At 37.8% G+C, this 72089-nt stretch overlaps 1 protein-coding gene across 1 annotated transcript; it reads left to right on the forward strand.

Moving 5' to 3' along the window:
* The first annotated feature begins 35046 nt into the window (after positions 1-35046).
* LOC127102123 (MLO-like protein 6) lies at positions 35047-40133 on the forward strand. Its single transcript, XM_051039536.1, has 13 exons — positions 35047-35230; positions 35328-35585; positions 37771-37887; positions 37976-38036; positions 38108-38196; positions 38286-38360; positions 38543-38637; positions 38714-38763; positions 38850-38890; positions 39039-39212; positions 39291-39326; positions 39429-39557; positions 39653-40133. The coding sequence occupies exons 1-13, from the start codon at positions 35108-35110 to the stop codon at positions 40046-40048; spliced, it is 1644 nt and encodes a 547-aa protein (XP_050895493.1). The 5' UTR covers positions 35047-35107; the 3' UTR covers positions 40049-40133.
* Positions 40134-72089: the final 31956 nt, after the last annotated feature.

The following is a 72089-nucleotide window of genomic DNA, read 5'->3' on the forward strand; positions in this document are numbered from 1 at the left end:
GGATCACTAAATGGAGAAAATTTTAAATTCCGCTGCGCCTTGGATGGCAATTCTCCTTCACCAATGCCTCAGAAAAAGGGATGTTTATTTCAAGTTTTTTTTAACATTTCCAGGAACCTCTCAATTTTTTTCTCATGTTGATCTTTCTTTTTCTGTCTTGGAGGGTAAGGGAGTTTTATGACTTGTTTTGAAACCTTCGCTTTCTCCTCGACAGGTGGTAGTATCACTTCTTCATTTTGGTCCTTGGTTTCCTTGATTTCTAAATCCACTTCTAACAATCCATCTTTTTCAGCACTGTTTTCCTCCGTTGAATTTCCACTTCGACTTACGATAGTGTTAACAGTGTTATTTTCCCACGGATTTGTTACCGTACCATTAGGTAGGGTGCCCGGGGATTGAGAATTTGAAGCTAAATGTTGTGCTATCTGACCCATTTGGACTTCGAGATTTTTAATGGAGGCCGTGGTATTTTTCTGATTAGTCCTGGTTTCTTTTTGAAACTGCATGCTGTTGGCTGCTAATTTTTCAATGGCGATTTCCCATTCATCCTTTTTAGGTGCCTGTTGTTGTTGCTATTGCTGATATTGAGTCTAATATTGCCCTGTACCTTGTTGTGGAACATTCCCTCTCTGATCTTTCCAGGAGAAATTTGGATGATTCTTCTAACCTGGGTTGTAAGTGTTAGAGTAGGGATTATTATGCTTAAGAATTTGATCTCTTCAATTTGTTGTGGAGTAGCAAAACAATAGACCGTGTGATGAGGTCCATTACGTATTTCACAAGTGCTAGCCTGAGCTGGCTGGACCTGCGCTATCTGTTGAGTACCTATATTCATAGCTTTCAACTTCTTGTCTATTTCGGCAGCAACTGTGTCTTCCAGACAAATTTTATTTGTTTCTAATTTTAGATCAATCACCCCTTATGGCTGACTAGTACACCTATCGTATAATTCTAGATGCTCATTGGCAGCTATTGCTTTAATAATCCTCTTAATACCAGTGGCTGTTGAGAAATTTGTTGAGCCACCGACTACTGTATCAATCGACTGCTTTGTTTTTATTTTCAGCCCATTAACGAACATCTGCATTTGTTCGGTATGATCCATATTGTGAGTTGGACACACTACTAAGACCCTTTTGAACCTTTTGTAGGCGTCTCCCAATGATTCACCATCCTTCTGTTTGAAATTAAGAATTTCATACCTTTTTCTCAGGAATACTGATGCTGGAAAGTACTCATTTAAGAATGCAGTTTCCATCTCTTCCCATGATATGATACTGCCGACATGAAGAGAATAAAACCATTCTTCCGCATCTTCATCTAAAGTGAACGAGAACATTCTTAATTTTTTTTGCTTCATCAGTATGACCATCAATTTTCAGCGTGGTACTCATGGTCAGAAATCTTTGCAGGTGTTTGTTGCATCTTCGTTAACCTTTCTGGTTAAAGGTTTTATTTCCAATTGATTGATTGTGCTAGGATATAGTTGAAAATTCGTCACATTCACCGGTTGGTTGACAATGGTCAATCGACCACCCGATGCGTTTGCACCTCTATAGTCACCCATGAGTCTTTCCGGAGGTGGAGGGGGTGGAATGTGACGAACTTCAGCCATTGGTTCTTTGACGTCTGAGTGATCAGAGATACTTTCTTCTTTGGAATCCACTCTTTGATTTCTGCGTCTTCGGTGAAGGGTTCTCTCGATCTCCGCGTCAAAAAGAAATTCAGTTGAGGGTTCTCCTCGCATTCACAAATTAGTGAATTATAAATGACAGAAAAATAATTTTATTGCAGAGGAACAAAATTTTAATTGAATTTAATATTAAACTCTATATTTTGGCAATCCTCGACAACGGCGCCAAAAACTTGATCGGGAAAATAACAAGTGTACTATTTTACCTTTTATAGTAATAATGGAGAAATTCCCCGAATGTCGATCTCAAGGACTGCAAGTCAATATCGAGTTTAAATTATCATTCAATTAAACAAAAAGTATTAATTTGGTTTTTAGGTGTAAGAATATAAGAATAAAGGTAAAAGCAAATAAGGATGAAAATAAAGGTTTACATGAAAGAAGGAACAATGACAGGGAAGGTGTATGATTTATCCCTGTAATAACGCTGAGTCACTATTGCATCAACAAATATCAATTACTACCAGTTCTTAAGGGTATTTTCTCCCAAGTTCTTGGTGAGAAAACCTTTAATCAATCTACCCTAATTTCTATGTCCATAGTCAATTAAGGTGAAGTTAAGCTTTATAATATCAAGAATACTCTGGTTCATACAGGGTATCCCTAGTCCTAGGTGATATTTACTGTAGAGTAACCTTATGAAAACCTTATCAATGACGGTCCATCCTAATTGATAACCACAAATCAATCTCGATTGGTTCGAAAGAGAAAACAATAAACACATCAAAAGGTTACCGTAAAAATAATATTATAAATGCAAATGTAAACTCAAATTCGTTACAATTCTAAATCAGGGACACCCCCTAGCATTGGGGGGTTTAGCTACTCATATTGTTTAAAACAAATGCAAGCTAAAAATTACACATTACAAGTAATTGGATGACTTTGATCTTCAATCGCTCCCGCTCATGAAAACCTTCAGCTCTCCGAATGCCTTGCTCTCGGTAATACTTGATTGCTTCACAATACTGTATTTTTTGCCTTATTCCAAGATGATTTTTCCTTAGGAAGAAGGTCCTCTTTTATAGTGAAAATTCCAAGCTGCAGTTGGACAGGTCCAAAAATATCTCTGAAAAAGCCCGACGAACAAAAGCCCGAGAAAAGGGAATTTTTGGGCTTGGGCTGACACGGCCCGGGTCAGCTGACATGGGTGACCGTGTCAGCCCACTGTCCCAGCTAACACGCCTCTGGCATGGGTGACACGGTTGGGGGTGATGCCTGACATGACCCGTGTCAGCTGACACGGGTGGCCGTGTCAGGCCACTGTCTTCTACACCACGTCCTCCTTTGCCTGACACGGCCCGTGTCAGGTGACACGGGTGGCCGTGTCAGGCCTCCTGTACTGGGGTTTTCTGCTCGTTTGCTTGCCGGAAACTCACAATGTCTCGTTCATAGTTCTCTGGTTCTTCTACCTGGACCTGTCGGACAAAAACACAGCTACCCCACGCATAAAATCACGAAAATAGAATTAAAATATAACAATGAATGGAAATGCTTAAATATAATACCGGAAGTAAAATTGACTCGAAAAGTATAAAAAAGGCTTGCACAGTGTTTCAAAAGCCTCAGTTTCTTGTCAGATCAGTAACGAAAACTTAATGCAAATGGTGACTGATCAGACGCCAAATGAACTGAAATGTGAACATCTGTTAGATTATAAATTTGGTATAAGAAATTAACAAATTATGACGGAATAATTAGGTTAATGGCCATACATCTGTCGGTCGAAGGTGATCCAAGAGATTGCGATACTAGATAATACAGTGTCTAGGACATCTGTTATAACTCATACTACGTGGCGACCATCTGTACCATAAAGGTAAAAATATTATTTAGAGATAATAATCGGCAAAGTAAGTAAACATAGTCCATTTTTAAGAACTTACTTTTGTGCGTACGAGAATGTGAAAGGGTTGTTGTTGAGGGGGCTAGAGACGGTAGTCTGGACTAACACCATGCTTGGTGCAAAACATGACATCCAGAAAAGGTAGATATGTGTTTGTGTGGATTTTTATACAAAGAGCTATAAAGATAAGTCAAACAAGCGGATCCCCAACTGTAACTTCCTATTCTATCTATATGTCTTAGTAAAGGAAAATACATAACATGCATACTAGAACCACTACCTTCGGGAAATAAAAATGAATCAATTAAAAATATAATGTAACACCTAGTTTTTATTATTCGAGCCTCTTTGATAGAATTCTCATATAACTGTAAGCTGTTATAATATGCCTTAAGACGTGAAAGGAGTATACCTTGACCTCTCAAGTTATCACCTAACAAATCAGCACCCAGGAGGTCCATGCAAATTGAATTCGCAAAGTTGGTTTTACCACTTACCGCCTTACCTTCGATAGGCAATCCCAATAACATGTAGACGTCTTCTAACTTCATGGTACATTCACCGGTTGAAAACCAAAATGTGTGTGTCTCGGGATGCCATCTTTCACCTAATGCAAGAATGAATTTATTATCCATCGACCAAGAAATTATTTCGCTTATATGTCCAAAACCGGCGAGTTCGACATACGGTTGAATCATCGGGTCCATGTGTACATATTCGTGGACCCGAGTTCGAAACCTAGAAACATCCTATAAAAGAAACAACAAAATACGTTACTTTATAAAACATAAATAACAAATTAAGTATCATTATTAAAAATTATTCTAGACAAATAATAGAAGAATTAAACGCTTACATAAGTTGCTACGTTTGCAACTGTGCCTCTGTGCGATTCACCCATTATGAGGAGAGATATCTTGTCAGAGTAAATGCTGGAAAAGTGTTTGTTGCAGATGAAAGAGGTTGTTGCAGATGAAATAATTATTATTGTTGAGGAAGAAGTGAATGTTGGTGTGGAAAAAATGTGATGCTTTTGTGGCTATTTATAAGGCGCGACATGCAAAAGTATGAATGCATGGATGATGGTGATTGCATATGCATGCCAAATGGTTTGGCGCCCATGTGCAATTGTCACATGCTAGCGCCAATCAAAGTGGCACCTCCCCTAGGCTTGTATGCATGCTATATCTTAACCTAGCCTGACACATGCATGACTTTACATGCTTAGTTACGAGGTCTTCATCGAAGACAAGGTGACACCAATTGGGTTGACGCCCATGTACAAGCATTACAAGCATGTGCCAATTGGACTGACGTTAGGGCTTGCATAGCTTGCATGTTTGACACATCACTTCCGTCTTGCTTGCATGTTTGACACGTCACTTCTCTCTAGCTTTGCATGTTTGACACATCACTTACCCATTTAAGTGTCTTACTATCTACATCCAACAATCAACCCAAATTCATCTGCACCAAGAAATTACTTTTCGTCTGCATAAGAAATATTACAATGTCATATGCACCAAAATATACTATCAATGCTCACTGTAATGGTGAGACATATGAGTCTGAGTTATACTGGTTTTGTTTTCGAAACGCCGATACTATCCGACTTACGATTAAGAGAAATTCAAATTTCTTGCATTTGAAAAAACGAATTGAATCCTGCATAGGATCTGGTCTTGTGTCACAAATCACGTATCAAAATCCAATTTTTTTTAGAACGGTCAATTCAAATTTTTCCCGCTGAAGGTGCGAGATAATGAAGATGTTGAATATATGTTTGTTAGTCACGAACATTCTGGTTGCAACTCTATTGAGTTGTATATTACTCTTCAACCAAGTATACCATCTCGGCAATCTCAGATAACTAATCAAGTTAAATCTGATGAATTTGATTCAGAAAACTCAGATGACGCCCACCTAGAAGCAGAAGCAGAAGTCAACGTCGTTGATGAAGAAGAAGAAGAGACTGAGACACAAGTCGATCATATGTTGAACAACATTGAAAATGATGATCAACCAACATCATTACCTCCAAGTCATGTATATAATCCGTCTCAACATATGACAAACATGGATCTGCATGACGATGAAACATCCAACAATATTTTTTATAACCCGTATCCACAATCAGAGGGTGAGTTAAAAGTGGGAGACATGTTCCGCATTAAAGAAGAATGTTTCACATGAATAACTCTGCCAATTTCACAATAAAACACACTGATTCAAGAAGATATGTCATCGAATGTCGTAACATCCTTTGCAAGTTTCGGTTGGTTGCGTCTCACAAAAAGAGAAGCGACTCTTGGGAGATAGCTTTTATATACCCACCTCACAATTGCGTTGCAAGTAATGTTGAGCAAGACCATCGTAAATTAAGCGCTGCATTGATATGTCAAGATATTTTGTCACTTGTTAACAAAGACCCCTCAATGAAGGTGAGTATAATAATGTCTCATATCGTCACAAGATATAGTTATACTCCATATTACATGAAAGTGTGAATTGCGAGGGTAAAGGCTGTTGAACAGGTATTCGGCAACTGGGAGGAGTCATACAAAGAATTGCCACGGTTTTTATGGGCCCTAAAAACATACGTATCAGGAACTGTTACAATTATGGAGACATTGCTAGCATTTACGCCAGACGGAACCTGTGTTGCTGGAAATAGAATCTTTCACTGCCTCTTTTGGGCGTTTGAACCGTGCATCAAAGGTTTTGCATTTTGCAAACCTATTATTCAAATTGATGGAACATGGTTATACAAAAAATACAAGGGTACTTTGCTTATGGCTGTTGCACAAGACGACAACAACAATGTCTTTCCCATTACCTTTTCTCTGGTTGAAGGCGAAACCACTGGTGGTTGGGGTTTCTTTCTTCGACATCTCAGAACACATGTCGCTCCACAAACCAATCTCTGTTTGATTTCAGATAGACATGCTTCCATTGAGAGTGCTTACAATAACCATGATAACGGGTGGTATGATCCTCCTTCTACCCATGTCTATTGCATTAAACATATCGCATAAAACTTCATGCGTGCAATCAAAGATAAGAACCTTCGCAAAAAGTGGTGAATGTTGGGTATGCACTAACTCAACCGTTATTTCAATATTATCGTGATGAAATTAGATTGCCTAATGCAGGTGCATGAAGATGGATGGATAACATACCAGTAGAGCAGTGGACAAAGGCATTTGACGGAGGCTGTCGATGAGGCCACATGACAACAAACCTTGCGGAATGCATGAACGGCGTATTCAAAGGAATTAGAAATCTACCAATAACCGCTTTGGTCAGAACAACCTATTATAGGTTGGCTTCTAGCTTCGTAACCAAAGGTGAGAGTGCAATGTTAATGTCGGGTCAAATATTCAGTGAATGTTTTATGAAAGTGATGAAAGAGAAAAGTATCAAAGCTAGCACACATGCTGTTACAGTCTTTGACCGTCATAGGCAAAATTTCAGTGTACAAGAAACAATGGACCACAATGAGGGGAGGCCAAATTTATCCTATATTGTCAAACTAAATAAAAGTTAGTGCAATTGTGGAAAGTTCCAGGTCTTTCGTATTCCTTGCTCCCATGTCATTGCGCACATACTCGCCAGGACGCTTACAACCATCTATCTGATGTTTACAATGCAATTACCGTCATGAATGTGTATAACAAAAGCTTCTCGGTGCTACCAATGGAAGAATACTGACCTCCATATGAAGGTGACATAGTTTGGCACAACGATGAGATGCGAAGAAAGAAAAAAGGACGGCCAAACAACACGCATATTAGAACAAAAATGGATATGACTGATAAAATGATAAGACTATGTAGTATATGTCGTCTACCAGGACACAATAAGAACAACTATCCCAATCTAGGAGCAACATCTGCATCATAAGATAATATCTCCTTTTAATTTTTGTAACCTTGAATTTTAATATATCATTATCTTTTTGTTACAACAAGGTTAACAACAAACATCACTACAACATAAGCAAATTTAAAACATAACATTTCTAACTGATTACAACAATCAAACTGATGTCATCTCGTCCAAACATCATTTCCTTAGCATCCTTATCAATTTTGACCCGCGCCCTACCAAATATACTATCGAGTCTCTCAATACTTATAATTTTTCCATTCTGATATTTTTCATCTAATCAATGAACCAACTCCCTCTTCAGTTGATCAAAACCACAGATGTTTCAGAAGAGCATCAACATCAGAGGTTTGTCTCTCGAATAAATCACTTTTCCATAGCGGCGACGAACACCAAACATGTTTGTAATATGATGAAATGAGATGTGGAAAAATGATTCACACAACACCTCTATTTATAACACAAAAAATTGCACATTACATCGAGGCGTCAGACCAATTGGCGCCTCTTCTAAATAACATATGTGCGCCAATTGGATTGACAACACCATGTGTTGTAGCCAATCCAATTGATGCCTCAACTTAATTTTTAAGGATATGCGCCAATTGGTCCGACGCCTACGCCCTACATCTTTTTTTTTGAAACAGGGATAGTTTGAGAATTATTTTGAAAACTGAGTTATTTTGAGATTTTTTTTTGTAAAACTGAAGTATTTGAGTAAAATTTTCAGATACGTTTCATACAAATCGTGTATATATATATATATATATATATATATATATATATATATATATATATATATATATATAAGTTATTGCAGAAAATTGAGTTCCACATTAAGTTTATTTACACTTAAAAGAAAAATATATAATTCTCTTAAAAATGTTAGAGATCTATTTAGATTTAGTAAAAGGATGAGGTTGAAATGTTATAGTAATTATGAGAGACATGTTGTTAAAAATAATGAGGTAATATCATATTAGTTTTGACTTGATTATTTCAACTAGTGTGAAATCTTAAAAATTAACTCTTTTTTTTCTAATTTCATTTACTTTTATTCGTTTGAACAGATAACAAATACTTACATCAGATTTTTGCAACTGTTTTAACCAATATATTAAAATAATAAAATTAACAAAAATTCACTTTTATTACATATTTTTCCTTTAAATTTTTTACATCCACAGTCTTATTTTTATTTTTTAATTATAATATTTATTGTAAATGATATCATCGGTTAATTGTACTATTTTTTAAGTGTATAAGATTAACTATATCTATAAACTTTTACAATTAAATTATAATTAAATATAATTTGTTACAGTTTTATTATGACAAAGAAAAAGCAACTAATTCTTTTACCATGTTAACTTTAAAATACTTAAGACTTTCTCTATAATCAATTTTTATAAAGAAGTTTTAATGAGGTCATTATGAGACTCATTACGAGGGATATGTATATATAGGTTAAATATTTATTTAAAAATCAAAGATACATTCAAATAAATGAGAGCGATATCACATATTTATCTAAAATTTTAATACGATTAATATATATGTTATTTTATTTATAAAATATTCAACTTTCATTTTTTAAAGCAATGTGAGACTTAAAACTCACATTTGTTTCTCAATATAATTCATATTTGTTTCTCTCAAGTGTGATCTCATCTACTATACTTCCTCTAAAGCGGAAGCTCTTTCATCCACATGCTTGTATCATCATTAAGAGACACCCTTATCTCATCATGGACACTTCAACGAGACACGCTGCCTGACCACCATGTCAGGAAGACTTTCGACACAAGAAGTCGATCCTTTACTCGAATCAGACTTAGATACCACTTATAGGTCATCATGAGGGAAAACATATACATTGTATCAAATATTCACCTAAAAGTTAAAGACCCATCTAAATAAGTGAGAAAGACATCACATATTTATTTAAAATTTTAAGATGACATCCATATGAATAATCTTATTTATAAAGTCTTCGACCTTCACTTTCTAAACAACATAAAACTTAAAACTCACACTTATTTTTTAACACAATTCACATTTATTTTCAACAGTTTTGACAACGTTTTCATACGTCCACATGCAAATTGTGAGTATTTTTAAGTATTTAATTTTAAAATAGAAAATAGGAAGACTTATTATACGGATCTAGATGTGCAAGAGCTTAATCTGTATTTCTTTTTCTTAAAGTTCAAACTTCAACAAAATTATCAACTAAAATATACGCACGTCTTCGTTGATGATAGTATCTCCATAGTGCAAGTCAAAATATGCTAAATTCCACGGAATAATTAATTAAGTACATAACTTTCATTTCTCAATCAAATGGAGAAGAAAAACGCATTTCTCAACCAAAGAAAAAAGCCACGACAATTTGCAAGCTGCACTAGCATCAGCAGCAGGAATATTGCGTCAAAATGGTTGTTGATTTAATTTTCGTATGAAAAGAAAAAGAAGAAAATAATAATTATAACTCAGGTATTTTACCACCAAATAGTTTAATTAAAATAAATACTACAACTATTATTTTTAAGAAACAATATTTTAATTCAGTAATTAGTATATTTTAGAATAAATTACACTTTTGGTCACTTGTTATGCTCTATTCATGAGATCAATCCATTCATTCCATCTTCGATTTTAATTCAAAAAACTAGCAAGATACTCGCGTGTTCCTGCATATAAAATTATTTAATACGATATAAAATATATTTAGATACACGTGTAAATTTGAAATGAAATAATTTGGAGATTTTTTTTTTTCACAATTTAAAATAATAAATTCATCTATAAATTAAAGATAATTGTTGATTAAAATAAAATAGATATTATCTTGATAGTGTTTGGTGAAATGATAAATTAGTGGTGTGCATATTTATTGAGTGATATTCAATTTGATACAATATAAATTATTTTTAAATATATATGTCAATTTATAATGTGTTACTTAATTCTAAAATGAAGAATGATAATTTAAATTCAATTGTATTAAATAATCATATAAAAAAAGATATGTGAGATGAAGAAAGAAAAAAAAAATCAAATTTAAAAATAAAGGTAGATATTATCCTGATAGTGATATGTGAAATGAAAAATTAGTTATGTGCATTGTTATTGAGTGATATCCAATTTGATACAATATAAAATATATTTAGATACATATGTCAATTTCAAATAAGTTATTTAATTATAAAACGAACAATAATCATATAGATTACAGATATTTTTTATATATAATAATTATAAATTAATCTTAAATAAATTTTTGTGTTTTAAAAATCTAATATTTTTCAGTGTTCTTCTTCGTTAAATTAAAAAGAGATTCAAATTATGTTATTTATATTTAAGAAAATAAAGACTTAAATGCGCTTGTCCCCCTAGTTTGGACGTTTTAAACATAGGTCGCTGTGACTAGAAATTAAAAATTATTTTTAATTATGTGGAAATTTTGAGTAGGATATTTTATTTTTTAATTTTTTTTTTACAAAATTAATAATTTAATAAATTATTATTTAATAAGTTTATTAATTAAAATTTAAGAAAGACTTAAAATTCATTTCTTTAAAAGATATAGTCAATTCTCATAGGGCTATTTTCATCTCAAAACAATTATGCAATACTACCAATACAGCTAGAACTCACATTTCAACTTCAAGTTACAAATAACTAACTGTATGGCATTCTTTTACTAATAGTGTGCATAAATGCGACAAAACTGACGAGTAATGTGCTTGGACAAGTTGCTTTAACATCAACAACTATTGGCTGTAGAGCTGATAATTTCAAATTGATAAATTGATTAGAACCGAACTACTCTTCCATTGTCATTCTCGATTCCTCAGATGAATTTAACCACTGATACTGAACAAATTCTGGTTTTGTTACATGATAAAGCACCAATTGTTGACACCCTTTCTTAACGAATTCTTGTTGGATACCAAGCTCCCAAGGAAATCCATAAAAAGCCATTAAACAAACTTTATGCAACATTTTAATTTATCAACCACATGATGAATATTAAGGTTGCTTGGTTGTCTCAGATGCCAAATTAGAATATCTTAAAAGCATGACACATAGTTCGATAATGTTCTTCTATGTGCGAAAGATGTCGGCGTGTCAAGATATGTAATCATCCATTTGATGATAGAACCGAAGAGAAACTCGATTATCCGCATCAAGCTTCTAAGCACTCACGGCGATATTGATCGTACCCGAATGAGTAGTAGTAGAGGAAGACCTCATTTTGTGCTGAGCGTTTCACTATGTTCTTGATGCTATTAGAGAGAAAAAAGTATTAAAAGTATTGTTGAAGTTGAGGGGTTGTTGGTTGGGCATTAACAGAAAGTGGCACATTGTTTCCATTAGAAGACATAAAAAAGAAAAAGAGTGTTTTGTTGAGAGGCAGGAATGGGTGCCTGTTATCCTCCTATAGGAACAAGAGCAAATGCGTTTTCTGCCTTTGGTGAGTTTCACGACGTGGGGAAATGTATTAGGGGAGTGAGTAAATTCTTGTTGCTCAGTCTGTTCTTTTTCACAATTGTGGACCTTGTTCTGTGTCTTATCCACATAATGATTATTTTCCAAGCATGAACAATCACTTCCACAATGTTCTGTGTCAAAGACGATCATATCAACATTACTTGTGTATGCATATGGATTTTTATCAGTCTACTAGGAGCCACTTAAAGTTGTTTTAGTGACATGAAGAGGAACTAATACAATGCATACAGTGCATATTAGTAATAGAATTATTTGTATCTTGAAGTTGAAGTTGAAAGCTGACTTCTAGTGGTGTTGGTAGTATAATCACACATTGTTTTTTCTTAGGATAATGTAAGGGTTTATATAACTGGAACATGTGAAGCTTATTGCATAAGTGTTTTGAGATGAAAATGAGCCTTTGAGAATTGACCATATTCCAAAGAAATGGGCTTTAGGCCTTGATTGCTTTCTAAATTTTTATTAATAAATTTATTAAATAACAATTTATTAAATTATTAATTATGTAAAAAAGTATTAAAAAATAAAATATCCTATTCAATAATTCCACGTAATTAAAAATAATTTTTAATTCTTAGTCATCACAACTGCCTATACAAAATTGGAGTGGGACCACAAAAATCTAAAGGCCATCAGAATTAAATGATCAAAATAACTGGTTTTTTAATAGGGGGATTAGTTATTTTCAATTGATCCCCTTTTTAAAAAAATATTTTAATAGTTTTAATTAAATTTTAATAAATAGACCGTTGACACGTTTAAATATTTTAATAGTTTAAATTATTTTTTTAATTTTTTAAAAATGTAATTAATATAAATATTAAAATAAATTATTTATACTTAAAACACAACCCTCCAACCCACAAGCTTACATTTGGTATTTTTCACTCAAAATAAATATAATCTAAATAATGTAAGACTTGATAGAGACTACCATTTAAAAAATGTCAAATAGTTTCAGCTTCATGCAGCCTCAGCCATGGTTTCAAAAGTTAATAGAGCACCTCTATCATCTGAAACATAACAAGCATGCTTCTCTCTGTACCGTGCCCTTCCATAGATCTCATCTTCTTGCATCGTGCTGCATCCCAAATCTACACATACATTAGTTGAAAACAAAGCTTCAGTTAATTTGAGGCATAATATATTTTTCAGAATATTTCCATTATAACGATTCGTGCTATTTATAACACTTCCTTAATGATTTCTAAAAACATATTCATTCCATTTGGTAGTTGGATAAACTGTTAATAATTTCACACTTTTGTTTCTTATTTCAAACTAAGAGTCTACCCAAGAAGCTCCTCGTCTTTAGGAAGGCTCACTTTACCATAATGCACTCATTCTTAGGATCAGTAACAGAAGCTAATCTACAACATTAAAAATTCATAGACCATATTGTTAGATAACACATATTCAATATGCTAGATAACACATATTGTTATCACTCCTATTCAGAGATCATCCTTAAGGGGGAAAAATCATTTTGCTTAATGGAGAAATAGAAGAGAAGTGCATGGAAGCAAAATAAAACAGACAACGAAAACACATCAAGAAAATCAACACAAATAAAAAAATTGAAGTAAAGCAACCATCGATTGCTAAAAATACCATCAAACACACTCAATTGGAAACTATTACATCATGCATGATCACCATTTAGCTCATAAATCCTTACTTGAACTTTACCATTGTTAGTTCCAGCAGTAAGATGAGTACCAGATTGTGCCCAGCCAACAAAACAAACACAGTCATCAACCCCTAAATCAGATAATTTAGTTACCTACATATAACATAACAAAATCGGATCAATTAATAAAAAGAAACTTCCAAACTTAAAATCTTTCTCACAAAATATCAACTCGCTCATAAACAACAAAAAAACCGAAATTTACAAATTATTATTTGGTGAAAATTGAAATGAGTAAATTTTAAGAGAGAGATTTTATTAGTTAGGGTGAGAGTGCACCCTACATACTTATATAGATTCCACAACGATTGGAATTCACTTTGACCAAGTATAATAACATAAAAACAAAAAACTCGGGCTCGTAACCGGTTACGTCAAAGTGGGTAACCGGTTACACCTGAAGCAAATTAATTCCAGAATTAACTCAGTCTCGGTGGTAACCAGTTATGCCATTGAAACCAAAATTATCTGCTACTGAATTGCATATTTTCACTTGAATTATCACTCAAACTTCAATATACCACATTAATTCAAGTGTTGCAAGTCTACCACCCCATGCTCATCTTCAACCTCTTGAAAACATCATTTGTGACTCTTTTTGTCAACAAATCAGCAACTTGGTCCTTGCTTTTGCAGTATCCCAATCGTAACCTCTTTTCACCAACTAGTTCCCTCAAATAGTGAAACTTTATCTCTATGTGCTTGCTCATCCCATGTGCAATTGGAATTTTAGCAAGATTAATCGCAAAAATATTGTCAACTAAGAGTCTGATAACCTCACCCTCACAACTGCTCAGCTCCTCCAAATAGATTCAGAAGTCATACGGCTTGACACGTGCATAACGAAGTGACAATGTACTCGACCTCACAAGATGAGAGTGCAACTACCGGTTTCTTCTTCGAACATCAAGAGATTGATGTTGCACCGAACATAAAGATGTATCCAGCCGTAGACTTCTGATCATTTTTATCTCCGCACAAGTTAGAATTGGTAAAGTCGAGCAAATTGCATTTTCTGCACGTATCCGCTGCGGGAAAGAGTATTCCGCAACCAACAAAACCTTTAATATAACGCATGATCCTCTTGACTGCTACCATATGAGACACCTTCGGTCTCTCCATGAATCTACTCACAATACTAACACTAAAAGCTAAGTCCGGTTGCATATTGCACAAGTAACTCAAAGATCCAATCAACCTCCTATATTGAGTTGGATCAACATCTTCCTCATCCTCATTCTTAGACAATTGCAACTTTGGTTCAGCTGGAGAAATGGCAGAATTGCAATGCTCCATTTCACACTTTTTCAATATCTCAAGAGCATATCTCCTTTGATGCATGAGCAACCGCATTTTGGACTTGTGGAATTCAATACCAAGAAAATAAGTCATGAGACCAAGGTCCGTCATCTCAAATTCATGCATAAGTTCACTCTTGAACTTTGAAACGCACTCACCATTTATGCCCGTAATCAATAAATCATCCACATATAGATAAAGGATGATTACTCCTTCACTAGCATATGTCTTCACATATACTCCATGCTCCGATACACAGATCTTGAAGCCAATATCCTTTAGGAAACCATCAATTCTTCTATTTCAAGTTCTTGGAGCTTGTTTCTAACCATATACCGCTTTCTTCAACTTATAGAATTTCAGCTCTTGGTCTTTCATAACAAAACCAGGGGGATGTCCTATATATACCTCCTCCTCAAATGGTCCATTCAAAAACGCGGATTTGGCATCCATTTGGTAAATAGGCTAATTCTGGTTATGAGCAATACCAACAACAATCCTAATGGTTTCAATCCTAACAACCAGTGAAAATACCTCCTCAAAGTCTATACCTTCTCTTTACAAAAATCCATTAGCCATTAATCTGGACCTATGCTTGATTATCTCACCCATGGGAATTTCCTTCACTTTGAACACCCATTTTACACAAATTGTCTTCTTCCCGTTTGGTAGATTAACTAGCCCCCAAGTACTGTTTCTCAATGGATTCCAGCTCCTCTTTCATAGCACAAATCCACTTTGGATCGTTAAATCCTCCTCCACATTAACGTGATCAAATTCGGCCATAAGTGCAAAGAGGAGGAAATCACCATCATCATTGACCTCATTGTTAGAAACAACTCACAATCTTGGAGTCTATGAGGCAAACCCCTTTGCCTTATTGACCTCCTAACATTTCCTTCATTACGAGCTTCGACGACATGATATTCTGTACTTCCTGCAACCTAAGAATCCAAAATTTTGAACGTGTAACTGGCTATAGGATTCTAGTAACCGGTTACAGTCTGCTGGTAACCGCATACAGACTGTTGGTAACCAGTTACACCCTGTTTCAGCTACTTCATTTCATCGATCATCACATCCCGACTGATCACGATCCTCCTATTAACAACATCAAACAGGTTGTAACCACCGGTAGAGTGATATCCAACAAGAATCATTACCTCCCACTTGTCTTCCAACATTTTTCTAAGTCGACCCGGAACATGTCGGTATGCAATGGAACCAAAAACTTTCAAATGGTTTAGATTTGGCTTGAACCTCGCCCATGCTTCCTCCGGTGTTACATTTTCCAGCTTCTTAATAGGGCCCCTATTCAATAAATAGGAAAATGTAGATATCGCTTCTTCCCATAGCTCCTTCGACAAGTTCTTCCCTTTCAACATGCTCCTCACCATGTTCATAATCGAACAATTCTTCCTTTCGGCTACACCATTTTGGTGTGGTGTATAGGGTGGTAGTACACTCAAACAGCTTATGCGAGTGATCCATATGGTCTTCTTCGCTTTGATATTTGGTAATCATGTCATCTACATATACTTTGATCTCTTTGTGCATCATGTCGTAGAAGAGGGTGACCATCATTGTTTGATAGGTTGCCTAAGTGTTCTTTAGACCGAATGGCATTACCTTATAGAAAAATGTTCCCCATGGGATGATGAACATGGTCTTTTCCATATCTTCTAGAGCTATCTTGATTTTATTATAGATAGAGAATCGATCCATGAAAGAGAAATCACATAATTTGGTTGTGTTGTCAATACATTGATATATGGTAGAGGGAAGTCGTCTTTTGTACTAGCTTTATTCAAATCCCTATAGTCAACACATATTCTCACTTTTCCATCCTTTTTGGGAACGACTACAATGTTGGTGACCCATTAAGGGTATTGGGCCACTACTAGGAACCCTGCATCAAACTATCTTTTGACCTCCTCGCAGATCTTGATTGACATATCGGGCCTGGTTCTGCTCAGCTTTTGCTTCACTGGCAGGCATTTTGGTAGAAGTGGTAGTTTGTGCTCGATGATATTTGTGTCTAATCCAGTCATATCTTGATATGACCAGACAAACACATACACGTACTCGTGCAGGAGCTTAACCAACCTCTCTCTGACACTTGCTTCTAGCGAGGTCCCAACCTTAACTTCTTTCTTCTCTTATTTTATGCCCAAGTTGATCACCTCCACTGGCTTCTGATGTGGATGAATGGATTTGGACTCATACTCGAGCAACCTTGTCAATTCTTTGGGGAGATGACAATTGTCCTCACACTGTTCTTGAGCTTGATTAATGGAGAGCTCAAAGTTATGAGGAATTTTAGTGTTATTGGGTTCAAATGGTTTATTTGTTATTCTGCATGATTTTAATGATGACTCTTTTTAGAACAAGAAAATAAATAAATAAAAGCAAAAAGAAAAAGTGTTTTGTTTTTGAAAAGGTTTCCATTTTCTGGAGAAAAAAAGATTGAATAACAAAATATCTTTATTAATGATGATATTCAATTAAAAAAAAGAGGCCCTACATGCAATCCTCAAGCCTTGGGCATAGCAGAAGGATTTGAGAAAAAACATATTACTTTGATAAAGTAAATATCTCAGATAGATCTATAGCTTCCCAATTATCCAATGTAGTGTCAAGAGCACAATAGTACACTAGGAATGATGTTTATGAATCTATTACACCATCTTCTATGTCGGTTACTTGGTTATCATGTATTAAACCAACTATATAGAATACTTTTTGTAAACTTCGGATGTCGGTCTTTGCGTGACCCTGGGAGTCTCACTCCACGGGTGGCTCGTACCCTTATCTAAAGTGATTCTTCTTCTCTGGGATGTTTATCAGCTGACCCTAACCTTCGGGGTTACCTCTTTCTAGTGTCTTTTTCGTACTCTTCAGTGAGGCAAACAATGAGCTTACTCTCCAGTGAGGCAGCTATAAGCTGGGTGGATATTCATAACCTGAAAGGTTATCTGGAAGATATGTGGGCCTATCTGTTTCGATAGGTCCACCTCACCAATGACAGTTCTTCTTGACCCATCAAAAGACTTAACCACCATGTCACTGGGTCTCATCATCGTCTATTTGCAGGAAACGTTTTCCAAAGTAAACTTTGGCATGACATTTAATGATGAGCCAATATCCACCCAAAATAGACCTAGCACATCATCCAGAGACTTCATGGAGATATACAATGCGTGATTATGATTTCTTCCCTGATTTCTTTCATCAAATTGCAGCAAGCTGTGATGTTGGATGCAACCCCGTCGAGTTGATCCACTATGATACTTTGTGCCACATGATCCTGCGTAATCACTTTCAACAGGGCTTCCCCGTGAGCCTATGAGTTCAATTGTAACGGCAAGATAGAAATCTTTGATGGAGTTTCATGGAGTTGATCAACCATTTTATAATCGCTCCTTTTAATTAACTTTAAAAACTCACCTACTTCTTTGAATGTGGTTGCATCATATTCTCTGCTAGGATTTGACACCTCAGTTATTGGTCCTCTAGACACCTCCTCTGCTGTCTACTGTGGTTGTACATGTGCAAAAATGTGACAGTTGTGGGTCATTATGTTAGCTCATACGATGTTAGAAACATTCGACTTAACAACCTATGTAGGTCTTTCCTTGATGCGCTCCCTTCGACCATTTACAAAGGCAGTCGTATCATAACTCCAAGACACAACATTGGTGCTCTTATATGGAAAAAGAGACGGTTTGCAAGTGATCCCTGGAGATATTTGATTTCCCCTGGGTTGGGTGTTATATACCCTATAATATTCAATCTCCATTAGTGTCAGTAACTTGAAGTGGGGTTCTATTACAAATACGCCTCTGACAGTCGTTGCGTAACCGATCTGGATGACCCCTTGGTCCATCAAACTTGTATCTTCATTTGCACTATTTAGCACCCTTCATGTTGAGCAGAACAATCAATGCATTCATCGTGCCTCTCTTTGATCAGTCCAGATTCCACCAGTTGTGCATGGAAATCTGTTAATGGAGTCTTCACTTTGTTTACGTCTTTGATCCATTGGCATTGATTGTGAGCCCTCCATCGGATAAAAGGGAAACGATATTTGGAAATACTTTAGAAATAGTTCTAGAAATACATCAGAATGAAAGGAAATATTCGGAAACACATCAGAGAAATAAAGAAACAACATTTGGAAATAACTCAGGATGATTAGAGGCATGTCCAGAAATGCACCGGAGAAATAAAGAAATAAATTCTAGAACAAAATCAAAATGACAAGACACATCCAGAAATGCATCGAAGAACACAAAAATAAATTCTGGAACTACGTCAGAATGGCAAGACATATCCAGAAATGCATAAGAGAATAACATAAATAAATTCCCGAAATACATCTGAATAGAAATAACACATTCGGTGATACCTTAGATAGGTTATGGAAATACATCAAAACACAAAACCCATTTGGGAATACGTCATAGAGACATATAGACATCCAAAAATACATCGGATAAGTTCTGGAAATACATCAGAATAAGTAGCATAAGGTTCTGAAAATGCATCAGAATATAAGAAACAATCTAAAAGTACATCAGGTGATAAAAGAAATAAACTCAGGATATGTATTAGAGTTACAAAGGAACATCTGGAAATATATCTGATAAAAATAAAATGGTTCTGGAAATACGCAAGAACAAAAGACATGTCTGGAAATTCATCGGTTGAAAGGAAGTAAGGTCTTGGAAAGACATCGGGACAAATAAGAGACACCCGAATGTACATCAGATAAACAAATGAGAAGTTGAACCTTACGGACAAACATCTGTTTTATTTTAGGTACCAACAAAGGCATGTCCCCTCAATAATTTTTCCCTCGGATTCCAGCTCAACCTAGGTAATAGGTCATTAAAAAAATAACATTTAAAAATGGCTAAAATGCAATTGCTGAGATTCGAAGGCGTGTCCCTTGACTACTTTCCCATCAGTTTCGAGCTCAACCGAAGAAATATATAGTTTTTTTAAAATGTCTATGGTTTGCACCTTGGTTGTTTGTTAGCTAAGGTGAACGTAGGGGTGGCAGACGAGCATGCTTGGCCCGTTTAGGCTTGTCCTACAAAAGCCCGTAAAAAATGGAACTGACATAGTTAAGGGTACGGGACAAAAACCTTAAATCGCCCCGCACAAAAGTGCGGACGTGCTTGCATGCACGACACCTAGGCTAAAAGTGCATAAAATTAGGTTTAAGAAGAATCACACGTAAAATGTACTTGTAATCCATCTATCTTTTTAAATGTTTCAATATTACCGTTGTTATTTATTAAAGGCTTCTCGCCATAAATCTAAATATTCCTAACATTTTTTAGGGTTAAATATGTTTGTGGTCCTCTTAAATATCTCAAATTTTGTTTTTAGTTCCTCAAAATATTTCCTTCAAAGAATGATCCTCCTAAAAATTTTCATTCAAACTTTTGGTCCCTTCTACAACTTAGTGAAGATTTTTACAACTTAACGACATAATTAGCGACGATTTTAACGAATGGATTAACATAAATTTTAGCGACGATTTTAGTATTAGAGACCAAAAGTGTGGATTAAAATTTTTAGGAGGATCATTCTTTGAAGGAAATATTTTGAGGGACTAAAAACAAAATTTGAGATATTTACGATGACCACAAACATATTTAACCCTATTTTTTATTAATCAATGTACTATAGATCCTAAGATTGTATTGGTTAATTATAGTCTTAATCATTATATAAAGAGCATGCATTGCATCGGTTAACTAATATATTTATTCTAATTACTTTATTCTGAAGACACCTATTCAAGAAATCATTTTTATATACATTTAAAAAATATGTAAAGTTGCATGCCTCTAATATATTTATAGAGAGAATCCTAATATGGTTTTATTGTTTGTCTTCTAAGCTTTCGATTTGTTTATCATTGTTTATTGAACCTCCTTTTCAATTGCATATATTTGGATTAAGTTTTGAATCCATTCGTTTTAGCATGCATCATTAGGTTTCAAGTCAATTGCTTGAGTTCATGGAACAAGAACCATATTTGATGTTGTTTTAAGTTATGCGGGAATTGAAATCTCAAATTATTTTGAAAATTTTAAAAATTTGAGATTTATTATATGTGATTTGAATCACTCACAAAATATGACTCGAATCAAATAAAATAAAGGAGAACGGGAAAACTCTAGTGTCTATGACTCGAATCACATTTTACACATGATTCAGATCATGTAACATTGTGACTCAAATCACAAGTTGCACATCAATAAAATCACACAAGTCCTGTTAGTCAATGCCTAATTTGATTCGAATCACACTTTCTACATGACTCGAATCACAAAGTGTTTTACTTTTTCCTATTTGGTTTTGGTCAATTGAATTCAAATCAAGCTTTGTACATGACTCGAATCAGAGTTGCATCATGACTGAAATCACATAAAATGTGTCACTTTTCTTTATGTTGATCTTGCTCCACTCTACTTTCTCATTTGACTCAAATTAACAAATGCTCTTAACTCGAATCTAACAACCATTATTCACCTATTTTTATGCATAATCTCCAACGCATAAATTCTTTTTGTCATCTCATTCTTAACAAGTAACACACGACAATCAAAGTCATTTTGTAAAATCAACAACCTATATTTTTTAAAACTTAAAATCTCTTGAAAACATAGTTTGTTTCATCTTACCTATAGTTTGGATTCAGATATTGATCATAAAGATTGTAATTGTTGAGGGAGACATGTCTTAAAACTAGTATTTCTTAAAGGTTTGATAACGATTTTCAGAAAGCTTGCAAGATTATGCTTGTTGTGACTTGTGGTGATAAATTCTAGTGAAAAGAATGAGGTTCTTCTCTCTAGGTTGACCTTGGTAGTGTTGTGCGAAAGCCTACAAATAACATATTAGTTCTTCTCAATTTTCAGATAATCCATCGTTCAAGAAATCAATGAGATCAAGAGTGACTGTCACACATGAAGACTCGGAGCAAATTGGTAAGGTTAGAAGATTCAAGAAGCGAGAATCGAGTAAGATTTTATAGAGAGTTCGACATAAAGGCAGTATACAAGTTAAAATCCATATAAGAGATTTATTTTTCTCAATATTATTGTGAATTGGTGATTGTAGAGTGAAGTAGGCTCCTGCGAGGACGATGGAGTTGAACCTCTCTCTCCCTCCCTCCCTCCCTCCCTCCCTCTCTCTCTCTCTCTCTCTCTCTCATTCTCTCATTAGGTAATCGTTTCTTAGTGTAATTTATCGTTACTTACTCTTGGTAGCAATTTATGACATAAGATTAAGTTTTGTTAGAATTGAAACCTATCTGTGTTTTAGTGCTGAGTAAAATTTCCAGACTAGTGGTGTTAGAATCTGTCATACCCCAAAATTTGCCCATTAATATTTCAAGACATTTCAGGGCACTCCGACTCATTTTTATGACACTTAAAGGAACAAAGGCCCAGCTCGCGAATGACCCAAACTGGCCTACTCGCTACACGCTCACCTAGTGATAATATGAAAGTGGTTTATTTGGAAGCGGAGGAAAAGGGGTGCAAAAAGAAAAGAAAACGAACCAAACAGCAAAGCCCAACCCAAAGTACAAGAACACGGGTGTGGCATCTGTGACGAGCGTCACAGAGGCTGTGACGAGCGTCACGCCTCGCACACCCCTGTGACGGGCGTCACACATGGTGTGACGAACGTCACACCATTCCCCTACTTTGTGGGCGCAGGCAACGCTTCGGAGACTTGAAGATCCGTTGGGCCCTATATCCACGTACATGTTGAAGACTTTTTTTTGGCAGCAGGCATGACCTAATGACAACAATATAAATAGCCGCCTTGAAAACCTAAAAGGGGGAGCTTTTTCCGAGATTCTTTTTCCTTTGCCGTTTTCGCCTTTGCATTTTTTCTTCTTTTCCAGCAGCTTAGGCATTGTGTTTTACAAGTGCTACACTATTTCTTTTGCAATTCCGGATTCCCTTTTGGTATTTAGTTAATTCTTTTCGCACAATAGTTTCTACAACGGAAACTATTGTGTGCCTTTTTACCGAATCTAATCTTACGGCGGCAGCAAGGTCATCTCCGCTCAATTCTATCCGATCGGCCAATTCAAGGTTGCGACTCAATTGCAAACAGGTTTGCGTTACTATTATCGCTTTATGTTCCTAATTCACATGTGATATCATAATTGAGATTCATAAATATATTTGAGGCTTTGCATGTAACTTAAGTATGCCTGGATACTTTGAATTGTTGTAATGGATGCCGCTGTTCTTCGTCCTATTTTGATCTTTGCCCATCTGACCTGTTTTATCATAACCATGCTTTGTTTACCTATTACTTTGGTGCAACTCTCGATTGCACCCTGATTTGGTATTCTAACCCGTTTGCTGAATTTTGCAAAGGTTCATATGTCCCGGGAAAAGATTGCTGTTTAGGTCTCCCACTTTATTTGTGGGATACCCTTGTGGAGACTCACCCTAAGTGGCCTAATTAATTTTAATGTGTTCATTTTAATGTCTTAATTTTAATGTATTAATTTTAATGTATTAATTTTAATGCATTGATTTTAGTATGGACTTAATTACTTAATTGACTTTAAAATATGACCTTTAAATAAGTGATCTTGGACCTCTCTTTGCTGCCTTACGGTATTACGGTATAATGGTCATGTCCCGCGAATGTGGGGATACCCTTAGCAAAGACCCTTCGGTAAAATCATCATAGTCCCTCGGATGTTGCCTTCGGAAATACGATTTCGTCCCTCGATGACCCTTCGGTATAGCCTACGGTTAAATGATGATAGTCCCTTCGAATGCTAAGGTATCCTCACAACTGTTGCCTTCAATGACCTATCAATGACCCTACGATGACCCTTCTACATCCCAAGGATAAAACTACTTACTTCTCAATAGTAAGGACAGTTTTACCCTCATAAGGATAGGAAATGCCCGGAAAGACCTCGGACAGGTATAACCTTAATTGCTCATTCATAACCAAAAAATATACTTTTCACCTCACACCTTTCAAACATCTTTTTTAGAAAATCACCACTTAGCATACATCCGTACTAGGATCATTGCCGAGTTATATTTTTCTAAACTACTTTCAAAAAACTATACGAGATAACCACTTTGTATACATTCATGCAAGAATCATTACAAAGTTAAATTCTCGTTTTCAAAACATTTTTCATACATTTCTCAACCACTTTTTTCAAACAAGGAAAACATAAATGATTGAGCAATTAAGAGCCCATGGATAACCATGGATACAAAGGGTGCTAATACCTTCCCTTTTGTATAAAGTACCTCCCGAACCTAAGAATTTAAAATTAAGGTCTTTCCTGTTCTTTTCCACCTTTCCTTATGGGATAAAAGAAAAGTCGGTGGCGACTCTTGCTATCCGCGACATTGCGATAAAAAGCAAAACACCCCAAGTCAGTTCACCGTATGACAGAACTGGCGACTTTGCTGGGGATTACAAAGAGAGGTCCATCTTAAAAAAAAAAATCATTTATGTTTTATCATTCCTTCTTTTAAGGGGGCTTTGAGTGAAAGATCCTACACCCGGATCTAGTGTACCTTAGGTAAGTAGCAATAGATCATCGCGACTATCCGGCGTATACTGGAATGGTCAAAATGATAGCTACGGTTAATGCGACACTTTGGTTGTCCTGATGTTCCTCATGTTACTTGAGGAAAAATTTGGCTTCCGCGTGGTGTCATCAAAGCATTAACCAGACCTTTAGAACCCTAATTGACTCATCCTAGCCATTAGAAAGTAGTGAGATAACTGGCTTCGGTTCCGACTGAGGTTGGTTGATACTCGATACTACACTCTTTGAGATTGGACTTTAGGGAAGCTTCGGTCAACCACTTGGTGTTGCACTGAAGTGGACCTAAAGAAAGGTCGATGATTTGAGATCCTTCTAGAACCCGGTTACTATTCTAGGACAGGTTGAACCAATTAAACTTCAGTGGGGAGGGTACTTACCTATGGAACTCTTGCAAGCCTTAAAATTTAGGAATGATTGTTGTGTGACTTGCTTGTGCTTGTTATTTATTTAACCTCATAACATCATAACATCATAACATCATAACATCATAACATCATAACCTAATGACATCATAACATTGTACTAACCATTTCAAGGACTTAGGAATTTAGCTTTGCTCTGTTGAACAGGTTATGGCTTCCAGGAAGACCATCCGGATCAATTTTGTAGCAATCTCTCCTCAACTCAAGGATTTAGTGTCAGAACTTCCCGATCATACTCAGTTCATCAAGAAACACGGTCATCTCCTCAATTTGGTTACCACTGGTTTCAAAGAAGATATGATGAGAGTCCTATTCCAGTTCTTCGATCCCAAACATCATTGCTTCACTTTCCCAGATTATCGGTTGGTACCCACATTAGAAGAATTCTCCCAGCTGCTTGGGATACCTATCCTGGATCAAATACCTTTCAGTGGTTTAGAAAAGAGGCCAAAATCTGAAGAAGTTGCCGCAGCTTTACACATGACGAAGTCCGACATCGAAGCTAATTGGGTAACAAGGAGTGGAGTTAAGGGTTTACTTGCCAAATTCCTGACAAATAAGGCCCGAGAATTCTTAAAAGTTATGAACGTCCGTGCTTTCGAAGACATCCTGGCATTGCTAATCTATGGCTTGGTGTTATTCCCTAATCCAGACCAATTCATAGACATGAATGCTATTAAGATATTTCTCACTCATAACCCTGTACCTACCTTGCTGGGAGACATTCTGCATTCCCTCCACACTCGTACCATGAAAAGGCAAGGGACTCTCATGTGCTGCATACCTCTATTGTCTAGGTGGTTTATTTCACACCTTCCTCAATCAGTCTTGAAGAATGAGCAAAATCTGAGATGGTCTCAAAGGATAATGTCACTCTCCCATTCAGACATCTGTTGGTGTCCTCAGTTCAAGGAAAATGTTACCATCATTGACCGTTGTGGCGAGTTCCCTAATGTACCACTCCTAGGAATAAGAGGAGGTATTACTTATAATCCTGCTTTAGCTCTGCGTCAGTTTGGGCATGCTCGAAGAGATGGTCCACATGAAATGATTATTCAAGGTACAGTGTTTGACTATGACAATGACTCTCAAGGTCTCCGCCAAAGGTTGGTACGAGCTTGGGGCATGGTGAAAAGAAGCAATTTAGGACAAAAAAATTCTATTCCTATGGAACCTTATCTCAGATGGGTACGCGCCAGAGCTCGTGAACTTGTCATGCCATATCTTGCAATCGGACCTCAGATTGTCGAACCTGAAGCTGAAGGAGGTGCTCCTCAGATCATTCCTTATCCAGATATGCCTACCAACATTGAGGAACTAAAGAGATCCTGGATCCAGTTGAGAGAAGAAAGGGATACTTTCGAGACTCAGTTCGTCGCAGAAAGGAAGAAAGTGTTAGAACTTACCAGTCAGCTTAATGAGGAACGAAGACTCAATGCGTATCTTCGCCCAAAAAGAAGTCGCCCCTGGGAGACTTGAGCTTTCATTGTATTTTTATTATCATTCCTTTTGTAATGAACATTGATCAAAGAAATTAGCGATAAACATTTCTCTCTTGTTGGTGATTTACGCAAAGTTAAATTCCAAAAGTCCTTGAAAACATTTCATACATTGCATAGCATAACATTGCATAACAGGTATTCTACAAGTTCAATGTTCTCACGGTCTTCATTGCAAACAGAAAAATGGATCTCGAACAAACTGTCAAGGATCTCCAGACTCAGAATGCTCAATTCAAGGAGATGATGCTAAGCTTATCCAAGGGGCAGGAGGAACTGAAGGCTCTGTTGTTCGAAAAGAAGAAAGACAAGAAAGCCGTGAGTTTCATTAACCCAGGAAGAAGGCATAAAGGACAGGCTACGGGAATCAAATTTGGAATCCCGAATGGTCCAGAAGAGGGGGCGGAGAATGACTCAGAGGAAGAGAATGCTGATTTCTCCAACCCTGAGGATGATGATGAGGAGTATGAAAATGAACAGTACTCTCCAAGAGATGATAAGTACAAATTGCTGGAAGAACGCATGCTAGCCATGGAAGGTCAGAAGACGCCTGGTCTGGATTTCGAAAGTTTGGGCCTGGTCTCCGATGTGACCATTCCCCGCAAATTCAAAGTCCCCACTTTCACTAAGTACGATGGTGCATCCTGTCCTCAAATGCATTTAAGGGCTTATGTGAGAAAGATTCAGCCGCACACCACTGATAAGAAACTGTGGATCCATTTCTTCCAAGAAAGTCTGTCTGGCACTCAGTTGGAATGGTATTATCAGCTAGAGAGCTCTGACATCCGCACCTGGACTGATTTAGCAACAGCTTTCTACAAGCACTACCAGTACAACTCTGAGTTAGCACCTACCCGGCTACAGTTGCAGAATATGGCCATGGGATCTAAAGAAAGCTTCAAAGAGTATGCTCAGAAATGGAGAGATTTGGCTGGCAGAGTCAAACCCCCTATGACTGATCGAGAGTTAGTGGACATGTTCATGGGTACACTGACTGGCCCATTCTACAGCCATCTACTGGGAAGTTCTTCATCAGGTTTCACTGAACTTATACTGACAGGTGAACGGGTAGAGAGCGGCATTCGAAGTGGAAAGATACAGGCAACTACTTCTGCAAGCACCAAAAAGTCCTATCAGGGAAAGAATGAATCAAATGCTGTGTACAGTGAAAGGAAGCATAACAAGAAGAATCGTGACCATACTGTTGGGGCAGTTACAATTGCCGCCCCGCCAGCTCAAAACTTCCAGCAAAGACCAGACAGACCAAGAAGGCAGTTTACCAAGCTCAATATGACTTTAGCACAAGCACTGCAAAGTATGCTAAAGGGAAACTTAATCACTCTCAGAGGTCCTCCTGCAAATGTCAACACTACTTCGCCTCGTTATAATCCCAATGCCAGGTGTGCATATCACTCCGATAGCCCGGGCACGATACAAACGATTGTTGGTTGTTGAAGAACAAAATTCAGGATATGATCGACGCTGGGGAAATTGAGTTCGAGCCTCCGGAGACTCCTAATGTCATCACTGCCCCTCTGCCTAATCATGACAAGACTGTCAATGCTGTGGAGGATACTGATAACGATTATGACTTGGATAGCTGGATTCTCCCAATAATTGATGATGGACTCAATAATTGGAAGGCTGAAGACACTATCCCAATTTCCTTTAGTCAGGAGTAATTGTTATTGCTATTTTAGTGTTTCAAAGCATTGTGTCTAGGCCCGGGGCATAATAGCTAATTTTTCAAGGGTTTTGTCATTTTCATAAGCATATTCATATTCAATAAATCAATGGACTTTTTGCATTCAAATATTGCGCTCTTTATCTTTCCTGTCATTTTTCAAACAAGCTATGTTTTCTTGCACACACCCACGTAACAATTTGTCGACCCATATCCACTCTGGATCTTGTTGATAATAGTTCTACTACTGTTCATTATGACTTTGAAAATCCGATCTACCAAGCCGAGGATGGAAGTGAGGAAGGTTGTAAAGTCCCTGGAGAACTTGCCAGACTGTTACTACAAGAAGAAAAGACCATACAGCCGCATGAGGAATCAATTGAAACTATAGATCTGAGTACTGAAATAGACAAGAAAGAAGTCATAGATTTCTTGGTGGCACTCGAATTACATTGTCCGATTCATTCCACACTTGACTGCTACCTGCAAACCCATCTTCAAATTATTAAAAAAATAAAAATCAAGAGATGGAATGATGAATGACAAAATCAAGAAATATCTCCAAGAACCTCCAATTCTAATGCTACCAGTTGAAGGAAGACCTCTAATCATGTATTTGGCCGTGTTAGAAAATTCAATAAGGTGGGCTGGGGCAACATGACGAGTCTGGTCGAAAAGAGCATGTCATACACTGCCTTAGCAAAAGGTACCGACTGTGAAACAGGATACTCACGGCTCGAGAAAGCTTGCTACGCTTTGGCCTAGGCTGTTCGCCGACTAAGACAGTCTATGTTGAATCATACCACTTTATTGATTTCTAAGATGGATTCTATCAAATATCTACTTGAGAAACCTGCTGTCTCCTGAGAGAGTTATCACTGATAATGGTACTAAACTGAACTCTACACGCGGTTCAAAATAAAGCACCATAACTCTTCTCCGTACCGGCCAAAGACGAACGACGCCGTGGAGGCTGCTAACAATATCAAGAATATAACAGTAACATACAAAGACTGGCATGAGATGTTACCTTTTGCTCTTCATGGTTACCGCACTTCGACAAGGGCAACCCCTTTCTCTTTAGTCTATGGAATGGAAGCCGTTTTACCAGTGGAAGTTCAGATCCCCTCTCTAAGAATTGTGAAAGATGCAGGCTTAGATGAGGATGAATGGATTCAAGCTCGACTCGATCAGATAAATTTGATTGATGAAAAGAGACTTGCGGCTGTTTGTCATGGGCAGATATATCAGAAACGCATGACCCAGGCATTCAACAAAAAGGTCAAGAGACGAGTGTACCAAACCGGCAACTTAATTATCAAGCGTATCATTCTACCACAAGGTGATCCCAGAGGCCAATGGACTCCCACATACGAAGGGCCATTTGTAGTTAAGAAGGTATTCTCTGGTGGAGCCATGATGCTTGCTACAATGGACGGCGAAGATTTCCCGCATCCTGTGAACGCGGACATAGTTAAAAAAAATACTACGCATAAAAGAGACCCGCTAGGTCGACGTACCTAGGCAAAAGTAAGGGCATCCCGGCAAACCAAAAGGGTTCGGGCAAAAATTAGGGATATATAAAAAAAAATGTACACCCGGCAAGTCGAAAACCTGAAAAGGCGGCTTGGGCAAAAACGGGTATCCTGGTGGACTGAAAACCTGAAAAGGCGGTCCAGGCAAAAATTAGGGATTCAAGCGTATGACTATGTCCCGTTCTCTGTCAGCTTCAACCAAGTTCAAGGGACTGAACAAGCCAATCACCTCTATCCGACAGTAGGAGATGAGATGCTTGAAGACATGATGACAGTAGTGGAATTAAAATCAATAGGACTTTTTCTGCATAGCTTTCTCTTTTTCTTGACAATTTCCTCTTACTAGGATTTCCGTCTCCTTGTACTCAAATTGCCTATTTATAGGCCCTCTTTCAAAATCAATACAATTTCATTTCCAAAAAGATGCTTTTGTTTTTACCTTTTCTGTTTTGTTTGCGTAAACGTCCATTGATTTAACTTGAATTGACTTATGCACTTGAATATGACCAATGTTTACAAAAATGCATGCCTAAAATAGCAATAGCAATTACTACACGACTTCGGGATCGAGGAGAAGGTCTAACCACGCTTTCCAAGGAGGCTGTTACTAATTCGATTCCCCGGCAACGCCAACTACTCCCCAGAAGAGGTCGGCACCGCCCTACCGAAAGGTCATCCCTTCCATCCCCAGCCAGGCCCCGTTGGACAGAACCCAAATCCCCAGCTAAGGAAGGGCCATCAATACAAATATCTCCGACCCGAAGACTGAGATTTGTTTCCCCAGTAGAGTCCCCTGGAAGAACGTTTCAGATACATAGTGCATTCATTACATCACTTCACATCACATACCTACATACAATGTTCATTCCGCATCATATACATTACATCATTTCATAACATATACATGCATACAATGTTCGCATTTATTTCAGACGCATAATTCACTCATTACATCATTTCACAGCCCACGCAGGCATACAACATTTGCATCTCATGCATCATAACATGGCATGAAGCTAACTTTATTTTTCAGGTTAATTATCCTCTTGATACAATCAAAACAAAGGTCCATTCAGACGGGCATCCTTATCAATTACATTCAGGATTCAACTACATCTTTCGGATATACTCCATGTCACCATTCATTCTGACCTCCTCCTAACGATGGCATCTATAAGCCCATCCCCAGTAAATTGTTGCAAATACTATCAGATACAGCCTAGCGTACGGTTCACTCTGATTCAGCTCAACCTATGACCTTCAACAACTCAGATACGATCTAGCGTACGATCCATTCTGACCTTCTTCAAATCTTCAAATACCACTCAAATACAGTCTAATGTACGACCAAGTTGGACCTTCAAGTCAGATTCTGCAAATACAGTCTAATGTACGACCAAGTTAGACCGTCAAGTCCTCGGACAACTCAGATAAGGTTTAATGTACGACCAAGTTAGACCTTTATCTGCTCAGGTGCTACCTTCGGACAGGTACATTCCTGAATGGTAGTCTGGTAGACGGCTACTCCCTTGCTCAGGTGCTACCTTCGGACAGGTACATTCCTGAATGGTAGTCTGGTATACGGCTACTCCCTTGCTCAGGTGCTACCTTCGGACAGGTACATTCCTGAATGGTAGTCTGGTATACGGCTACTCCCTTGCTCAGGTGCTACCTTCGGACAGGTACATTCCTGAATGGTAGTCTGGTATACGGCTACTCCCTTGCTCAGGTGCTACCTTCGGACAGGTACATTCCTGAATGGTAGTCTGGTATACGGCTACTCCCTTGCTCAGGTGCTACCTTCGGACAGGTACATTCCTGAATGGTAGTCTGGTATACGACTACTCTCTTGCTCAGGTGCTACCTTCGGACAGGTACATTCCTGAATGGTAGTCTAGTGTATGACTACTCCCCTCCTCAGATGCTACCTAGTGTACGGTACATTTCTGAAGTGTAGTCTAGTGTACGACTACTCCCTCTTCAAGCAGATTCAGCCTAACGGACGGCTCATTCTGCAACGCAGAACCGATCTAGCGTACGATCCATTCTGATCTTTCATCCCCATCAAAGTCATCTGCCTAACGAACAGCTCACTCTGGTATTCAGATACGGTCCAGTGTATGACCCATTCTGATCCCTTATCCCCAGCAGCATATAGCATACTCTGACTCCCCAGCGAAGTCAACAGCATGATGGATGATTCACTATACGGTCCAGCGTATGACCCGGTATGACGTCCATGTCTTCAGACATTGTCTAACGTACGACACAATCTGGAAATCGCCTCATCAAACTACCTGGATGGCATCTTTAAGCCCATCTCCACAAAGACTAATTGGCAAGTGCAAATTTTTGGGGCATTCTAGTGTTCAATAATCTTTCACCTCCAGACCACGAACGGCACATACCATTCTACTCTCTCGGTTCAAGAATATTGAACAGGGGCAGCTATCATACCCCAAAATTTGCCCATTAATATTTCAAGACATTTCAGGGCACTCCGACTCATTTTTATGACACTTAAAGGAACAAAGGCCCAGCTCGCGAATGACCCAAACTGGCCTACTCGCTACACGCTCACCTAGTGATAATATGAAAGTGGTTTATTTGGAAGCGGAGGAAAAGGGGTGCAAAAAGAAAAGAAAACGAACCAAACAGCAAAGCCCAACCCAAAGTACAAGAACACGGGTGTGGCATCTGTGACGAGCGTCACAGAGGCTGTGACGAGCGTCACGCCTCGCACACCCCTGTGACGGGCGTCACACATGGTGTGACGAACGTCACACCATTCCCCTACTTTGTGGGCGCAGGCAACGCTTCGGAGACTTGAAGATCCGTTGGGCCCTATATCCACGTACATGTTGAAGAGTTTTTTTTGGCAGCAGGCATGACCTAATGACAACAATATAAATAGCCGCCTTGAAAACCTAAAAGGGGGAGCTTTTTCCGAGATTCTTTTTCCTTTGCCGTTTTCGCCTTTGCATTTTTTCTTCTTTTCCAGCAGCTTAGGCATTGTGTTTTACAAGTGCTACACTATTTCTTTTGCAATTCCGGATTCCCTTTTGGTATTTAGTTAATTCTTTTCGCACAATAGTTTCTACAACGGAAACTATTGTGTGCCTTTTTACCGAATCTAATCTTACGGCGGCAGCAAGGTCATCTCCGCTCAATTCTATCCGATCGGCCAATTCAAGGTTGCGACTCAATTGCAAACAGGTTTGCGTTACTATTATCGCTTTATGTTCCTAATTCACATGTGATATCATAATTGAGATTCATAAATATATTTGAGGCTTTGCATGTAACTTAAGTATGCCTGGATACTTTGAATTGTTGTAATGGATGCCGCTGTTCTTCGTCCTATTTTGATCTTTGCCCATCTGACCTGTTTTATCATAACCATGCTTTGTTTACCTATTACTTTGGTGCAACTCTCGATTGCACCCTGATTTGGTATTCTAACCCGTTTGCTGAATTTTGCAAAGGTTCATATGTCCCGGGAAAAGATTGTTGTTTAGGTCTCCCACTTTATTTGTGGGATACCCTTGTGGAGACTCACCCTAAGTGGCCTAATTAATTTTAATGTGTTCATTTTAATGTCTTAATTTTAATGTATTAATTTTAATGTATTAATTTTAATGCATTGATTTTAGTATGGACTTAATTACTTAATTGACTTTAAAATATGACCTTTAAATAAGTGATCTTGGACCTCTCTTTGCTGCCTTACGGTATTACGGTATAATGGTCATGTCCCGCGAATGTGGGGATACCCTTAGCAAAGACCCTTCGGTAAAATCATCATAGTCCCTCGGATGTTGCCTTCGGAAATACGATTTCGTCCCTCGATGACCCTTCGGTATAGCCTACGGTTAAATGATGATAGTCCCTTCGAATGCTAAGGTATCCTCACAACTGTTGCCTTCAATGACCTATCAATGACCCTACGATGACCCTTCTACATCCCAAGGATAAAACTACTTACTTCTCAATAGTAAGGACAGTTTTACCCTCATAAGGATAGGAAATGCCCGGAAAGACCTCGGACAGGTATAACCTTAATTGCTCATTCATAACCAAAAAATATACTTTTCACCTCACACCTTTCAAACATCTTTTTTTAGAAAATCACCACTTAGCATACATCCGTACTAGGATCATTGCCGAGTTATATTTTTCTAAACTACTTTCAAAAAACTATACGAGATAACCACTTTGTATACATTCATGCAAGAATCATTACAAAGTTAAATTCTCGTTTTCAAAACATTTTTCATACATTTCTCAACCACTTTTTTCAAACAAGGAAAACATAAATGATTGAGCAATTAAGAGCCCATGGATAACCATGGATACAAAGGGTGCTAATACCTTCCCTTTTGTATAAAGTACCTCCCGAACCTAAGAATTTAAAATTAAGGTCTTTCCTGTTCTTTTCCACCTTTCCTTATGGGATAAAAGAAAAGTCGGTGGCGACTCTTGCTATCCGCGACATTGCGATAAAAAGCAAAACACCCCAAGTCAGTTCACCGTATGACACAATCTTTTAACATTTGTTAGTTTATAAATAACATATCTCGTGTAATTTATGAATTGTCAATTTATCGTAGTATGTAACTCTTTTGATATAATATATAATTAATCTGAAATATTTATGAATTGTGTATTTATATATTCGTAATTGATTTCCAAATAAAATATAAAGTCTGTATTTTCCGCTTAAAGACTTCCACATTTGAAAAACTCTATTCATTTTAAAAATAAGTCAATTTTTAAAAAGTTCCTTTAAACTGTTTTATACTTCATATTCCTACTCAAATATTACTAACGATGCATTAATAATGTATGAATAATGTCATTTTGGCCATAGGAACACAAAATTCTATATAACACATACTATATTGTTGAGAAAATCCTTTTAACACAAAATTTATACTACTCAGTTGACCCTTCTGATTAAATTCAAATCTTGAATATCCAACCGGACCAAATAACAAGTTTTCGTAACATTAAGTCTCAAGTATCTATCATGTGCATAGGAACAAGTTCTTCTGCAATAGGCTGCTTTTAAATAGGATAAATAATACTTTCTTTATAGACAATTTAATTTAATATAATTAGTTTTACCAAATCCCAAATGTGTGTTTCGTGCATATATATTTTTTGGCATTATTCGTGTGGCACGTTACTGAAATGAAGGCATCATCAAGTTGAAGATGGACAGTTCTGACTATATGAATAAAAAAACCAAAATTCGTATTCTGTACGGTGTACGGTTGTTTGACATTTCTATAATAATTTTTGTATACATTAAAATATTACAGACACACATGTTGACGTTGTTTGCAAAAATGGTCTTTATATAGAAAAGGAGAAACATAGTAATTAGCAATTTCATTCATATGGCCACACAAACAGAACAAAGATCTCTTGAAGATACCCCAACATGGGCTGTCTCAATTTGTTGCTTCTTTGTCCTTGTTATATCTTTGATCATTGAACACGGTCTCCACAAATTCACTGAGGTAATTTAATTATAATATTGTTATTACTATGAACTGCATTAATAAAAATATAGTGGATTGAATTTAGAGCATATATATGTATATATGTATGCTTCAGGTTCTGAAGAAACAGAAAAGAAAATCTATGGGGAAAGCTTTGGCTAAAACTAAAATAGAAATGATGAAATTTGGTTTTGTGTCATTTTTGCTGACAATATCGGAAGTTCCAATATCAAAAATATGCATCAATAAGGATATGGCAAATTCATTTCTACCATGTAAAGATTCTATGGAGAAGTTAGCAGTATCATCAGAATTAGATCAAACACCTTCTACCAATGAGTTGGGAAACCAAGTCAACTATTGTGAAGCTAAGGTATTGTCAGATTATGTAATTAATTCATTTTTATATGGTTATCATTTTAAGTTGAAGTTTTACATGATTTAGTCATTTTTCAATTGTTGAATATTTTTTCTACCAATATTTATATTTGTTAAAATGTTTAAAAATTAAAGTAAACATAAAATTTCAACTCTGTTTGATTTTTAATATTAGTAGTTGGACAATATTTCAATAGTAGTCCGTGATATGTTCATTATTATTCCCCTCATCTGGCCTTAATTAGTTATACATCAAGTTGGAAAATAATATTTTTTTGATAATGGTTTCATCGAATGAAATACCAACTAATCTTAGAAATTGCATTTGTTGAATTAGAATTAGGTCAAAGATAAATTTCAAAATAATATTAAATTTTACCTATTATAAATCAACTCTCTCTATAATAATCAATCTTTTTAACTAAAAAGTTTGAATATATATATATATATATATATATATATATATATATATAACAAATAACAAGCAGTGTTGCTATCTTTTTTTATGGTAAAATCAATTCTCTTAAAAATTAATTTTATTGTCTTAGAAGACACAACATTGTTATGCATGAGTTTTTGCACTTTCTGTAAAAGATACTCTGTCCATGGTGTTTGAAAACGAAAAGTGTCAAAGACAAAAGTGTCGGAACACGTTTTCTAATGTTTGACCACTTTATTTAAAACAACTTTGAGAATTGTCTGTTTACAGTAAAACCTCTAGTCCTCAATCCTATTAGTGGAGAAATCTCTGTCAAATTTACACATGTATGTTTCCTCATATCCACCCGTACACCAGAATATCTCTGACCTAAGTGTCAATTTCCTTTCTTGTGGGTCAGTCAAGAAATTCACAGGTGTTTCTTTCTTCACAAATAGTTCAATACGGTCAAATATATCAAATATGACATTCCTAACAAAGTCATGTCGGTATTTGAATCCTAAAAGCTCCTTATAATGAATGGTGTGTTTCCCACATGTATTTAAATAAGTCTTATAGAATCTGTCAGCATTGATATGCCAATCTAGAAACTCTTCCACTCTCATCGTCCGTAGAATAATAAAATATCAGCCTTCACTCAGAAGTGATGGTTATGTTGATTCCCATGATCACTTATCTCTTCGTGGTCGACCTTTTCTTCTTCTGAACTCGAATTTTCAACAATAACAGCACGATTGTTTCCACCTAATAGAATCATAATCAACACCCTTCTCTTGTATCTTTGTTGGTTACCAGTGTTATTGACGTTGTTCATCTAAGATGTTAAATTTGCCATCAATTCAGTCAAAGTAGTTAGGGTCGTGGTAATTATCTCATGGTCTACTTTGGTCAATGGTTAACTTCCCATGACTGATCAGGCTAAAAAAAACATGAGAAAATTTTCTCGAATACCACTTGACACACTCGGAATCACGAAGGACTAACAAGCGCTAAATGTAGAATTGAACACAAGTTTGGAAGCGACAAACCTGTCAAATAAAACTCTGGAATCCAACAGGAAGAGAAAACTATTAAATTTATTATGATAAAAGATCAACATGACGGCCACACCCAAACGTCTTTAAATACATAAAGAGAAACTCTAATGGATTTTTAATCTAAAATACAAATAAAACAGAAAATTGTATAAAATTTAAAATGTTGCTTTCGAATCTGAAACAAATTCGGATGATTTAAAAAGTTCATATCAAAATAGGTCTACTAATAGTCATTATGACATCAGATATCAAACTTGCATAATTCCTACCAAACTTTTTCAACGCTCGACTTTTTCTTCGATACGTGCACCCAATCTTCCTACATCAATAAGAGAAGAAAAAAAAGTTTGTTTTACTCTATTTATGAAATTTGGAAGGATATGTATATGTATATACTTCTTCATTCATTGAACACACCTCCACAAATACCAATATTAAAAACAACAATTTAAAAAATTAGTTTGATAGTTTCTGAACACATTTCTACAAGCTGCAGTCTCAAAACTAGCATGAACTACTCAATCTAAGTTGCATTTTATCCAATACCCCATAGAAGGGGTATCCCAAAATTTATTTAATTGTAAAAGCCTTAGGAGGATAAATATATATATTTAAGAGAAAACAACTGTAACATTTTCTTTTCATTTTTCATTTTGCGCGTGTACACAATGTTTTTTTCATTATGATTGCTTTTATGAATGCAGGGAATGGTTAGTCTAATTTCAGATGATGGAGTCCTACAGCTAAATGTCTTAATCTCAATTTTGGCAGTGTTTCATATCCTTTACTGCACATTAACCATGTGTCTTGGGATGGCAAAGGTATAATCATCTTTATAGAAAGTAATAACAAATAATGATACAGTACATAATTTATAGATTTATATGATATTGCACTTATCTATGACAGATGAGAAGATGGAAAAAATGGGAGGAAGAGACACAAACACTTGAATATCAGATAGATAATGGTAACCTTAATCTTTCATGTCTTCTTAATTCTTGTTTCTTATCACTCTCTAATTAAACTTTGTGAGTACAGATTCAAGAAGATTCCAGTATATAAGTCAAACATTAGGTGGAAAACGACATTTTAAATTCTGGAATAATTATTCTCCCTTGCTCTGGATAGTAAGTCAATTTTGTAACATAACATGAAACCTTATTTCAGTGCAGTAATTAGAGTAACATATGAACGTTGTTCTATTCTATGTATATAGGTCTGTTTTATGCGACAGTTCTATAATTCAGTCTCGAAAGATGATTACTTTGCTCTTCGAAATGGGTTCATCGCAGTAAGTGAAACTTCCTCAATGGGATTTCATGCATGGTATATTCTTCCTAAAACAATAACTTCATTGTCGAATTTACTTTATCTGATAGTTCTAAATTGCGCTTGATGCGACCATAATTCAGGTTCTGATACATCTATGTAACATATTGTGGCATCAAATAGAACTTATTTTTTTCCCTGCAGGCAAACATTTCTGAAGGCAGCAATTTCAATTTCAACTTTAAGAAATTTCTTTCGCGCACTTACGACGAAGATTTTGAGAAAATTGTTGGAATTAGGTAATCTGTGATTACAAAAATTAAATTATACGAGATCAAACAATCATGATAAACCAAGCTTTTGACATTCTTGCAGGTTTTGGATCTGGCTTTTCTCCATATTTTTCATATTCCTTAGTGCACATGGTAATGTATATGACATGTTTTTTTCTCTGGTATATGACATTTTTTTATTATCATAATATTTTACTATGATTTCATTTTATTTGCAGAGTTTTATAATTACTATTGGCTTCCATTTATTCCACTTGTGGTAAATTTCATACCATTTCTCTTTTCTATTGCTTTTCATTTATCTTTTGTAACTATAGAAAAATGTGTGATGGTGTCTGTGTCAGTGTTGTGTCTGGTGTCCGTGTCTGTGTCTTTGTTTCATAGTTCCTTGTTGCTTGTTATTGAAGATTGCTCTACTTGCTGGGACTAAACTGCAAGTGATAATAACAAAGATGCATCTAGATAGTTGCAAAGAAAGTTCTGTGATCAAAGGAACCATACTTGTAAAACCAAGTGATGAATATTTCTGGTTTCATCGACCCGAATGGCTTCTCCATTTACTCCAAATCATCCTCATCCAGGTACAGTATCAGTCACAGCTTAAAACCGACTTTTATTCCGATAATTAAAATGTAATTAGTTATGATATTCATATGCAGAACTCCTTTCAACTTGCATTTTTCACATGGACTTGGGTAAGTAATTAATTAGTTACTTACTAAACATTGGTTTATGCTATTAATCTAGATGTTAATTAACTTTCTATGATGATTCTATACTAACTAAATAAAAAACAGTATGAATTTGGTCCAAGATCTTGCTTCAATAGAGAAATAGAGGACATTGCTATAAGGATTGTATTGGGATTAGCTGTTCAGCTTCTTTGTGCTTATGTCACTCTTCCCCTTTATGCACTTGTCACTCAGGTAAAACTCGTTAACATAATCATAAATGTCAGTGTCGTGTCAGTGTCAACATAGACAGTTGATTCATTAGTTTTTTTTCCATGAAATTGTGACAGATGGGGTCTAACATGAGAAAGGAGATTTTCACTGAGCATGTGAATCAAGGTCTAAAAAACTGGCATAAAAAGGCTAAGCGGTCGCTTTCGAAAAACAGTAACTCGGCTTCTTTACATTCCAAAACAAGTGAGAATTCAGTAAGGGGGTCATTAGAGGAGTTGCGGAATAATGAAGACATCATAACACCTAATTCAGCCAACAACTCTGGAAGTGGAGAGGAAAAAGAAGTAATTGTAGCTGCTGTTGAGAAAGAGATACCAAGTGAATCTACTTCAGAAGAGAATGGTAAGATCATCACCAGAGGAATCTATGACGGTGAGATCTCGTTTGGAATCTATGTGGGAAGTAGTAGCAGAGGTATAGGGGAAATTGTTGCTATAGCTGAAGAAGAATAGATGATTACACTCATCACAAATTTGAATCCAGAGGGATTGGTCTTGTAGATTGTAATATTTATTTGAATAAAACTCATTCGTTAAACAATGTCTATAATCTTTGATAATGGATAACACTTATAAACAACAACTTTATGATTTCCACATCATTGTAGGGAGTAAAAAATAACTTAAACGCGTAGGCAAGTTCTTCGTCATCATATCACAAACATTCTTTTCAATATGATTTATTTGAAGTGAAAATGGCTTCATCTATTATTGCCATCAATATGTTTTGAGATAGAATGAGATATCGAGTTCTTGTTAAGATGGATTGCACTCTGAGATCAACACAATTTTTTTTTTACCGAATACTATGTTAAAAAACTATACAAAATTTTCTTATATTATCAAATTTGTAGACGATAAAAATAATTCGGCAATACATTAAAATTAATCTAAATGTTTTATTAAATAAAAAAAATGGAGTCTTTTCTACTTTTCTTTAATAATCATTATCAGCTAATAGTATTACATATGAATTATCATCAACATAATAATTATTAACAGAAATTTTTACAAAAATAACCCACTTTTTAAAGGAAATTCCCAAAATACTATTGGTTTTAAAAAAATTCTCAAACTACCCCATTTTTAAGAGGAATCGTCAATTGAATTGGCGACTCCTCTTAAAAATTGAATGCAGACGCCAATTGGATTGGCTAGGGCAGGTGCCCTAGCCAATTGGATTGACGCCCCTGTATATACCTTGAGAGGAGGCGCCAATTGGATTGGCGCCTCAGTGTAAAATGCAATTTGTGTTATAAATAGATGCGTTGTGTGAGTCATTGTTCCATATCTCAATTAATCATTTGGCAATCATGTTTGGTGTTCGTCGTCGATACGGAAAGGTGATTTATGCGAGAGACAAACCTCAGATGCTGATGTTGTTCTGGAACATCACTACGTTCGATCAACTGAAGAGGGAACTAGTTCGTTGGTTAGATGGGAAAATACCAGAAGGGGAAAAAATTAGAAGTATTGAGAGACTCGCTAGTATCTTTGGTTGGATGTGAATGAAGACTGATAAGGATGCTAGGGAAATGATGTTCGGTCGAGATGACATCAATTTGATTGTTGTAATCAGTTAGAAATATTTATGTTTTCATAGCTTATTTTGTACTGATGTTTGTTGTGAACCTCGTTGTAACAAAAACTTAATGATATATAATGATTGAAGGTTATAGAAATACAATGTTACAAAAAGCTTAAGACCCAGATGATGCTCCTCGATTGGGACAGTTGTTCTTGTTGTGTCCTGGTTGACGACAGATACTACATAATCTTATCATTTTATCTGTGGAATCCATTTCTGTCCTGATACGTGTGCTGTTTGGCCTTCCTTTTTTCTTTCTACGCGTCTCGTCGTTGTGCCAAACTATATCACCTTCATATGGAGGCCAGTATTCCTCCATTGGTAGTACCGAGAAGCTTTGATTATATACATTCATGACAGTGACGGTCTTGTACACATCGTATAAATGGTTGTAAGCGTCTTGACGAGTATAAGCGCATGCTGCAATGACATGGGAGCAAGGAATGCGGAAGACCTGGAATTTTCCACAATCGCATCAACTTCTGTTTAGTCTAACAACATAGGCTAAATTTGGTCTCCCCTCGTGGTGATCCATTGTTTCCTGGACGCTGAAATTTTGCCTATGACGGTCAAAGACTGCTACAGCGTGTGTGCTAGCTTTGATGCTCTCCTCTTTCATGACCTTCATGCAAGACTCACTGAATACTTGCCCGGACATTAACACCGCACTCCATCTTTCACCGCTGGTTGCGAATGTAGAAGCCAACCTATAATAGGTCGATCTTACCAAGGCTGTTATTGGTAGATTTCGAATTCCTTTGAATACCCCGTTCATGCATTCCACAAGGTTTGTTTTAATGTGGCCCCATCGACAACCTCTATCAAATGCCCTTTTTCCACTGCTCTACTGGTATGTTATTTAGCCATCTCCCTGTGTCTTCATTAGACAGTCTAATTTCATCACGATAATATTGAAATGACGGCTGAGTTAGAGCATACCCATCATTCACCACCTTCTTGCGAAGATTCTTATCTTTTATAGCACGCATGAAGTTTTGTGCAATGTGTCTGATGCAATAGACATGGGTAGAAGGAGGATCATGTCATCCGTTGTCATAGTTGTTGTAGGCACTCTCAATGGCAGCATGTCTATCAGAAATTAAATAGAGATTGACTTGTGGAGCCACATGCGTTCTGAGATGTCGAAGAAAGAAACCCCATCCACCAGCCGTTTCACCTTCAACCAGAGCAAAGGCAATGGGAAAGTCATTGTTGTTGCCGTCTTGTGCAACCGCCATGAGCAAAGTACCCTTGTATTTTCCGTATAACCAAGTGCCATCAATTTGAATAATAGGTTTGCAGAATGGAAACCTTTGATGCACGGGTCAAATGCCCAAAAGAGACGGTGAAATGATGTGTCTCACATGCTAGCTATTCGGAGTGACGTGTCGCACATGCAAACTAGTTCGAAGTGACGTGTCGCACATGCAAGCTACTACGAAATGATATGTCAACCATGCAAGCTACTAAGAAGTGACATGTTCAGCATGCAAGAGAGAGGACAGCCACGTGTCATACATGCACGCACACACTCCAAATGAATTGACGCCCCCATTCATTCCTTGCACATGGGCGCCAATCCATTTGGCGACACCTTGTCAAAGCATGCATGCAGACCTCGAAACCAAGCAATCAGACATAGGTCTTGCATGCATGTCCCTATGGAGGCGCCAATTTGAATGGCGACCCCTCTTAAAGGTTATACTTGGTCGCCAATTCAAGTGGAGACACCATGCAAACACAACTTTTCATGCTCCCATCCATTTGCCTATAAATACAACCATTCCATCAACACTTCTTCCACACCATCACTCTCACTACTTCTTCTAAAATACTTCTTCTACAATTTCATCTACAACAACTTCTTGTAGTTTCATCTACACCAATCCCTCGACAAAATGTCTATCCTCACAATGGGCGAATCACATAGAGGAACGGTTGCAAACATCACAACATATGTAATTTTTTTCTTTTGTTTATTTTTTTTCTTTCATCTTCACCAACCCCCTTTTATTTTAACATACCAACTTAGTCAAGTTTTTTGTTCTTTCTTTTATAGGATGTATCAAGGTTCCGGACTCGGATCCACGAATATGTCCATATGGACCCGATGATTCAACCTTATGTTGAACTCGTCGGTTTTGGTCATATAAGCAAGATTTTGTCTTGGTCTGTAGATAACAAATTCATTCTAGATTTATGCGAAATATGGAGACCAGAGACACACACATTTTGGTTCCCAACCGGTGAGTGTACCGTGACGTTAGAAGACGTCTACATGCTTTTGGGACTGCCCATTGAAGGTAAGGTTGTTAATGGTAAAACCAACTATGCAAATTCAACTTGCATGGATCTCTTGGAGACTGATTTGTTAGATGATAACGTAAGAGGTCAAGGTATACTACTTTCACGCCTTAAGTCGTACTATAATAGTTTATACTTAGATGAGCATTCTACCGAAGATGCTCGAATAATAAAAACTAGGTGTTACATTATGCTGTTAATTGGCTCGTTTTTATTTCCCGAAGGTAATGGTTCTAGCATGCATATTATTTATTTACCTCTACTTAGACATGTAGATAGAATAGGAAGTTACAGTTGGGGATCTACTTGTCTAGCCTATCTCTATAGCTCCTTGTGCAAAAACTCACACAAAGACACATCTACATTTTCTGGATGTGCTGTTTTGTTACAAACACGGGGTTGGTCAAGACTACCATCTCTAGCACCCGTCAATAACAACCCTTTCACATTTCCCTAATGCATAAAAGTAAGTTGTTTAAATTGTTATATCTTTACTTACTTCTTTAAAGATTACTACCTCTAACTAATATTTTTTGACTTTTTGGTGTAGATGGTCTGCACGTGGTATGAGTTACAACAGATGTCCAAGACACTGTATTACTCAGTATCGCAACCCGTTGGATCACCTTCGACCAACAGACGTAAGGATAATAACTTAATTATTTAATTATATTTTGTTAACTTCTTCTACCTAGATTATAATCCTATCTTCTTTCACATTTCAGTTCATTTGGCGTCCATACCTTAATTTGGATAATAACCATGAGGTCAACGCTGAAGACGCGGCCTTATGAACTGCATGCACACCGATAATACGGTTCACAACTGCGGAGATGCACAACAGTGATTGTGTGAAGTTGCAGTTCGGTATGCCCCAAAACATCCCAGATCCCCCAGGTAGCCTAGAAGAATGGCATCTGCGCAAAGTTAACGACCAATGGAACTTCAATCCATGGCAAAGTTTCGCAAGATCGGAGTGTCGCAAATGGAAGCACTACCATGACCATGTGTTAACTGACGCAGTCATGCCAACTGAAGAAAATCCAAGTCGTACTTATATGGCTTGGTACAGATCGGTTGGTTTTCAGTTCATCGCCGAGGATATGTACTTGTACGACCCATGCCAGATGACTTACACACCTGACACCTCAACATCAAACCCCCAACAACAATGTCAGACCGGATACACACAACCCCCTGTCCGTCAAACATTCCGTTCAACCAACACACAAACATACAACCAAAACATGCCATACACCCAACCCCAATACCAAGAGCATACCCCATACCACCACCAACAAATTGACCATCAACCTGAGACCCAATATCGCTTTGCACCCACCCCATCACCCTACCAAAGTCGCCTTATCCAGAACACCCAACAATCATTCAACACCAACCGCCCCTCCTCCTACCATAGCCAAAAAGCCCAAACCTCACAAAACCTAAACATCCAACAACCCTATCTCTACCAAACACCCCAAAAATCTTTCCAACATTTCCTCGACGCATCATTCACACCCATGTCTCCCTTCAACCGTCCTGGTCGCCCATCAATGAGTCATCCACAACCCAACTTCTCTGGCATGGGTCATGAGCTCAGCTACGGTGGTACACCATCGATACATACTAAAGACTATACCGACTTGTCTGACTACCTCAACAGACCATCTCCTATAGTTGGTAGTGACACTCCTGGCTCCTCAGATGCTCAAACACCAGTGGTGAATCACCAACGTGGGTTAGGGCCACAGGTTAGGGTAGCTAGGGGATGTGGGACCGTAGGTCGGTTAGGTGATCCCGGTCATCACCATTAGACTTTTTTGTGTAAACGGAAAATTTTATTGATATCAATTGGTCCTATTTCAAATTTATCTATCACGTATACCATTTAGCAAAAAATTGCATTTTACACTTAAGTGTCAATCCAATTGGCGCCTCCTCTCAAGTAATACACATGGACGCCAATTGGATTGGTTAGGGCACATGCCCTAGCCAATCCAATTGGCGCCTCCATTCAAGTATTTAAGAGGAGTCACCAATTCAATTGGCGACTCCTCCTAAAAATGGGGTAGTTTGAGAATTTTTTTGAAACCAGGGATATTTTGGGAATTTTCATAAAAAAGTGGATTATTTCGGTAAAAATTTCTCATTAACCGCTAATAGTATTACATGTGAACTACCATCAATATACCATTGAATCTAACATGTTACTATAATTAATTCTTTATTTTAAAATTTTATAAATGTTTTTTTAAATAAAAAATATACTCCATAATTATTAAATAGTTATATCTATGTTTCATTTATTTATTAAGAAAATTGTGTGTAATATGTTATCTTAAAAAAATTGACTAAGATCTACTATCGTTTTTACACGAACAAGAATAAATATTTTTAATAACTAGTTTTATATTATGTTTTTAAAATAATTCTCACCTTCTAATCTAATTCTTAAATCATATAAATATAATAATATGTATCTTAAGAAGTATAAAATTAGTGAGTTTAATTCGCGCTATTAAGATGTTAAAAAGTAATATGATGATTTTTTAAATTAAATTTTGGCATTAAATTGATAAATTTGACATGTTTTAAAAATTATTAATTAATTTTATATTATCAAAATAATAATTTAAGAAATGTATTAATAGTTTTTTGTATTTTTAAAATAAATAAAAAATTAATATAGATTTTATTAATATATATTTTTATTTAAAAAAAAAACTATTTAAATTTTGCCTTAGACCTCCAAATTTGTTGGACCGACCTTGTGTACTTTTATTTATTATTTACTAAAGTACAAATATTTCTTATCGGTGCCTCGTAGATACCTCAAAATTCACTTAACTGCCTTCTAGTGAGTTTACATCGATATAATATAAACCTTCTAACAACTCCTATTGCATGACCAATGTTTGGCCTTGTATAGACCATTGTGTACATCATACTTCCAATGAATAAAGCATATGGAATGTTAGCCATGGAATCTTTTTCTTCCTCCGTCTGAGACTCATCCTTGGATAAGCGAAAATGACTTGCCAAAGTTGTTCTAATCGGTTTGGCAATGCTCATATTAAATCTTTGTAAAACACAGTTGATGTACTCTACTTCAGATAATTGTGAAACTCATATTTACTTATCTCTTGTGATTTGCATACCAAGAATCCTTTTTGCAAGACCTAAATCCTTCATGTCAAACTCTTTTGACAATTTCATCTTCAAGTTTCTAATCTCACCCATATGTGAACTTGCTACTAACATGTCAACGACATAAAATAACAAAATGATATTGTTGGACTTATATCTCTTAAAGAAACAACAATGGTTGAGATTTCACTTTTTGAAACTGTCCTTGTGCATGAAGATTTCAAACTTCATATAACATTGTCTGAGAGCATGTTCCAGGCCATACAAGCTCTTCTTTAGTCTTCACACCATATTCTCTTTCACTTCTTCTAAAATTCCTTCAGGTTGATGTATGTATATCTACTCAACTAAATCTCCATTAAGAAATCCAACCTTCACGTCTAATTTCTCAAGATAGAGATCTTCATAGGCAATAATACTAAACACATAAACACATACTTGATAGTATTATGCTTCACAACTAGAGCATAAATTTAAGTGTAGTCAATTCCTTCCGTTTTTTAGGACCCTTTTACCACTAGTAGGGATTTGTATGACTTAGATCCATTGTGATCCTCGATACACCTATTTGTTGTGAAGTGCCTTCTTTCCATTAGGTAACTTATCTAGCTCTCATGTTTGATTAGAAATTAAAGACTTCATCTCGTCTTTCATCGCAAGCTCTTACTTACTAACATTAGTGGTCCGACATGCTTCTTCATAAACTTCAGGCTCGCCTCCACCACTCATCAACATGTAGTCAATGTATCTCTTATTGTGATAATGATGCCGAGTAGACTTTCTCAATACATTAGTAAGAGTTAGATGCTCTTGTGTGTCTAGCGGTTGTCTAAAATAGAATTTTGTTGATTCCTCTAATTGGTAACTTTCAACATTGGGACTTTCAGGAACATGGTCCACCTATTCATACACACAATCACTTAACTTTGAGTAATTAGTGGTTGTTTTATGCTTCTCTTTGTACATAAGTCTTTCATTGAAGATCACTTCTTTACTACAGATCATTTTTTTTCACCATCCCAAAGTCGATAGCCAAATTCATCCTCACCATAAGCGATGAAAGTGCATTTCTTTGACTTAGGATCAAGTTTATTTATGCCTTGATCCTAATGTTCACGTATATTGTGCGGACGAAAACTATAAGTTGTGAGAGTTTTACCTCATTTCTGCTCCATACTGTTGGACAAGTGACTCCAAACACGATAGGGGGTGAATTTTGTGAGTTGGAAAATGATGTCCAAATAAAATCCTTTGATAAAATACAGTATAAAGCGAGTTTTTAAAATAAATAATGAATATGCAACAGAATAAGGAAAATCAAAGTGGAAATAAAGAAATACAATGGAAGTAAATCAATGACTAAAAAGAAAAAATATAACGGAAGAGAATGATGCATCATAAATTTATAGAGGTTCGGCCTAACCACATGGCCTACTACTCTCCCAAAGAATTTATTTTTGTGAGTTTCCACTATGATGTGAGTTTTTTTAGGTTTTTCCCATGAACCTCCTTACAAGAGATTGAGAGATTTTAACAGGTTGATCCTTCAAATAAAACTAAAGTTTTAACTACACATACCTCCAAACTATACGAGATTTTACCACTTGATTTCTCAACTCGAAATCCTTTCAATTATCATTCCTAGGATTATCCATCGCATTCCCATTAAAGCCTGCACTTGGTTGAGATACCAATTGCATTTTAGATTTGACTTCCTTAGTGGTGGATTTTTAGAAACTCCTTGATTAGCATTTTGACTCAAATTATTACTCTATTTGAAATTAAGGCAAACTTTCCATCCAAATTATAAGTATTAGAGTAAGGATTTAGGTTTCGAAAGTTTCAACCATAATTTACCTCTTTAGTGTGTCATTCTAGTACACAGTTGTCATTTGCATGACCTTTCCCATAGAAATCATATTGTAATGCCTAGACTTGACTTGAATTTGCTTGAATGAGAGTTGTAGCAGCCAAATACTTTGATAAAGCTTTGATATCAAAACAAGTTTTGCCTAACGTTAATTTATGTATCACAAAATTATAACTCAATGTATCTAAAGTAACAACTAATTTTAAATAGATAAATTAGATCAAGCTTCAAATTTTAGGGTTAGTAATAATTCAAAACCTAGAATCCATTCATATATTCATCAATATACAAAAGGCATTAAGAACAAATTTAAATGAATATACTAGAATAGTAATTTTATAGAATAATACTGGACCAGACATGTTTCAGATATATCAAAATAAATTCATCTCAAAAGGTATAATCTAAGAAAATTTAGCAACTAATAATCAAAATATTCATAGTCAAAAGTTTAGAAGAAATATATATGACTTTGGATATAGAAATTGATCTTCAATGGTGAAATGTATTTCTTTCTAAAAAAAAAACTTGTGATCGTCAAAACGCCTCTAAAAGCTAACACCAAAAGAATTCAGAAATTTCCTTTTTATAATAATCTAGTTAGATCATGCATTGATATGCATCATCATTTCGGCTTTCAAAAATTCTTCTTTTTCTCTTCTTCTGACAACTTCGGTCTTAGTCTTAAATGTTGCCAAAATTCACTCTATAACCATGTAATTCTTCCCTAAATTATAATATCTCAAATTCTACTAAGCATGGTCATTAGCCATTAATGAAAAAGAATGATCAGGAGCGAGAGAGATTAGGAAGGTTAATCTCAAAATTCTAAGTATGATTAAGAGGTGATGGCCTCATTAGTAGTTGGAACCTAAGTGAAAGAGAAATATAATCTTTGGCCACCATTGCTATTTAAGACCCAATTATGAAAAATCCTTCATTCTCACCATTTCCTTCTCTCTCTTGATATCTTAACTTTGAAGAATCGTGGAGAGAATATATATATATATATATATATATATATATATATATATATATATATATATATAGAGAGAGAGAGAGAGAGAGAGAGAGGAAATGGGTGTTGCATGAGGGAGAAGAATATCAAATTTCACTCAAAGGCTTTGCATGCTCTTGAATATCGGAATATCTAGTACCGGTCAAAAGTATGATGGTTAAGTATATAAGACTCGAAGGTGAGCATTTCCAGGACTCCGGGGTGGTAGGTATTACCGTAAATACATGCCCAAATGGACCGGGCTTAGTAAATTTGCTTTGTTCGATGATACTAACCAGACCTAATATATCTTTGAGATCAGGTAGCTAGGAGCCGACGTTCATGTATTTTGCAAGCAATAATAGTTATGTTCTCTTGTATGCTTGTTGTTTACGATTTTAATAGTATGTCATCATGTGATCACACATTATGGTAACTTAAGAGTTTTATCTTCTTAGGTGGTACATCTAATACACGAGTGTAGTATTAGAATAAATGATTAGAAATACGCATGTTTGGCCGAGTGGACGCATAAGATAGGGGAGTCCACTGAGATAAGATGTATCTCACACCATGTTTATTATTTCAGGTGATCCGAGTATGGATAAAGGTAAAGGAAAGGCATGAAGACCCGTGAAGACCTGTTTGTGTTGGTTGTTGTTTCCGATGTAGTTGTTTATATTTTGTAGGATAAGATTCGAGTATGAGGGCCGAGTGGACCACCTAAGATATGTTGTATTTTGTATCTTTCCAAATATTATTTATATTTTGGAAATGAATGCACTCAGTACCAATTGGAAATTTTGATATAATGCAATTCTAGACGTGTATCGTATTTTTTTGTTACATAAATACTAGTACAGATACTCGAAAAAACTGATAAAATTTCATGATGACTGGCTGTCATCGACGCCAATCGTCAACAACACCTTCATTTTTTATGTTATAGTACAACAACAAAAGATGATAAGTATTTGTTTGTATCATCTCCACATGGAATGATGCGATATTTAAAAGACGTTCAATAATTTCTTTGACTCTAAGCAAAGTAGTTTGAAAATTTTGTTTGTTTGACAACTAGGTTAAAATAATAGAAGATGAAAATAAGATTTCATATATGAAATTGAGATTGTTGGAGATAGATTTCACTATCCTATCCTCATGTATTTTTCTAATCAATTATGTATATTCTTAGCTATCAAATAATATTATCAACTATCATTTTGCATTTGTTGTTTATATCTAAACAACAACATGAAATCAATCATATTGCCTAAGCGACGATTTCTCATCTAGTTAACCAATACGATAGCCTTAAATTTTGACAATATATGTGAATGTTAAACCTAAATATGTATCCATAGTTTAATACCTAATAGATGAAATTTTTTGATCTAATTAAAAAAATTGTTTTTCAATATCAGTTCAAAACCATGATAGCAAGTTATAAGTAGCTAATTTATAACAATCATTATGAATGAAGATTATCATCAATATTAGCAAATAATTAGAATATACATAATGTAATGATTATGATGAATACAAGAGTGTTTGGATAACTGCATCTAACCCCAAGTAAAATAGAATTTAGATAATCTTAATCATAACATCTTTACAATGATGGTTAGGAAGAAAAAAAAATGAAAAAGCATCCATGACATTTTCTCGGCCGGACAAAGTCTACACCTTTGATTCTTCGATATCTCTCTTGGTAAGTTTCCCTCTCAATTCTCCTTGTTGTCATAGACTTTCAAAACTACGGAATGTTGAATTCTTGGATGAACGAATGTTGAATGAGCTGACAGATGACTTTATCTATATGGTATATTCTAGTGTTCTTGCCTAGCGAGCCCTTTAGCTCACCTAGCAAGCTTGCTTTTTTTCTCATAAATAACTCTTATTTAACTTGTCCAAGTTGGACTTGGCCGTTATATCTCACTAACGAGCCTCCCTGGTCACCAAGCGAGAAAACCCCTCCATTACCCTGAAGTTACTTACTAATGGTGTCTACGTATCACCTTTACTCTCTTAGTGAGCTTGTCACCTTCATCCTGAAGTAACTTAGCTTTGAAGAAATGTCTAACCGCATATGTTTTCCTAGATTTCTTATATATTTGCTTGGCGAGATAGAGTCAACAAGGGTGCCCTGTTTATGCCATATTTTGGTCGTGTCTTTGGCTGGCCGAGCCTCTGCCTCACCCAACGAGTTCTCTAGTACGCGACTTATGCACTTTGTGAATCTTCTGAATGATTTCAACTAGACTCATGAATATCATAGTTAAAATGTTCACACGTGTGTTTTATCTCTTTTTTTATGATAAATTGAGGATTTTTCATGTGGTTTCTTATGTTTTAAGTTAATAAGTGCTTCTGTTTAATGAGTGACTTTAGCACTAATCATTTCACTGTAGGTTGTTTGGAGGTTTGAACTTGTAGCAACTATTGCAAAGATTGAAAATTTGGAAGCACTTAGAATATGCTCTGACTGATAATCGGAGGAGCGGGATTCTGAGGAGTTGGAACTAAAGGAGAAGTTCTAGGACTAGGTCGACTTATATTTTTGGAGGAGGTAAAACCTCTCTTACGGGATCGAGAGCATTAACTATCGCAACAACGACAATGGTGTTATGTTGGGTGGCTGGTCGAGTGAACTTAGATGTTCTAATGTTTTGCCTAAAATCGACAAAATGTTATAGTTAAAAGTAGATCGATTGAAGAAGATGAGCGGTGAAGAGAAAATGTTTTTCATAGGTTTTGAGGTAATTGATAGTCGTTCTCACAAACAATGTTATTGTTCCATGGTGGAATGAGAAAAGGGATGTGTTTGGAGAACAAGTTATTCCCGTGAAGCGACGAGAGCTTCAGGTATGACAGAGAGAGGATGACCTACAAGGTTAGCACTTCAATGCTCAAGTCAGTGAATCGGAGAGGAGTGGTTTGAGAGTGATAGTGAAATAATAGTAGTAAATTATGTGTGGTGGAGCTTTGATATATGTCTGACGGTTAAAATCACTTACGTTTAAGTTATTCACGACCAACACCTTGAATCAATTCTATTGATTTTTTCTTGGCTCTATAAGCTTGATCCTTTGACAACTTCACCCCCATTTCTTAATAGCTTATGGAATCATCCTTTTGGTTTTCATTTCAGGAGTGTGTCTTATAGTATACACGAATTTGCGAGCCAACCAATCCGTTTTCGCTTATCTATTCTTAGATGTCCTATGACAACTATGCCGACCAGTTAAGCTAATGAGTTGCCAATATTGGTTGGAAGTCCTCATGCTAAACCTAATATAAAATGGACAACCATCTATACATTTAACAACCATTCTCTTCTTGTCATTTTTCTTGAACACGGGATTCTTCTTATTCTCCATTGCATACTCCTTTATGGCATCTTTGGTTTGAAATTTATCCTTGAACGTCATCCCTACTTCAAGTTTTGTAGTTTCCTTAAAAGTTGGAAACCTTTCCATATCAACTTCAACATCACTATCGGGTGGAGTATGAAGCACATATGAATCACAACTATCATTATCAAAAATATCATCCAACTTTAAAGGTTGTTCTGTTGTAGCAGTAGGGAGAACGGTCGTCTAATTAATACTAACATCAACACCTAAATTCAACCCATTAATGTCATATTCCTCGTCTTCCTCACTGCTCATGTTATAATTTGGATCTGTTTCACTCTCTTCATCTGCTCCCTCAACATTAACTTCTTCATCTTCTCCCTTGACATTAATTTCTTCACCATTATCCTCCTCAAAAATAACATCTTCAATATTAATTTCTTAAACTTTGTGTTCAATATAAATATCAATTATTTTAAATCCTCTAACATCTTCCATTAACCTTAACACATCATTGTCATTATTCAAAGGTCAAAGTCCAAGAGAAAAAGAGAAGTTAGAATTCCAATACCACAAATACTTTATATTACAATACCCCTCATCTTGGATCAATTATTCAATTTGCATATATAACATTAGGTCCACATCCCAATCCTAATTCATTTAAGAAACAAGCCCATCAACATACAACTTCACTGGATTATGTATTAAATATCCCCGATTGTGTACTCTAAATCTGAGAACTTGGGTATCAGATGGCCTACAATAGAACATAAACAAATCACAACACTGACAAAACAGGGACCACAACAGATTAACACTACTGTTAGATGCCCAAAAGTGCTTATTTGAGCTATCAAATGTGGGCATCTTTCACTCCATTTCCTTGCTAAAGTGTTCGAAACCACCTTTGTTTTGGATGAAATGCAATTCAATGATAAACGATCTTGGCACCTTTGATTTGTGTGTTATTGTGCAGGAAGTAGGCATGAAATAATAGAAAGTGAAGACACAAGAAATTTGGCAAAGGGATCAAATAAAACAAGCATTCATCAGCTTGCTCGCTAGGCGAGGGCTGTGGCGAAGGACTCGCTAGGCGAGCGTCCAGCGAGAGCCCAGCGAAAAGCTCCAGTATTTTACAGTGGCAAACATGACCACACTCGCTAGGCGAGCTTCCAGCGAGGTGTGTGGCGAACACGTCCAGACTTGGTGAAAAGCGCAGCCAGCACTCACTCGCTAGGCGAGCCTTTAGCGAGATCCCAGCGAGCATTCCAGTAGCAAAACCTCTCAACCTTGTCGGAGCGAAGGTTGAAGCGTGGCCTTCGCTAGGCGAAGGTTTTGTTCGCTCAGCGAACATGACAGTCTGGCAATGGTTGTTTCTCTGGGCGCAGGTGCCTCAGGTGCCTCATTTAGGGGCTCGCTAGGCGAGCCATTCTGCTCGCCTAACGAGCATGACAGCCTAGTAGCAGCTCTATAAGTAGCAAGGGCTACTTTTTGGAGCCATACCTTATTTTTCCATACTTTTGTACTTTTTCTAGATATTCTTACAGCATTGTTCTAAGGATCTTTTGTGACCTAGAAACCATTTTTCTTCATCTCTTAACCATCTTTCACAAAAAGAAGGTGGATTCCCATCCAATCTCGATTATTCGACTCGGATGTTGATCAACCTTCTTCCGAAACTTGTTGACCAAGCTACCATGAAAATGAGTAGCTAAGTCCTTCATTTTGTCAAGGTTAGATGTAGATGATCATTAGCTTTGTGTGTAAATGTAAGGATCTTCATTTGTAAACTCTTTAATGGTGAATATATGGTGAAAACTTTGTTCTTATTGAAAACTCTTTGTGTTGGTTTATGATCGAGAGATGTTTACCAACTCTTAACCTAGGTTTTCATCCAATCTTGTTTGTTAGCTAGAGATAGTAATGAATGATTTTGTTCACCATAAGGTTGAACCAAAAAGTTGTCATTTTGATAGATTGTGTTAGAGATAAACAATGGATCAAAATGGGAAAACTCACAATGTGTGTTAGAGATAAACACATTGGGAGGACTTTGTGAAATAGTTTATCATCTAAAGGAGTTTATAAGTTTTGTTGATCTAACATATACATGCAAAGTGATCGTCGAACCCTAACTTTGGCAATATTTCTCAAATATTCAAACCCAAACTTTTACCGCATTTTATTACACTTTTATGCAAGATACCGTGACAAATACCAAAACCCCATTGTTACCTTAAGCTAAGAATTAAAACAACTGTCGAAAGGCGGTGATATCTCACAATCCCTGTGGATACGATAACGAAAACTCGACACTTAAAATTACACTCAACAAAATGGCGCCGTTGCCGGGGATTGTGAATTGATATTGCGAGCATCGCAATAGTTGTTTAAGTTTTAGCTTTCGAATTTTTGACTTGTGCTTGTAATTTGTTTGGTTAAGTGTGCAGCTTACGTTTTATGCTAGGGCAAATCCCTGTGGACGAACTTCTTTTTGATCCTGAGATCGAGAGAACCGCAAGGAGGCTTAATAGCAAAACGAGACGAAGGAGGCAACAAGTGAGACATCGACAAGAACAAGGAGAAAGTTCTTCTACCACAAATCCACCACCATTCATACCTAACATGGAGCCACCACCACTGCCTATTTCTACTCCATGCATAAACAGTCCAAGAAACACTGCTCAGTTTGCCAACCACACGGGAAGGTAAGCTGAGATGAAAACGGGAACTCTCAATTTATTATATGGAAGTCCATTCACCGGAATGGACCATGAAGATCCCTTTGCTTTTCTCACGAAATTTTATGAGATAGCATTGGCGGCCGGAGTGGATCAGGCTCAGGAGCTACCGTTATTCAGAAGATTATTTCCCCATGCTTTGCTCAGCAAAGCAAAAGATTGGTACTTAGATCAAACACCAGCCGTCATGACAGACTGGAACGTGTTAGAAGAGAAGTTCATCGAAAGATTCTTCTCCCATAACCGGTTCATGGAATCCAAGACGGCCATCTCAGTGTTTGCACAAGGAATCAATTAATCCTTAAATGAAGCGTGGGAAAGATTCAAATCCATGCTTCGGAAGTGTAAAGGGCATGGATTTGATGAGATGACTCAAATCCATATTTTCAAAAATGGACTTCAACCAAATTTCAAGACGTTGTTGGATGCTACCTCGGGTGGCTCTTTATTGTCTAAAAATGCCGAAGAAGCTACAAATATCATAAATCGAATGGCTCTAAATGATCTTCAAAGTCAAAGTCGAGGCAACTCTTTGAAAAAGCCGGGAATGCTTCAACTAGGGACGAACGATGCCATCCTTGCCCAAAACAAACTCATCTCACAACAAGTGGAACTCTTAACGCAGCAAATAAAAGAGTTGAGGGAACCTTCTAAAGCTAAACAAATAGCTTGTTGTGAGCTTTGCAAAGGTGAGCATGACACCGGATTCTGTCCACCTCCGGGGTTCGAAGACGTAAACTACATGGCAAACCAAAGGGACTACCAACCGAGACAACAACAACAACAACAACCTTATCAACCAAACCCTCAAAATCAACAACAACATTTCCAAGGGAACCAAGGGTTCCAACCTAGGAGTAACTATTACCATAACCAAGGTTATGGAGGTGGTTCTTCTAGCCGTCAAAACCCTCCCCAAAATCCTTATCAATCTCAACAACCGCCGGTCGTAACTTCTAAGTTGGAAGAGACATTGACGCAATTCATGCAAATGTCAATGGCAAATCAAAAAAGCAATGACGCGGCTATAAAAAATCTCGAGACTCAAGTTGGGCAACTTGCTAAGCAACTCGCGGAACAACAAACCGGTCCTTCCTTTTCGGCAAACACGCAAACAAATCCTAAGGAGCATTGTAAGGCGATCACAACGAGAAGTGGGAAGGAGTTGATGAGTGAGAATAACAAAAGAGTTGAGAGTGAACAAAGAGAGAAAAAGAAATAAAATGAGGAGGAAATAGTGGAGGAAAATATTGATGGTGAAGTGGGGGAGTGGAGTGAGGAGGAAGAAGTTGAAAAGAACGAAAAGAATGGTGAAGTTGAAAAGAAAAAAAGTGTGGAGATTGAGAAAAATACGAGTGATGAAGTAATGGGGGAGGAAGTGAAAAAGCCTAGATGGAGGAGTTCTAAAGTTGCAAAGGGAAAGGAGGTAGTGAGCACTACTCCAATCCAAAACCTTCCTTATCCTCATGCCCCGTCCAAAAGGGAGAATGAACGGCATTATGCCCGGTTCATGGATATTTTTAAACAACTACAAATAAACATTCCGTTTGCTGAAGCCTTGGAGCAAATGCCCAAGTATGCCAAATTCATGAAGGACATACTTACAAAAAAACGGAGGTATACGGAACCGGAGACCATCGTCCTAGATGCGAGCTGTAGTGCCATTATTCAAAGGACACTTCCGAAAAAAGAGGTTGATCCAGGAAGAGTTACTTTGCCAGTTAAAATTGGAGATGTCTATGTCGGGAAAGGACTAATTGACTTGGGGTCAAGCATTAATCTTATACCTTTGTCAATTATAAAGAGGCTTGGCAACATTGAAATTAAGTCCATCCGAATGACGTTGCAATTGGCGGATAAGTCGACAACCCATCCTCATGGCGTAGCCCAGGATGTTTTGGTTAAAGTCGACAAATTCTTTTTCCCGGTCGATTTTATTGTTATTGATATGGAAGAAGATGATGATGCTCCGCTCATCTTGGGCCGACCGTTCATGAAAACCGCGCGAATGATGATAGACGTTGATGACGGTTTAATGAAGGTAAGAGTCCAAAATGAGGAAGTAACATTCGATCTATTCGAAGCAATGAAGCATTCAAAAGATAGAAATGATAGCTTTCGCATCGATGTGATCGAAGAAGCAGTTTTGGAGGTTTCTAAGCATATTCATGAGATATCTCCTATGAAGTTAGCTCTTGACGACTCATTGGAGGTTTTCACCGTTGAAGAAGAGCAAGCTCTTGAGAAATGCTTAAAGGAACTTGATAGTTTAGACGAACTACAACCGTGGGAAGTTGAGGAAGAAGACTTGAAGAAGGAGGTTACTGACGAAAAAGCGCCTATTGAATTGAAAATACTACCTTCTACTTTGAAGTATGTATTCCTAGATGAGACCAAAGCAAAGCCGGTCATCATAAGCAACCTTTTGACAAATGATGAAGAAGCCCGCTTGATCCATGTGCTAAAAAAAATCAAGAAGCCATGGGTTGGACACTTTCCGATCTTAAAGGAATTAGCCCTTCCTATTGCATGCACAAGATCTTGATGGAAGAGGATTTTAAGCCGGTAGCTCAACCTCAACGCCGCTTAAATCCTACCATGAAGGAGGTTGTTCGAAAGGAAGTTGTAAAGCTGTTGGATGCGGGAATGATTTACCCGATCTCGGATAGTCCATGGGTTAGTCCCGTGCATGTGGTTCCGAAGAAAGGTGGAATTACCGTGATCCGGAATGACAAGGATGAATTGATCCCTACCAAAGTTGCAACGGGGTGGCGAATGTGTATTGATTATAGGCGGTTGAATACCGCAACTCGAAAGGACCATTTTCCACTCCCGTTCATGGATCAAATGCTCGAAAGACTCTCGGGGCAACAATACTATTGTTTCTTGGATGGCTATTCCGGGTATAACCAAATTGCGGTTGACCCGGACGATCATGAAAAGACGGCTTTCACATGTCCGTTTGGAGTGTTCGCGTACCGAAAAATGCCCTTTGGGTTGTGCAATGCACCGGCGACTTTCCAACGATGTGTGCAAGCCATTTTTGCCGACCTTATTGAGAAAACAATGGAAGTCTTCATGGATGACTTCTCGGTATTTGGTGGATCCTTTAGTCTATGCTTGGCAAACTTGAAAACGGTGCTTGAACGATGTGTAAAGACCAATCTTGTGCTTAATTGGGAGAAGTGTCACTTCATGGTGATCGAGGGGATCGTGCTTGGCCATAAAGTCTCTTCAAGGGGGCTTGAAGTTGATCGAGCTAAGGTTGAAGTGATTGAAAAGTTACCTCCTCCGGTGAATGTGAAAGGAATCCGAAGCTTTTTGGGGCACGCCGGGTTCTATCGGCGTTTTATCAAGGACTTCTCAAAGGTGGCTAAGCCTTTGAGCAATTTGCTAGCTAAGGACCAGGTATTTCTCTTAACCGATGAATGTTTGCAAGCTTTTAAAACTTTAAAAGAAAAATTGGTTACCGCTCCGATTATAGTCGCTCCAAATTGGAATTTAAATTTTGAGCTAATGTGTGATGCTAGCGACTATGCAATTGGAGCGGTACTTGGCCAAAGAAAAGAGAAAAATTTTCATGCGATACATTACGCAAGTAAAGTTCTTAATGAGGCTCAAATTAACTATGCCACAACTGAAAAAGAATTACTTGCGATAGTGTATGCGCTTGAAAAGTTTAGATCTTATCTTATAGGGTCTAAAGTCGTAGTGTATACCGACCACGCGGCGATTAAATATTTGCTCACCAAACCGGATTCGAAGCAAAGGCTCATCCGTTGGATCCTCTTGTTGCAAGAATTTGATGTTGAAATCAAAGACAAGAAAGGATCGGAAAATTTGGTGGCGGATCATTTATCCCGCTTGGTGAATGTGGAGGTTACCGCATCAGAGAAGGAAATCCGGGAAGAATTTCCTGATGAAAAACTGTTCAAAGTTCAGGTTAGGCCGTGGTTTGCAGACTTTGCGAACCACAAGGCTAGTGGTTTTGTGCCTCCCGACCTAACTTCGAACCAAAAAAGGAAGTTTCTTTCGGATGCCAAGCATTACGTATGGGATGACCCGTACTTGTTTAAGTTGGGTAGTGATAACCTTTTAAGGAGATGCGTTACTGGCGATGAAGCGCAGAGCATCCTTTGGCATTGTCACAACTCGCCTTACGGCGGACACTATAATGGGGTGAGAACGGCCACTAAAATCCTTCAGTCAGGATTTTATTGGCCCACTATTTTCAAAGACGCACATACCCATGCGCAAAGTTGTGATAGTTGCCAGAGAAGCGGTGGGATTGGTAAGAGAGACGAGATGCCTCTCCAAAACATCCAAGAGGTCGAAGTATTTGATTGTTGGGGCATTGATTTTGTAGGACCATTCCCACCCTCTTATGGTAACGAGTATATGCTTGTCGCAGTTGATTACGTTTCTAAGTGGGTTGAGGCAATTGCCTCACCTCGGGCGGATCCGAAAACGGTGATAATTTTTTTGAAGAAAAACATATTTTCCCGTTTCGGAACCCCCCGAGTGTTGATAAGTGATGGAGGGTCACACTTTTGTAATGCACCGTTGGAAAGCATTTTAAAACATTACGGTGTATCACATAGAGTGGCAACTCCGTATCACCCGCAGGCTAATGGGCAAGCCGAGGTCTCTAATCGTGAGATTAAGAGAATTCTCGAAAAAACTGTGTCAAATTCGAAAAAAGAGTGGTCACAAAAATTGGATGAAGCGTTATGGGCATACCGTACCGCCTTTAAAGCTCCAATTGGCCTAACTCCTTTTCAATTGGTGTTTGGTAAAACTTGCCATTTGCCGGTTGAATTGGAGCACAAAGCCTTGTGGGCTCTGAAATTTTTAAATTTTGAAAATGATTTGGCCGGTGAGAAAAGGAAGGTGCAACTACTTGAGTTGGAGGAGATGCGCAATGCCGCATATCACTAAAGTTGGTTGTACAAAGAGAAGGTAAAAAAATACCATGACAAAAAACTCCGAAAGAAAGAATTTGTGCCCGGACAATTGGTCCTCTTGTTCAATTCCAGGTTGAAGTTATTCCCCAGAAAGTTGAAATCAAAATGGTCCGGGCCATTTCGGGTCAAAGAAGTTAAGGAGTACGGAGCTATTGTCATTGAGGACTTGGAAAAGAAGGACAGTTGGACCGTAAATGGCCAACGTTTGAAGGTTTATCTTGGCGGTCATGTGGATCGCGAGAGCTGTGCTATTCCGTTGGATGCTCCTCTGTGAGCATCACACCATCGAGCTTAGCCGACGTTAAACAAGCGCTTGTTGGGAGGCACCCGAACATTGTAAGTATTTACAGTTTTTCTGTTCTGTTGTAGTGGGATTCCAATTGTTATGACCTTGCTGAAATGTACCTGGAATGCTGTCTTTGAAAAGCCAAATGCTGTCATGCTCGCTTGATGCTCGCTAGGCGAAGCAGTAACGAGCAGATTCGCTAGCTGCTCGCTAGACGAAGCAGCAGCGAGCGCTGCGTGACAACACTAATTGATAATCTCAGCAGGCCATGCATTTTGGGCCCAAACAAAATTTCTTTTTAACAACTCTGCTCTCACGAACACTCAAGCACTCTATCACTTTTTCATCTCACTCAAACTTTAAACCCTAACATTGCATCCCTAACCTCTTGTGCATTTCAAATTCAAACGATCTCAAAATCAGGTTTGCCTCTTCTTCATTACTTTCTGTTTCTTTCTGTTTCCAAAATTGCTTGAAATTTCATTTACATGAGACATTTAGGATGAAGTTGTGTTGTGGGAAACTTTAGGTTTTGCATGTGGGAAACTTTAGGTTTTGAATGTGGGAATTTTAGGTTTTGCATGTGGATTTGTAATTACATATAGCATAGAACGATTCTTTTCTTGATAGATCCTTTTGTTCTGAAATTGACACCATGAGAGACTTGGGTTTTTGGAAAATTTCACTGAAAATACTGCAGAACCCAAAAACCCGTAAGGTTCGCTAGCAACTCGCTAGGCGAACCAGAAGCGAGATTTCGCTGCCACTTCGCTAGGCGAAGCAGCAGCGAGCATGGCAGTAGTTTGAATTATGTGTTGCTTTCTAATCTGTTTGTGTGTTGTGTTGCTTCCTCTTTATGTTTTGCAGATGGAATCAAGATCCGGAGCTTCGAAGAAGAGAAAGGGAGGGAACACTTCCCGTCCCGTAACAATACAATTTGACACCGACAAGTTTGTCGGCCCGAAGCAAGCCGCAAGATACGTTGCTTTGGAGAAGCGGAAAATTCTACCGGAGAAGAGATTCATCATCAACCCTGAAGGCACGAACCGAACATTCGCCGGGTTGATTGACACGAAAAAGTGGGATCGGTTAATTAACCCCCTGGAGCATTATGATATTGCAACGGTGCGTGAGTTCTATGCGAACGCACTTCCAGATGATGACGAGCCATTTACATGGACATCTAGAGTGTCCGGTCGTTCTGTTGCTTTTGATCGGGATGCTATTAACCGCGTCCTTGGTGAACCGCTCCAACTGGGAGCCGAGGAGAGAGACACCTACCACACAGAATTAAGGCTTCACCGGGATATGGATGCCATTTCTGCTGCCCTGCTTTTAAGAGGGAAATCAGTTGAGCTGAACCCATCTGGGGTTCTTATGAGATACCATAGGGAGGACATGACTCCCTTGGCTCAACTGATCCTGTTGTTGGTTCTGACAAACATCAAACCTAAGTCCCACACTTCTACCGTGCCGATCCCAGTGGCACACTTGGTACACTGTATCCTCACTAACGTCCAGATCGATGTGGCGAGGATTATTGCTTTGGAATTAAAGTCCATGATTGAAAGCGGGCTGAAGGCGGGGGCACGAGTGAATTGTCCCCTTGCTTTCCCTTGCCTAATCATAGTTTTGTGCATGCAAGCGAGGGTGAGACTACCTTCTAGGGGTCAAGTAAGGATCCCGCCACCCATCGATGACCGTTGTAACACCTCAAAATTTGCCCTCCTCTCTTGGGACTGGCTTAACATATTGCATTGCATTTTTAGGTCATTAGGAATTGCATATTGCATATCATGTGGTTACATTGTGCAAGTCATCCTTCCAGGTCTTGATCAGAAGATGGAGAGGTTATGTGCAAGCTAGGGTTTCATTGGATTGGATCACTAATCATCTGAGGATATGGTGGTTCAAATTAGGGTTTTGATTCTCAAGGAGATTGAGCTACATCTTGGTTGCAATAATACATCATCATCATCATGGTCTTGATATCATCCAAGAGATTCTAGTGGTTGATCATATTCCTTGGGATTAGGGTTTTGACCACTGGTCAACCCTAATCAGTTGTATTGGGCCAATCAGGGCATGGCAAGGAGATGGGGTCTATAATGGATATGGGGACCATTTCATGATTGTATTGAGCTTATTGAGGCTAGGGTTTCATCCTTGAGCCATTTCATCAGAGAATTGGGGCTCAGATTGATCAGTGCCTTGCCAAATTCATCTATCAGTTGAAAAGGTCAACTGTGGTCAACTGTGCTTGATTTTATGGATTTGGAGGTGGGAGAGAGTTGGATACACTTCATTCATGTTGAAACAAGTGTCATTTGACATTTCAAAGCTCAAGAATGAAGAAAATAAAGTCAGGACAAAAATTGCCAAAAATAGAAAGTGACTTGTAATGGAAGTTTCCAAAAGTGGAAAGTTTTTCACCACAAAATTACGTGTCCAAAAAAGCTTCAAATGAAAATTTGTTCAACATGAAAGTTGTAGATCTTGCTCTCACCTTTCCAAAAAGTCCAAGAACTTGAAATTCTCATGTATGGTTGACAAGTTATGGTCCATTCAATTTCAAAAAATGCCTATAATCAAAGTGGCATAACTTTCACATGGAATGTCCAAAATGGATGATCTTTTTATGAGCAAACTCCATTTCACATGTACTTTCATGGTGCATAATCAAAATTCATCAAAAATGGTCAATGCAAAAGGTCAATTTTCAAGTGCACTAATTAAAATCCAAGGGCAAAATGGTCCAAGTTGAGAAATACATGGAATTTTGGAATGAGGATTTTTGCAACACATCACAAATGCCAAATAGAAGTTGTTTGAGCTGTCATGAGCTGTCATGGTTCAATATTTGGCAAGGGCATTTTGGAACTCTCACTTAAATTTCACATTATGCTAATCACATGAGTTTTTGCTAATTGGTGATTAAGAGAGTGATTAAGGTGAAGTATAAAGTTCTAATCATAACAGAATGTTGATGATAATCACAATTCTCAAGAACCTAACCAACTTTCCCTCCATTTTCTCTCAATTCTCCAAGAATCTTCATCAACATTTTTCAAGATTTCTCCATCGTTTCTCAACCAAATTGCTTGATTCTTCTTGATTCGTGCTCCACATATCTTCTTCTCCAACTGTTTTGGTGATTTGTTGCAAGAATCTTCAAGAACCTCGACTGTTCATCATGAGCTCAACTATGGCAAATTGAGATTTCTCACACGTGGAGCTGTTTTGGATCAAGCTAAGCGTGGCATTCAACTTCCTCAACCTTCTCCTTCATCTGTTTTTGGTTTTGGCTCGAAGAATCATCAAGAATCGTTGCTGCCATTTCCAAGGTGCGTGAATTCGAATTTCACCATTTCTTAAATTATCATATGCTTTTGAAAGATCATGCATTGTAGATCATCATGATATGTGTAGTTTTTGGAATGATTGACTGTAGAGAGAGATATTGTGATTTGAAGATTTGTTTTCATAACTTTAATCGATCGATCCCGAGTTTGTGTTAAGAATTAGGAGATTTGAGTTACATATTTGGAATCTACATAGAAGGACGGTTCCAATGGCTATACATTTGGTGATTTTGGTTGAGTTTCATCGTTCTTGAATTTCTGCATTTTTCTGGAAATTTCTTGTGAAGAACAAGGTGAATAGTGCTGTTTGATCCACAATATCCATTGCCTTGTTTTGAATCGCGTTTACCGCCGGTTTTGACCAATAGAAACATTTCCTGGCCGCTAGCTGATACGGCGTCGTTTTGCCTGGACCATTGAAAATTGCAAAAATGCCACTGGATTTAATTATTAATTATTATTTCTATTTTGTTTTTCATTTCATTTTTAATTTTGTTACAAGAACTTCAATAAATCATAGAGAGCTCATTTTTTATCCAAATTGAGTGAGACTTTTTGCATTATTTTCATGATGATGTTTAGAATTTTATGGTTATTTTTGTGGATTTTTTGCATGTATAGAAAAATGATTGGCTTAGGATTTGTGAAATGTGTCACATTCTTGTATGCTTTGCCATATCCCTCATGAAATACTCATGCTTGCAAATAAATGAATGAAAATTTTTGTGCTTATTCTGGACATGCTGATGGTGATTTTCATGTAGAGTTTGTGATTTTTGGATACTTGGTGATGGAGATATGATTTTTTGAATTGAGGTGTGACAATTTGTGTCACACCAAGCTAGGTCAACTTTCTGATTTTATTTAAAATGCTTAGGGACTTTGATTTGAGTTGAAATTTTGTGTGGATGATCATTGATATGTCAAGATAACATGTGATTTTTGCTGGAATTTTTGATGGAGTTTTCTAATTGATTGACAATTTTCTTCTCTGTTGGCTCATTTTGTGACATTGTGTGACACATGTTGGCATTTCATTTGTGAAATTCTCATAGTGTATTGGATGAAGATGAAATTTGGTGTGAGCATTGTAGACACATTATAGGACATCATGGTTTTGATCCCATTCATTTCTTAATTGTTGTCACTGTTTTATGATTTATGGAATTTGATGCTTGTGTTGCTGCCTTGAATTGGCTTGTATAAATGTGTCTGGACTTCTTGATTTTCATTAACCTACTTTCTTTTGTCCAATTGAGCTGAAAATTGACATGCTATACATTGAATGTGTCCTGTTTAGGTGTGAATGTTTGTGGAATTAATTGAATTGTTTTGATATGGATTTGATTGAGATAGTTCTGCTTGGTCATTTGAAGTTGCAAATTGCATGATTGATGTTAAATTGTGCATAAAATGATAATGGTGAAGGGTATGAGCATGGGACCAATTGCAATTGCTTTTAATTTGTTTGAATGTGATTTTGGTTGGTTTGCACTTGCTGTTTAGGATTTTTTATCCCCTTTGGACCCTAGGCTTGGCCTAGTGGTCTAGTTTCTCACATTTGGTGTGGATTTTCAGGTTGAAATGCAAAAGGCTTAAGGGAAAAAGTGCAAGTTGATTAAATTGGGTTTGGTTTGATGTTGTAAACTAACATTGATTTTGTGTTGTAGGGTTTGATGCTTGAGCTTGAGCTCATGGCTTGCACTTATGTGCATTAACTTGTGTTGTCTGTATAGATTGACTTTTGCTGTTCATTGTTGGTTTGTCTGAGTACTGATGATACTTGATTGATTTCAGGTACATTTAGTCGCTTACAGTTCCTTAAGAACTTGCTTGCTGCTGCTTGGTTTTTAAACCAGTTGAGGTAGACTTTCTTGTCTCCATGTAGTCTGGAAGACCTGGCTTGTTATTTAGCCAGGCAACTGTCTGAAGTCCTCCTTAAGAGGCGATGTTTGTGGTTGTTTACTTTTGTGCCAAGCAGGTAAAGACCTCTATGAGGCAATTGGCGGAACCCAAGGGATATGCAATCTATCCCCCGCTATTCTGTTGAGTCGTCCCTCTGCTCACACCACTGTGTAGATGCATTGGGACACAAACCCAAGATCTTGTACTTTGTACAGTTGTGTCAGAGTCTTGAGCGTAGAAGGGTCCCTCCATTCTGGACCCACGCTCCTTTGTCTGAAGCTCTCCCTGGACAGGGATAAGAGCTGTGAAGTCTCATCTTCACTCACCTTTCATCTGCTTCACCTTAGCCCCTCAATGGCAAGGTTAAGAGCGAATACTACCCCTGTACAGATGACTTGCCTAGCCAGTCAAACCCATTGTTTGAGCCCACTTGACTGGATATAGTGTGTGCTATGTGAATATTTGCTTGAAATGTTTGTTTTGATCTGTGGATGCTTGCATGCTTGTTTTCCTGGATAGGATTAGCTTGCTGTTGCGCAAGTAGGTAGAAACCACAACATAGGGCAATGATGCATGATAACACTAGGCTCGAGTACAGCTCCCTGGTAGTGTGTCTCCCCTTGGTTTCTGGCTAGAATTTCTTTCCCTTTCAGGGGAACTACATCGCCCTGATCCTCGTTCCAGACGAGGTTGTTGGTGTAAGCCCTAGAGGCCAATACATTTTGGTACTTGTATCGAATAATAAAAGGCATTCTCTTTATTATGGTTGATTAATAAAGTCCCTGGAATAGATAGTCCGTTTAATGTATTAAGTGTGACTTAATCATGAGAACACATTAAACATAAGGACACTATTCCTAAAGTATTCGTAGTCGAGCTTTAGTGTGAAGTGGGATAACATTAAAGCATTAAGACTATTATGTTTGTAGACTGATGATCACATCTCATGGATCATGGATAAAGAGTTATCAAGTCTTAAACATAGGTATGGATATTAGGAGTAATATTTATACCGGATTGACCCGCTATGAGAATACTATATAGAAAGTTATGCAAGGTGTCATAAGTTATTCTCATGGTGATAATAGTGTATTCCACTCTTCGACCTGAAACCACTATGGACCCTAGATGTAGAGTCGAGTGCTTTATTGCTGATCCAACGTTGTCCGTAACTGGATAACCATAAAGACAGTTGATGGGTACTCCACAAAGCATGCTGAGGGACATGAGTGACCTAGATGGAATTTGCCCATCCTGCATAACAGGATAAATGTCTATGGGCCCAATATTGAACTGGACAAGGATGACACGGTCTATGCCTTGTGTTCAATATAAACATAAGGGAAAAAGGGTAATTATACACATAATTATTATCACAGAAGGAATTGTCAGATCACTTGACATTTTCGTGTCTTGGGTAGCAGTGATGTGTTGCTAGATACCGCTCACTGTTTATTATGTTAAATGCGTGATTTAATATAATTGCCAACGTCACGAAAACCTACAGGGTCACACACAAAGGACGGATTGATGAGAGATAAAGTAACTAAGGAATACCGTAAGGTATGGTGCCCTTAAGTGAGTTATAGAGCATCGTAAGGTACGATGTACTTGAGTAGAATACGAAATATGGTAAGGTACCATGAGCTTAAGTGATTTTGGGCATATTATAAGATATGGGCCAAAATACACTTAAGTGGGCTTTTAGCTTGAAGCCCACAAACAAGTGGTTCTATAAATAGAACCCTTGTGCAGAAGCAAAAATTTGCGGTTGCATTATTTTCGTTTTCTATCACTCTCTCTCTCTCTCTCTCTCTCTCTCTCTCTCTCTCTCTCTCACTCAAAGCCTTCATTCGTACCAGCTAGCACTGAGATTGAAGGAATCCGTTCGTGTGGACTGAGTAGAGACGTTGTCATCGTTCAACGTTCGTGATCGTTTAGTGGATCTGCATCAAAGGGTTTGATCGTTACAAGAGATCTGCACCAAAGGATTCAACCGTCACAAGAGGTAAATATTCTATCACTGATCATGACCATTCGTAAGGATCTCTAAAGGAGAAATTTTAATTTCCGCTGCGTTTTGGACCGCAATTCTCCTTCAGAGGTATGTAGGCAGGAGACCGTGCGAGGTCTCTCCGGGCACTTTTTTTTTCTTTTTGTGTGTGTGCTTGACGGTTATAGGCTCGAGTTCCCGACTCCCTATTAACTTGTTTGGTTGTCGTGCGCTTGGAAGCTGATGTAAGTCCATCGAGTGGCATTCGGGTTCCAGTGTGCGTGTGTTTGGTTCGGATGCCGATGTAAGTCCAGTGATTGGCTTTCGGGCTCCACGTTTGCCTTTTTGTGTGTGTTTTGGTTCGGATGCTGATGTAAGTCCAGTGATTGGCATTCAGGCTCCCAGTTTGCCTGTGTTTGTGTTTGCTTGTTTGGCGTGCGTGAGCCGAACTACGGCAGCTCTGATTCTCGTTCCAGACGAGATACGTAGGCATAAGATGCGATGTCCTATCGAGCTCTCTTCCTCTTAACCCCACCTGTGTTGTCTTCGGTGCGTGTGTGTGTGATGTCTGTTTGTTTAGCAACCTTTTCTTTTCTTAGAGCGTGGATCCCGTCGAGTACGACGGACGTGAGGGGTGCTAATACCTTCCCCTTGCGTAACCGACTCCCTTACCCTTTCTCTTTGGTCGCGAGACCATGCTTTTTCCAGGTTTCTCTGAGCGTTTCCTTTCCCTATCTTGGGATGAATAACGCGCAGTGGCGGCTCTGTTTGTGTTTTTGTTTCAGCCCGCCGGTTGTTTTTCGCGGATGCGACAGCTGGCGACTCTGCTGGGGATTTACAAGATGTTGACCTGTGCTGGTCCATCTTCCCTAAGCGAGTCCTTCCTAGCGCTCTAGGATAGTTTAGGTTGCTTGTGTTGCTGTATTTATTGCATTTATTATTCTGACTGTGTATATATTTGCATAAATATTTGCATGCATCATACTATCATGTTGCCGTCCTCTGTGCAGGTGGTTCCTCTGTTTTGGGGTGGGTGTTCTGAGTGGGGCTAAAACCCAGGCCCGAGTATACACCTAGGATTAGTGTGGTCTCATGTTGCCTCCTTCATGTTAGGTTAACATGTGCCTGGCAACGTGATGTACCACAAGCCGGACGAGGTTCATTTGATAGTGCTTTCCTCTGTGGAGTATCCACTTTGGTTGAGTTACTTCATTTGAGCTGTTGACTCTGGTGACCGATCATTTCCCGGATCTTTGGTTTAGACGATCTTAAGGGAGCTACAATGGCACACCCGAAAGGGAAAACCCATTGAGTATCTTCGCCCGATTGTCGAGACTATTATCCGTCTTAGGATGACCTGTTTAGAATTTACCTGTGAGGGGAGGGTGATTCTTTCAGATGTTCTGTTGGTAACTTTGATGGTGACTATTGGTTTCGTGGGTCAGAGTCCTATTTATAAGTCGGATTTATGGCCGTTTATTTCCGAGACGCCGGAGTTCTGTCCGAGTTATTTATCAGTGGGGATCCGTTTATTTCAGGATTCCCCGGGCCGATTCAGAAATGGTTATGGGTATCTGCTCAGAGATTGTTTGGTGATGATGATGGTGTATCAGTCAGTTCCGTTTATTTCGGAACTCTCTTGAGTCGGATTTGTGGTTACATTTTCCTTCAGATGGTTGTGATCGGTTCAGAGATCAGAGGCCGTAACTCAGAGCAACAGATGATCAGAGGACTTGGAGGATGGCAATGCAGTGCATTCATACATCTGCATCATTCCCATTTTGCATTCATCTGCACCTAAACTACGTTTAGCCATATGGGGAGCATTATTGATTGAGAATCTGGTTGAGAGACATCTTGAATTTCAGAATATGGATGTCAAAATGTTATTTGTCTCGATGAAACCAGGATCAAGAGACAAAGTGTTCCTCATATGGATAGACGTTGCATTCATGCATATTAACCTGTTTGTTGTTTTGCAGGTATCTGTTGCTAACGTGCTTGATTGTTGAGGAATCATTGCTCGTGCTCGCAGAAATGTACCTTTGCACTCAACCCGACCTCACAGATACTTCACACGACGCAACACTCCCAGGCTAATGGATCTTCCAAGTACTGATCTCCTCGAGCTGAAGGACAAGATGAACGAGCTGATCAACATTATGCAGGGTTTTGCAGTTGGTCAGAAAGCTCTAGCGGATAAGGTCGAGAAGCTTGAGCGGGCTTCTGCAGCGAACAGTGGTATAAACCTGGATGGTGTCTCCAACCAGGGGCTGGGGTCTAGAGATGGCGGAAAGAGGACAACGGTCGGTATAGTGAATAATGCCGCTGGTTTTGGTACTGCTGGTGGTCAGCCTGGGCCCGGTCTGGGGCATAATCTGAAGGATAGTCTGTTCCCACCATTCTTTGGGGTTGACGATGACAGGGAGGAGGACCGAGAGGCTGATCAGTTCTCGATGCACAATGAGCCTTTTGGTCAGTACGGCGCCCAACCACAGAATAAGGAGATTCAGCTGCTGGCTGACAAGATCAGAGCTCTTGAAAGCTATGCCACTCCTGGGGTTGTCAACATGTCAAATATGGGGCTAGTCGAGGGGGTTATGATCCCACAGAAGTTTAAAGCGCCTTCATTTGACAAATATAATGGGAGTTCTTGCCCGGAGACTCACCTTCAAGCCTTTGTCCGCAAGATCTCTGCATACACTACAGATCAAAAGCTTTGGATGTACTTCTTCCAAGACATTCTGTCTGGAGGATCCTTGGAATGGTATACCAAGCTGAAATCTTCTAATATTAAGAGCTGGCAAGATCTTGGCGATGCCTTCTTTAAACAGTATCAGTTCAACGCTGATATGGCTCCGAGTCGTACCCAGCTGCAGGGTATGTCTCAGAAGAATAACGAGGGGTTTAAAGAATATGCTCAGAGGTGGAGGGAGTTGGCTGCCAGAGTGCAACCTCCACTGGTGGACAGAGAGATGTCTGATCTCTTCATGGGTACCCTGCAGGGGGTTTTTGCTGAAAGGATGGTGGGTTGTCCCGTCACAAATTTTGCCGACATTGTGGTGGCTGGGGAGAGAATTGAGAGCTGGCTGAAGCTCGGGAAAATCCAGGGTGGCAATGCTTCGTCATCAGGATCGAAGAAGCCCTTCGGGAACGGTCAGCGTAAAAATGAGGGTGATACCAGTGCGGTCTACGCTCGAAGAGGACCCAGTAGGGATTGTTACTTCCAGCACACCGCTGCGATAACTATTCCTGCTGACAATCAGCCTGCACAACAACAGCAGCAACCGCAACAGCAGCGTCAACCATTCTAGCAGAGGCCTCAGAGGGCTGGATATCAAGTCAGGGGGAGGATGAATGGTCGGCATTTTGACAGGCCGCCTGTGACATACTCTTCCCTATTGAAGAAGTTGAAGGATCTGGGGCTGGTACAGTTGAGGACTTTGGCACCTTTGAGACCTGATCAAAGGCCAGCCAATTTCGATGAGAATGTCAAATGTGAATTCCATTCGGGTGCTCCCGGGCACAGTGTAGAGGATTACAAAGCTTTTAAGCACGTAGTCCAAGACCTGGTGGATTCTAAAGCAATCAACTTTACTCCATCTCCCAACGTGAATGCCAATCCCATGCCGGCACATGGTCAGGCGATGGTGAGTGCAATTGCTGAGGATTTAGATCGCGTCTGTGCGGTGGGGGAAGAGACTGACAGCGACTGTGAACTGGGGTCGTGGATAAAATTGTGCGTACCAGGAGACTGGAAGGCCTAAAAAAGATCATCACTGTCGCTCGTCTGGAAGAGTAATGTTTCTTGTTTTCAGTTTTATCTGCATGAAAGCCATACGTGTTGCCCGACACGTACTGGTCCATTGTAAGGGCCACCTCATGTTTCATTTTGCAACATTTCTGCATCATTAATAAATGGATGTTTTTCAGTCAAAAAGCGGTGTTCCCTGTTTTTCATTTATTTTTGCAGTT

The sequence above is a fragment of the Lathyrus oleraceus genome, chromosome 7, assembly GCF_024323335.1.
Source record: "Lathyrus oleraceus cultivar Zhongwan6 chromosome 7, CAAS_Psat_ZW6_1.0, whole genome shotgun sequence".
In the NCBI taxonomy this organism is placed as follows: Eukaryota; Viridiplantae; Streptophyta; class Magnoliopsida; order Fabales; family Fabaceae; genus Lathyrus; species Lathyrus oleraceus.

Coding starts and splice junctions, on each gene's coding strand:
- LOC127102123 (XM_051039536.1), top strand. CDS start 35,108: ATGGCCACACAAACAGAACAAAGATCTCTTGAAGATACCCCAACATGG. Junction 35,231..35,327: donor GTCTCCACAAATTCACTGAG/GTAATTTAATTA, acceptor TGTATGCTTCAG/GTTCTGAAGAAACAGAAAAG. Junction 38,891..39,038: donor TTCCATTTATTCCACTTGTG/GTAAATTTCATA, acceptor TTGTTATTGAAG/ATTGCTCTACTTGCTGGGAC.